The sequence below is a fragment of the Benincasa hispida genome, chromosome 3 (assembly GCF_027475165.1).
Source record: "Benincasa hispida cultivar pf3 chromosome 3, pf3_genome.v1.1, whole genome shotgun sequence".
Lineage (NCBI taxonomy): Eukaryota > Viridiplantae > Streptophyta > Magnoliopsida > Cucurbitales > Cucurbitaceae > Benincasa > Benincasa hispida.
In genome coordinates this window covers 403,771-475,859 of record NC_143480.1, presented here as the reverse complement: position 1 = coordinate 475,859, position 72,089 = coordinate 403,771, and the positions used below count along the sequence as shown (strand labels likewise).

Below are 72,089 nucleotides of genomic sequence, written 5' to 3'. Positions count from 1 at the left end.
CGCCGTCTTCCACGCAAAGTCAGAGTTCGGATGCTGGAGAGAGGGAAAGGGTTCGCGTGGTGGATATCATTCGGAGATTGACATTGACGGCTGCTAAGCCTCCGCATTCATCTTGGGTGGAAGATCACAACGACCACCCCAATGAATCCTCTTCCTCCTCGCATCCCACTCTCATTCTGAGAGACCAAGTAGAGCCGGCCAGATGCCTTTCTCATATTTTATGCTCTCCCCGCATCAGGGGACGTCAGGCCTTCGCCGATTTACTCTTGCAAATCGAGCGTGACAGGCAAAGAGAGCTCGACATATTGGTAGAGCGTCGAGCCGTTTCAAAATTCTCCCAACGTGGCCGTATCCAGGTCCACTTTCTCTCACCACTCACTCTTTTTTCTTTTTTTTACAATATCATATTCATCTCTTGTCTTCTCTTGACTTTTATTGGGGCATGCGGGTTGTGAGATGCTGCAGTCCCTACTTCGGCTTAAAATTTTGAAACGTGGAATGGCATTGGAAGATGAGCAGAAACGCCCACAATTTGTTATAACGCCTCGAGAAAATCATAGATCTTCTACTATCATGCATCTCAGGTATGAATAATGAAGCGACACAATTTAAATTGTGATTCAATGCTGGTGTTAGGGATTTTGGCTTCATGTGGCGTGCGTCTTGCAGGGAGAAATTTAGTGGAGTCGGTGAGAATGGTGCCAGAAGCCCTATTGGAGAGATGCTAAACAATAATGATGAAGATAAAAACCAGTCACATACGAATGCTCATACTCCTCCTCATGCCACCAACACTAATGAGAAGGAGAAAGATAACGATAACGAGCAAGTAGTTGGCATACATAGCAACAGCATAAACAATGATCAAATTCTTGAAGGTTTCAAAGAAGAGCAAATTGAAGAACGTGAACGTGAACAAGAACAAGAACAAAAACAAGAAATAGAACAAGAACAAGAACCAAAACAAGAACAAGAACAAGGAGAAGAAGTTGATCCTCCAAGTTCAGAAGGCACTTGGCAAGATAGGCCTAATTTGAATTTGGATTCACAAGACTCAATCAATGGATGGGAAGCGGAAGATCAGAGTGAGGCAGCAGAAGAAAGTTATGGTGCAGACTACGTGGGAACCAGTTACGACTGGTTTTCTGATATTTCTCGGCCTCGAAGTTATTGGGAAGACCGCAGGCAATCTTGGTATCAGCAAATGCTCGACTCTAGCTCTGCCAACGATGAAATACGTCAACTTATTCAAAGGTATATCATTCCTTTCTTTCACTCATTTGAATGATGCTCGATGGTATTGAACTAACTATGGATAATCAATATGCAGGAAAACTGTATCGACTTTTCTATCAAGTGACTTCCGTGAAAGAATGGACAAGTTGATGGTGACTCGATTAGAGCGACAAACACAAGAAGAAGAAGAATATGATGAGGTGAACGAAGAAGATGATGATGATAGAGCGGAAGAACTGTGGTGTTTCTCTGAAGGACGGACTCAATCAAAGAGTAGTGATAACGGAGAAGAAGAAGAAGACGAAAGAAGCTTGATTAGCGCTCAATATCACGAAGCAAGCGATTATTTGGATCAATCTACATCACCATTGCAATTGGCATCCCCGTCAATATTGAGCTCATGGAGCTACCAGCTGGATAACGAGATGGGTGAAGATTCCAACAGAGGCGCATCTACTTCCTCACCCCAACCTTTTCAACCTCAATTTTCCTCCAACAACCAACAAGGCTCTTCCCTCGTCTCAACAACTCATCATCCTTCTATCGTAACAAACCTACCTACTTAGCAATTAATTAATTAATTAATGACCATGGAGTTTGAGATTAATTTATTCATTTCAGGAAATGGAACTGATATACGACTTAAGAGGGCACATGGAGCAACTGTACCAGGAGATGTCGGAACTGAGAAAATCAATAAAATGTTGCATGGACATGCAACTCATGTTGCAGCACTCAATCAAGCGCCATGAAGTTGGAGGGGGGAGGAGATCCAAGAAAGAGAAATCAAGAAAGCCCAAATGTTGTATTTGCTACAACATGGAGATTGACTCACTATTGTATAGGTAATAATTGTATTATGTTTATATAGTGAAAATAGAAGAATAGAAAATATAATTTTTGTTGGGGTGCACTGCAGATGTGGACACATGTGTAGCTGTATGAAATGCGCAAAGGAATTGCAATGGAGAGGGGGAAAGTGTCCAGTTTGCAGAGCTCCAATAGAGGACGTGGTGCAGGCTTCTTTTACTACAACAACACATTCATAGGAAGGAATAATAGCATGGGATATCGATGTACGAGTTCTTGCTTCAGAGGACCGTCTTCTTCATTATAATACTTCCATCTTCCATCTTCCATCTTCCTTCCACCTTCCAACGACCATCCATATCCATATCCATCCATTTTCATTCCTCTCTCCATTTCCTTCTTAACTTACCCTCTCATCATCTCTTTTTTCGGTCTTCTTTTCACCTCTTTTTCTTTTTCATTTTCTTAACCTTACCTGCTTCATCTTTATATCCAAATTGCACATATCTTAATTACGACCTACACATTTCACTGTAAATCATCTTCCACTTCTATGTTTTCTCCTTTTCTACATATATATGCATGCATCTTGTATGTATATGTTTTTTTCTAAGGAGATAAATCTTGTAATACAACTCCATTTCAGTGAATTTCTTTTACTCCCACTCCTCTTATAGGAACAACTTTACTTTTCTGCATTTACGTCTTTAATTTTCTCACTAATTTCTCTACTTTAATTTTGGCCTCATTTATCAAATGTGCTTCGTTACTTTAGTTTATAAACACTACCTTCAATCTTAATTATTTTTTTAAAATTGAGAAAAAAATAAAAAACCAAAAGTTTTCATTAAAAATGAAAGTAAAGAAAGCAAATATAATTTTCAAAATAAGATAGTATTATTATATATAAATATATGAAGCACAATAGATAGTATATTCGAACCATAAGTCTCTTGGCCACTAACATATGTTGTATACTAGTTGTGAACTATACTCATTTTGACGAACAATACATATTGTATGTTGGCTGAACTATGCTCATTAAGGTTCGATTCCTCATCCAATTATATTGTCAAAGGTAATCGATTTAAATATCTATTTTGGTCTTTTACATTATGCATAAACTTATAATGACTAAGTTATCATATTAGTAACCTTTATGATTCGTATTGTAGAAGTGGATGATACTGTATTACTCACAATTGTTAAACGGTAAATAGGTAGATCTTAAAAAAATTATTTTATCTCTTATCAATTGTCATCTTTTCAATTACGTATTTTGTTATCCTTTTCTTCTTGTTTCTTGTTATTTTGTTTGGTAGTTTGTTCTTTTTGGTTTTTGTTTTGATGGCATGTTCCTCTCTTCGTCATCGCAATTTATTTCCTAGATTGTTAGATTCTTTATGTTATTATTCGTTGTTGTTCGATTACACTGAACATTGCTTTTTTTAGTGATTCCTTTAAATTTGGAATTATTATTTGCTAGCTTCTTTTTTAATTAAAGTTTTGATAATAAATTTTTTTATTTGATTTTAATAATATATCAATTATAAAGTATATGGATCAAGAGATGCCAATATAAAATATAGCACACCACTTATAACCAAATATAAATCATATTTCTTGCACAAATAATATACAAAATATTAAGGAGTTGTTTGGGGCGCTGAGATGATATAGGATGTGGGGAGTTATGATGTCTGAAGAGTTTGATATGTTTGTATTTGGGTGTGTATAATTGTTATGTCTGTGTTTGAGTGTGCAGAGTTGTTATGTCAGTGCTGGTTTAGTTTTTGTACTCTATAATATTTTGCCTGTATGAACACTTTTTTCTTTTTCTAATCTTATAATCCAATTATTGTATCCATCCTATTTGGAATAAGACATTGATTGCATTTTTTTAATTCTTTCCAATCTCAAAATATGGTATACAGTTCAATTTTATATTATTCATTCCAATCTTCTCATAAAAGAAAGCCAAATGGTTTTACAAAATAATGTAAATTTAGACCGGATGTGAAATTAATTAAATTCATTCCACTGATAAAATAAAAAAATTAGACCGGATATGAAATTCATTAAATTCATTCCCATCAAAAGATTTTACATAATTTGATGGTCCTATACATGACCATTTTACAATTTGGTTAGAAATATTTTCAATCATATCCAAGGGCCACATACCATGGGTCATTCGTACATGTCACAAAAAATTAACAAACATTAAAAACCTATGGAATAAGAGACTAGGGAAAGTTACAAAAAATAATAACAAACCAACTTGCAAACACCGACAAAAAAATTAGTTAGTCTTGCTCAATAAACGCATGCAATACCTTTTCTTTAATGGTGGTGGAATGGCTAGAAAACCATCTGTTCGCTGAATATCATTCACCAACAGATCTATGAGGGTCAACTGATCGTCCTTCTCTAAAACCTCAACTTGGTAGATTTGTTCAATGACCTTCTAACGCCTCTTCAGCTCCAATTCATATTTCTCTTTCTGCCATTGTACAAGTTTCTCCATTTTACTTTCCTGGATGTCCATTGCTATGCATACAATGTCAAGCATTTCAGATTGGAAGGGAGTCCTCTTGCGTTTCGTTCCTCTCATATCGTTACTTGATCCAGTATACCTACTGATGGGTGTATCTGGGAAAACCTCATTCATCCCATCAACGGTCGTTATGTTCATGTCAGGTATACTTTCTTGTTGCTCATTAACCTGTGATCCCAACCGAATATCCTCCAAATGTTCATCTGTTGCAGATGCTTGATCGTACGGGGTTTCACTGCCTTCACTAGTGGCCCTATCTTTCCCAAATACGATTGAAAGCTCATCATAATAGAGGAATGGTTTGTGTTTCAAACCCTTCGCGTTGGGATGGGACTACAAACAGGAACGTATATTATGTTAGAACATCATATTATACGATGAAAGAGTTCACCATTGTAAGATAATGATACTATAATGTGTTTTTATACCTAAACCCATACATCGAAAACCTCTTTCTCTACTTCCATACATTTGAACTCGTCGTTCCAATCAAATCCACTGCATGCATTACTCAGCATCTTAGTGACTGCACAATATTGTCGCTTTAAAAATCTAACCTTGCACTCCATTGTCAACAGCCCGATAGAAAAACTAGGAATTTTTTCCGTAAGTAGACGTTGTAGCTGTTGTAGATAGCCATGCTTGAATGTTCTATTATCAGTTTGCCAACCTGTTTCTCCCAAGTGCAATAGTGACTCCACTAATCATGCATCTTCTGTTGGGGTTGATGCCCTAAAGTCTTGTGTCCTGTAGTTTGTAAACAGTATATACGAACACCTGTGATTGTTAATATATGATATTTACTTCACATCTTGTTGTTTTGCTCGGTTATTTGTTTTATTTGCTTCACCACAAACCAATAAACATAAAATCTCTGGTTATCTATATGTGACTCAAGCATGTATGTGGTGACATACAAGTGGATCATGTCTTGAGTGATAACCAAAATGGTCTGTAGTATATGGATATAGGAGGGAAACCTTATCCTTATCCTGGTAATGCTATGGACGTGGTCTGCTTTGTGGAATGGTCACAAGTGTTGTGACTTGCCACAGATGGTCTGATCCTGATCATTCGTGTTGGAGACATGCGAGCGGGGGCATCCTATACAAAGAGTTTGTATAAGACTTGACCATGAAGTGTTAATGTCTCGTTATATAACACCGTTCATGACAGAGACTTCACTTCACTAGGATGATCATAGGTAACATGAGCTCAATTCTGAGTGAGTTGGGAACTTCTGCCATTGAGGGCGGTCCTTTGATTTGTATGGGTGTGAGTGGCCAAGTCGCCGATTCAAACCTACCATTTTGGGGATTCGTCTAATTTAGGAGCTGGGAACTCAACTACACAAGATGAAATTCACTCCTTCCCCGAGGTAGGGGTAAGTAGATAGATGGCTCCCTTAAGGGCTGATTCTGGGGCTTGAACGATGTGGCGCCACACACATTCTCTTGGCCTGAGAGGTGTTCACACATAGTTGGACTATGTTGTATTGTTTATTAGAGGAATCGGTGGTATTTAAGGAGTGAGATGTAACTACAGGGACAAAACGGTAAATTGGCCTAGCTGTACTATGAGCATCTGTGAAAGGTCATCGTACTCATGATTGGTTATATCCAATGGACACAGAAATATATCTGTGGTAAGAAGAGTTCAGGTGTTGGTCTTTAGTGGAATCACTGACAATTAACGGATGGTGAATCTCGTGGCTAAATAGTTTAGTCAGCTATTCAAGTATCGTTGGAGCTTCGAGCCACAGATCCATTAGGTCACCTAGGTAGCTTGGATAATGTCGAGGACCAGTGTTTGGGTTAATTTGAAATGTTCAAATTGACAAGAGGAAGTTCAATTATATATTGGCTAAATGTATGAGATACATTATTTTGGAGGAAATTAAATATAAATATGATTTATATCAAGTAGAGGAAAAATACTATAGTAGATATATGATATCAAACTATAGGATATAAATATAATATGATTATATTTATTAATTAAATTAATTGATTAATTATTTAATAATTAACTAATTAATTCACGTATGAACGTGGGAACGTGGGGCCGCAAAGGTTAAGGTAACCGGCAGGTTAAAGATTGAAAATGGTTTTCATTTTGATTAATTAATTCAGCCATGCTTCTGAAATCCTGCGCCCAAAAGAATTCGTGAAAGAACGATCGCGACAGCTTATACGATAGAATCTCATTCGTCTAAACGATTGTCTAGTTCACGCGTTCCCTAAACGATCGTATACCAATTTCCTAAATGATCGTCCAGTTTTTCCTAAATGATCGTGTAGTTCTACTATACGATAAGTATCTCCGCTATACGATAACAGAGTTCTTCTCGTGCGTGCTTATCGTCTACACGAAATCTTCTCCTCCGTCCTTTACCAAACTCACCAGAGCCCACTCTTTGGGTTTTTGACGTCGAGGATACTCGGGTTTTCCTTGTGGTGGTGTTGTCCCTGCGACCTTGTTCGTGTACGTTCGGATCGTGCAGAAATAGTCGAGAGACTCGCCGGGTGCTGGTAGATCGGTGGGAGTTTTTCGCTGGTGTGGGTTCACACAAATTAAGACCGTTTTCCTCTGGTATGAACCCCTTTCTCTATGTTTTATCGTATTCTAAGCATGCTGTTGATGAGTATAATATGCATAACTGTTAGTATAGAATGTATATCGTTTATGTTTCGGTCACTGTAAAATCGGAGCGATCTAAGCCCGCTCATGGAAATCTCGGTATGAGATCCTTCATCTTCAACCTTTGTCCAAATGTGTTTTATCATTTTCTCATGTCCTGCCATTTAGCTACATACATACATATAACTTAATAAAAAAAATTGGGCATAGTTAGATAAACAAAGTTTGAGTACGAATAACGTAGAACATGTTTCATCATTCACATGAACTAATTAACACAACATAAATTAAGATAATTCAATACAATAGATTGTTTGAACCGAAAGATAACATGGTCTAAAAGTAGGAGGAAGTTATTCATAGTAAAGTGAATTGAACAAGAAACTTTGTGCTCATGATGCTTGTTCCCATTCATTGAACATTTGCATCACTAACTCATCCTTGAAACTAGTCCATTTTTCGAATGTTTCAATAAATTCTATATTTTCATCAACGAGTTCGTTAGATGTAAAATCTTCATCATCTGTTGTTCCAGACATTGTAGTCTGACACATTTCTCTTGTTATCAGATTGTGCAGCAGTCAACATGCCGTTAGTGTTCTACATTGGATCTTAACTGGATAGTAGGACTTCCTATGTAGGATCGCCCAACGACCTTTGAGTACGCCAAATGCTCTTTCTATGCAGTTTCTAGTGGATGAATGTTTCATGTTGAAAAATTTCCATGGATTAGTCGGTGCGTTTCCAGCACCACGCCATTCTAAAAGATGGTAGCGCTATCCCCTATATGGTGCCAAGAATCCCTCAACATTGGGATATCCAACATCACGTAGGTAATAATAACCTAGGCATGGTATACAGAAAATTAGTTGGCAAACTATTTGGTCTTGAATCCAGACAATGGAATCACAAAAGTCTATACCGTTAGGAACCTTCAACTTGTGTGGTCAAGAAATTGCATCCCTAAGCACTCTAGAATCAGCTGTAGATCCTTCCCACCCTAGCAGCACAAATATAAACTCACCAGTTGGTGAACAGACGACAAGCACATTTGTGGCTATCTCACCTTTCCGGGCACGATAGCGAGGACGATCGGCTTCACTTGCATTGACCTTTATGTATGTGCCATCCAATACACCCAAACAGTTCTTTATAGGATCATACATTGACAAAGGGATAAAAATTTCCTAGTTTCCTAAAAATCTAGGACCTAATATTTAAATGGGAGTGGAATTAAAATTTTTGTAATACCTTAAACCATTTCCACATGCTCTCAGTGCAGTCGCTCATGATAGGCTCCGGTTTTTTCAGCAGTAACTCATGAAGTTGTAGTACTGCGGTCAGAAAGGACCTAAAATGCCTCGAAACAGTTTCACCAGACCGTGCGAACTGTTGTCCAACTACTTAGTTCTTAACATCGTGCGTCAAAATGTGGAGGAAAATTGTCACCATCTCTTGAACGTCAACACATTGAGTAGGTGCCAGACGACCGGTCATTCTAATCATGTTACAAAGGATGACAAAAGTCCGTCTATCCATTCGTGTGTTCTCGCGACAGTAGACATCATTCTCATAAATAAGCCGAAAGAATTTTAGCTGTCTAATTGGATGTCTAATGTATGAGGGTTGGTTCTCTATTCTACGATGGTCATTTATTAATAGGGCCAATGTTAGGAATATTTGTCGTTGGGACTTGGTGATGATTGAAAGGATAGTAAATACTTCTTCATTTTCCATATTTTGGGATAGAAACTTAAAACCCAGGATATAAAAATAAAAATAGTTTATCAAGGATTAGGCCTTAATTGAAATACATAACCTATATTAGAATTAATACTTAAGATTATTTTGATTATTATACCTTTATTTAAAAGGTCTTTTAAATAATTCTTTATTATTGTTGTTTAAAAAAAAAAAACTCAGTTAAAATTTAAGATTAATAGTAAATAGGTCAATGGAATACCAACTTTTTAATACTAAATTGAATAATATGTACCCTCCATCAAGACGCTAGATTACAACATCACCCCAACTTGATATTCCAAGCTTTCAAGGAAAGAACTTCCTCTCAAGGAATGTCCCCCAAGAAATGATCCTCTCTATGGATCAAAGATTTCTCCCCATAAAGGCATGCACCTTGGACAATCCCCAAGGTTCTCCTTTTATAGGCACGAATGAGGTGGTGGTTGGAGAGATTTGTGGGAGGAGTGGGCTAATGGATGTATAACCACCCGTTTTCCTATAATTTAGGAGCCCACTCTCTCCTATATTAGGTAATTGCCCACATCTCGAACAACTACCCACTCACCACTAACTTAGGTAACTACCCACATCTCCGATAATTACCAACTCGTCAACTACATGGATAACTACCCATGATCTTGGATATTTACTCAATATGACTAAACCACTCATTTGTGCATCTTAAATGATTGTTTAGTCCATCAAGCCAATTGGCGCCAAGGACCGCATCTCCCGCGCACACCAAGTGCATGTCGTGCCTTGTCGCCTATCACTTGGTGTGCATCTATTTGATGTTGCGTGCGCCTAACGCCCTTCGCCTTTGAATGTGATGTCGCCTGCCTGGGCTAACGCCCCTGTATGCACATGATGGTTTGTTGTGCGCCCCCCCATGGGCTCTTGTAGGATCTCACGCTAGTGTTGCATGCGCCTGCCGATGCCGTGTTGCATTGCTCTTTACCTATATATTGCCTGTGCATACGCCTTGGCATTGTTGCTCGTAAGGGTCCATCAACTGTGTCAGTGCTCAAGTGCTAAGGTCCTAATATGGGGCACACATGAATTTAAAGTTAGAAGTTTAGTCCATAAACCTCTAGATTTGTGTTTATATAGTACCTAAACTTTAAAAATGTATAATAGGTTCCTGAATTTTTTATTTTTGTGTTTATTGATTTCTAAAATATCAATTTTGCATCTAATACGTTTCTTACATATTTGAAAATGCTAAAAGATAAATCTTATATTAGACATTAAATTCAATTTCATGCTTAATAGGTACGATCAAACATCTTTTTAAAATTAGTGTATCTATTAACTACAAAAAAATAATTTTAAATTTTTTAATATTTCTAAGATTTATTAGATATAGAATTGAAGTCATTATAGCTTAAAGAAAGAATTGAAGAAATTTATAAAATTAATGAACAATTGGTTTGTGATCCAATCACTAAACCAAATCCATCTCGGACTAATGAGAGGATGAGACCCCTATTGTTCAAGATCTGGATTCAACATTTAAGAGCACAACCTTTCTACTATCCCTAAATGGGTAGGTGTGAATTCCATCTTACACCCTATGTCTCCAGTTATCTACCCGGTCTTACCCCTGAAATGGGAGGTTTATTGAGTCGGCACTATCGAGTCAACCTTCACCTATACAAATCTAAGGATAATCCTGAATAAACAGAAGTTCATAGTTAGCTCAGGATTAAGGTCGAGTTACCTAGGTCATCTATTAGAAATAGTCAGTCTTAAACAGTAAACAAGGTTATAAAGTAAGAGTGACTTATTTCTTGGTTTGATCTTAAGCAAACTCATTGCATAGGACACCCCTACTTCTCATGTCTCCACATGAACAATTCAGGATCACTTCATTTGTATTATCTACAATGCAGGCTGCATCCGACAGTATTACCAGAATAATGTACCTAATTTCATTTGTATACTATAGACCGTTTTGGCTATTTACTCGAACTTGATCTATTTTTATGTCTCCACATAAAGTTCAAATATTCATGTAATAGGCATGGATCTTAGTTTATTGGATTTAGTCTTTACAAGTGCAATTTACATATTCAACAACAACTTTATTGAATAAATATCAATAACATCTTTATTAATAATAGAAAATGTTTAACATTACAAACTCCAAGTTTTAGAACATTCCATCCAACAGGTATTTGGCCCTGGTACCTAAGATATGACGGTCCTAGAATATTACCACGTACATGTAGGTACAGTTTGGCATTGGTTATATCGAGATTACTCCACATCAACAAAGATTTCCATATTGAGTGATTGAGCAAAAGGGACTCTCCTCAACTAAGGTTATGAGATGATGAACTCTATTTAAGATTTTCAGTGTTTTATGCTCTATGACGATTTATATGTTTTATGACATATTTTTTAACAACCTTGGACTTTGGGAGAGTTATATGTTTTCCAAAAGGAAAGATATGCTTTGAGCTATTTGAGTTATTTGAGTCGTTTGAATATGGATTTCGATAGTTGTTTGAAAACCTAAATTTATATGGTAAAAGCATATATTTTTAAAGTATGTCACTCACTGGACTCCTCAGCTCACGTTTTCCTATGTTTTGTTTTTCCCCCCAAGTAGCAGTAGAGTTCTAGGATTCCAAGGTTGCGGGTTGCTTGACAAAGAAGGTTCAGTCTGCCACCGTTGTAAAAGGGTTTGATAGTTAGTTGTGAGTCTGGAAATGGATGATAATTAGTTAGGCTTTACAAAATTAGAGTTAGGGTTTGGTCTGTGATAAGTTATGTTGAGTTTTGTGACAGCTATGATGTTTTACAGGTTCAGTTGGTCGTAGATGTCATAAGAGGGTTGGCATTTGCTATCTTCACATCTCCTCTTTGGTTAAATAAGTAATCTGGGAGGAGGTGTGACAGTTTTAATAAAAATTTGAAGTTAAAAAGGTAAAATTTGAAATCTAGGGACTAAATTGAAACAAAACTCGAACCCAAAAGTAAAATTATAACATTTTGAAATTTAGGGATTAAATTGAAACAAAATTCAAAACACAAAATGTGTAACATTTGAAAACCTAAAGACCAAATAGAAACTATCTCAAAATCTAGGGACGAAAAGGTATTTTCCAAAAAAAAAAAAAAAAACTATGGAATATTAAACAGTCGCCAGACGCCCTCCGGTCAATGATTAAGAATCCTTGTGTGTAAAGTTGAATGAAAGCAACAAAAGTAGATGGATGTGAACCACCCCTTTCTTTAACGCAATTTTCTTAACAAATATATATTCGGAATGTGATTATTCATTAATTCTCACATCAAACACCATCTACCTATCGCATTTTATCATTAGTTATTGACATGTTTTATTTTTATTAAAGCCGAAAATTTACATTTTCTTACCCTCATTTATTGTTTAAAAAATAAAGGAAAACATCATGCACCATTTAATAACATGTTTTATTTTCAGTTTTTGAAAATAAATTTCTCAACACTATTTTTACCAATAGTTTCTTTTATCTACTTTCTAAAAGAATTTTTAAATTTGAAGTTTAAAAATTTACAAAATAGTTTTAATAAACTTATTTTTTTTATTTTGTAATTTAAAGTAAAAATTCAAATGTTACTCTATGAAATGTGAAATTAAATGAAATTAGATGGAGATAAATATAAATTTCAAGAATAAAACTGAAAAATAAAATTGTTATCTCATGACACATAATTGAATATCTGCATAAATTTAAAATCTGGATGATAATTCATGAAGTAAAATGGGAGGGGATGCGGTAGCAATGGGAAACATGTTTGAATATGGTGAAAAACAGAGATTGGGTTGTCTTTACTTTACATTTACTTGCCCTTGCCCACTTTCTAATTAAATTATTGAATACAATATAAAAATAATAGTTTGGAAAGTTGGAAGACTGTCAATGATTAGCCATTCTATGCAATGTATAAGGTCTTATTATTTATTATTATTCGTTTGAAAAAGAATCACATTTCGCTAGGCTGTATTAAGGATATAAAATATATGTGTGTGGCATATTTGAATAATAATTTTGTAAAATATTAGAAGAATATATAGGTCCTTTTTTGGGGAGATGGAGACGAACGTTCATGGATGTTTGAAATGAGGAGGAAAATGGATGGAGGCCTGGTTTAATTAATTAGTAAGATGAAAAATGAACAAAAAAAGGGATTTGATTTGTTGATGTAAAATTGAGAGAGATTTTTACAAGAAAAAGGTAGAAAACGCACCGACGAAGCAAATCAATCCGAGTGCGGCATGTAGTGGGAAAATGAGAGAGGCCACGCGTTAAGTAGAGGTTCCTCTGCCGCTACAGATTCAGATTTACAGCACAGGATTGGCTGTGGGGATGGGCCCGACCCCGAACCGGATGACATTGACACCCCCTTAAACTCACTCCGCCACCGAATCATTCTATTCCCAATTTTGCAATTCACGCCCTCCATCTCTCATCATATTTTCTTTTAGGTCCTCCTCTACTTCTAGCTCTACTTCTACTTTTACCTTTACCCTTTCCTTTACTACTATTATTTATTACTCACATACATGGCGCTTCATTACTGCACTCTGTCTGTAACTCTACTCAAGAAGATGCGACGTGATGATGTTTGGTGGTGTGGGTAAATTTGATTTTAATTTTAATTTTAAAATGAAATGATTGGGTTTAGGGTTTGATTGTTGAGGAAGGAAGAGTAAGGTGAGGGTATGGTTGAGGTGAATGAAACTAGGAAATGACCAAATCTGGGAATGGAAAAGGAATTGGGCGGGATTAAGGCGGAGATTAATGAAGGGTAATTAATTAATAATGACTAAATTCCATTTACAGCCCTTCTCTTGCCCTTTGCCATTATGGCTTTTGCCTTTACCTTTGCCTTTTCCAATAACACAACAATTCCAAGTCCAACTTCCTTTTTTTCTTTCTTTTTTTTTTTTTTTTTAATTTTTAATTTTTACTTTTCAACATTCTCTTTCTTTTCTTTCTACTCTCTAGCGGCGTCAGGAAAGGAGGAGACGGAAGGGTTTGTATTGTCGCCCTCCTCCCTCCAAACCCACAAGACAAAAACAAGACCAACATTTAATTAATATTAATAATAAACCCCAAGCCAACGGCTCAACACAACCTCCGTTTCTCTCTCTAACAGATCACATCATATTCAATAATATCGTATCGCATCGCATCGCATCCAAAGCCTCCCCCAGTCGAGTAGTCTCTCCCCATCCCCTCCTCTCTTTCACTCGAACCCTCAACTGGATTCGCATCCTCTCTCCCCCCCAGCTTCCATCAGATCAGAAATCTGATTGATTCTCTTCACCATGGCCAAAGACCGAGAAAGGAGGATGTATGTGGGAGTCATTTTTAACTATGCTGCAGAGCTCAAGCTCTTCCTTTCTGCTCTCCTCCTCCTCTGTGCTCTCGCTACTCTCCTTCAGTTTCTTCCTTCTCGTTTCACCCTCTCCATCTCCGATCTCCGTTCCTGCTCCGCCACCCAAGATTCCCCTTCTTCCCCTTCTTCTGCTCTCTCAGCAACACTCCATTCTTCCATTCCCCCTCCCACACCCACCCCTTCCCCCTCCCCCTCCCCCCCCACAGATCACCTTCTTCCCAATGGGGTTCTCAGGCGCGCTTTTCACCCTTACGGTGCCGCCGCTTATAACTTCATCACCATGGGTGCTTACAGAGGCGGCCTCCACAACTTTGCCATTGTCGGTTTAGCCTCCAAGCCTCTTCACGTCTTTGGACATCCGACCTACCAATGCCAGTGGATTCCTCGCCTCCACCCCTCCAATCCCATCAACGCTTCCGCCTACAAGATCCTTCCCGATTGGGGCTATGGTCGTGTATACACCGTCGTCGTCGTCAATTGCACTTTCTCTCAACCTGTTAATGCTGACAACCAGGGTGGAAAATTGCTCCTCTATGCCTCTACTTCCGGCGGCGGCGACCGCAACGTCAACCTCACCGACACCATTGAGGTGCTAACAGAAAGTCCCGGAGGAATGAACGCTTCCCTTTTCACATCGAGGCCCAAATACGACTACCTGTACTGTGGGTCGTCCCTGTACGGGAATCTGAGCCCCCAGAGGGTGAGAGAGTGGCTGGCGTACCATATCAGGCTGTTCGGGGTCAGATCCCACTTCGTAATACACGATGCGGGTGGGGTTCACGAGGAGGTGCTCCAAGTTTTGAAGCCATGGATGGAGTTGGGTTATGTAACATTGCAGGACATCAGGGAGGAGGAGAGGTTCGATGGATACTATCACAACCAATTCATGGTGGTGAATGACTGTTTGCATCGCTACAAGTTTATGGCTAAGTGGATGTTCTTCTTCGACATTGACGAGTTCATCTACGTGCCGCCGAAGAGCACCATAAAATCGGTTCTGGATTCGCTTTCAGACTACTCCCAGTTTACAATAGAGCAGATGCCCATGAACAGCAAGACGTGTCTGAGCGAAGATGCGGGGAGAACGTACAGGTACGAATATTATATGAATGATTAATTGGTATTGGAATTGCATTGCATATAGTGAATGGTTTGGGTTTGGGTTGCAGGAAGTGGGGGTTTGAGAAGTTGGTATACAAAGATGTGAAGAGGGGAATAAGGAGGGACCGGAAGTACGCAGTGCAGCCGCGGAGAGTGTATGCGACGGGGGTTCACATGTCGGAGAATGTAGATGGGAAGACCACACACAAGACGGAGGGCATCATCAAATACTTCCACTACCATGGTACCATTGCCCAGCGAAGGGAGCCCTGCCGCACCCTTTCCAATCTAACCCAGTTCACTGTCGACGACACCCCCTTTCTCTTGGACACCACCATGCGCCTCGTCGCTCCTGCCGTCAAGAGGTTCGAGCTCAAAATGATCGGTAACAGGTTACAGTCCACGCGCCAATAATCAACCACAACCGTTCATTTTCATTCTCATTTCTCCTATTCTCCGCTTTCCTTTCTTTCATTATAATTATAAAATACACTACATATATTTTGGGGGCAAGGGCACGCCCAGCACTGGTAGAAGAGGGAGGGATTGGGTTTTTTTTTGTTTTTTTTTAATTTGTTAGCCACTTGTTGTAATTATTTTATTTACTCTCTTTTTTTTTTGTGCTTATATTATTACATTTTTACATCACAAATAAAAACACACAATTTATGACCCTTGCCTGTGTTTTCCATAGTTTGAGGTGGCCGTGTCGGCAAGGAAATTTCCGGAAGGACCGCCATTTCCCTCTGCCATCAAAATGGGTCTTGTAATAGAATTCAATTATTCTTAGTTGTGGTCCACAAAGTTGGGATTGTTTAATCATGGATTTAATTTTGGTTATTTAAAGTGGGCAAAGTTTTGGGTTTCGAATAATTACACCACTAATGGCTTAATAAATAATAATTGAGCTAACAAAGTGAGAGTTTTGTTATGTTATGTCACTATCACAAAACTCAAATATGGGTGTACCTCACTTACACTCACATGTGATCTGGAATACTTTTATTTTTTTATTTATTCAATTCTTTACGAATGTCTTTTCTACTAATTTTGTGATTGGGTGTTCGTTTGGTACGTCCGAATTCAAGGAATCCGAGGTTAAACTTTCTTTAATGGTTTACTATGATAATTTTTTATTTTATTTTAGTTTTTTTTTTTTTACATGTTTGTTACGAGGAGTTCACTTCATATGTTTGGACTTCTCTATATTTGAGTATTTGAAGTGCTTGAGTTTATATCTCAAACATTTGTTTTTATGATGATTATTTTTGTTTGTAAACTTTTTAATTTTATTTTATTGTTTTTAAGTACACATGTATCCCTATCTCGAACATTTGTTTTTATGATGATTATTTTTGTTTGTAAACTTTTTTATTTTATTTTATTGTTTTTAAGTACACATGTATCAAGGGAGTTTTGGGTAATAGGATTTAAGGTTTACTTTTAGGTTATGCATTTCAATTTTTTTTTTTAATTTAAATAATCATTTTATAAATTTATGTAGATGACGTTTCTAATTAAGTCATTTTTATTTTAACACTTTTGATAAAATCTTTTTAAAATAAAAATACTCATGTCTCTGACAATTTTTTCTCAAAAGTGTTTTTACATACAAGTTCGATTTCTTACATGATAGAAGTAATTTTATTAATGTTAAATAACTATAAAGAATGACTATAAAATCGAGAATTCAATGTTTTGATAGAATTACGTATTTTTATATCAACAAATGTGTGTTTATTGACAATTTTGTACGTCAACTTAAATATAAACATTTTATTGACAATTTTATAGTTATTTTTAAGCTTTTAATTAAGGTTTATTGAGGATTTTATGTCACAAGTGTGAACAAAACAAAAAACTCATGTGTCAACAAAACCTAAATTTGTAGTAATCATAATTTAAAATAATGGTCGTAAGAGTTGGTGGAGTGGCCGTCGTCAGAGGTTGTCAGAGTTGATCATCAATAGTGGTGGTTGGATATTACCGGAGTTGGTCGCAGGCGGTGGTTGCTAGAGATGGTCACCAGAGTTGGTCATCAGAGGTGGTTGCTAAAGTTGAGCAACGAGGTATCATGATGATGAGAGTTGAGTGCACTGTTGATGGATATGATATAAAATGTTGTGACATACGAAGTTGGCCTCCCAAACGATGAGTTGAGTTCATATCTCAACTCATCTTATCTCATCTCCTCACCTCAAACACCTCGTTTGTATTTTTCAGGTCAATTCCCACTTCTCTTATATTATATAATACATATTTAAATTTTTTTTCTTACTTGATGACTTTTATACTTGTTACTTTGTTTGTCACACCCCTTCTCAAATTACCCTCTTAATCTACAAAGAGTTGTGGAGACAGTAATTGCCAACCCCTTGTGACAACCACTGTCCAACACACTCCTGGAAACCTATAATTTTAGCATCTGTTAAACCTGATTAGCAGTTTATGATTCTTTAGAACTCAACACATAATTTCAAAATCAATGTTTAACATATAATTTACTGCTAACAAGAAATGTCAACATTAATATATACAACAGATTCAAAAACCAGACTTAAATACAACACAAACTCCACTCTTTCCCCTTCTTTTGACTTGAACATAAACTAATAATTGAACATTATGAGCCACCTAAACTACAAACTTCCTGAAGGACTGAGAAGTGATTGACTGGCATAACTACTAGGCCTCGGGACGTCGACCACTACCTAGGGAGGAAAACATTTATAAAAAGTGAGCTGGAAAGCCCAGTGAGTGACTATCTTAAGTAGAACATACTTTAAATCATAGTTAACATGAATAGGCTTATCAAGAAACATTTATAAATCATAGTCAGGGTTTGTAAAAAGGTGACTGAAATCATGAAAATACATCATGTAAAAACCCTGAAACAATTTAATAGCATCTTTTTGAAACCTCACTACTCCATTGCCTGAACATGTGGGAGAGTTCTTTTGCTCAATCCCTATTAACCTTAGTTGAGAGAGAATCTTTTTGCTCGATCTCATCAACGTTGATAACATAGTCATACATACACATAAAGCTGGATTGAGTCTTGACCACCTTACCATACCTTTGGTGTCAAGGATCCCTAACATCATTGTAATATGGGTACCTTACCATACCTTCGGTACTAACATTGGAGTAGGGTTTGTACAGGCCACAAGCATTTAAACATTTAAGAACATATACAGAATATGCACATTTGAAATAATCATACCTCATGGTTTCATGTCAATGCATAGTGCCTTGTAAAACATGGAATATACTCGATTAATTTCATCATACAATAAAACATGACATAGGTTTACTGGAAAATGCATGCTAAACCCTTAAATAACTTCATCATTTAAAAACATGGATCATACGATCAACATTCATTTAAGGCTTGTGTAGAAAACATTTATTAAAACTTGTCACTCACTATCTTAAGCTACTTATCCAAGGGGTTATACGTCTCTCCTATTTGCGTTTTCCTGAAAAGGAAAGGTCCCTTGGTCAGTATACTTAGCTCCCTTTTGAGCTTAATGCATAGCTTATCTTTATTGCATACTAATAGTCATTGCATCATAACTAAGTTCGATGCATCAAAACCATCCTTAATGCATCGATTATCCTTAGTCATCTTATCTTATAACTTAGTTGATAATTGGGAATCCTTTCTCAAGGTGTTCGGTAAGCACTGAAACACTTCTCAGTCTATGCGACGTACATATATTATGCAATGTACTCAGATTGCCTTCGTTGTGGATTGGTTATGCTGTATGGGTTAATGCATAACATCACGGAGTCAGCTGCTTACTTGTTCTTTGTATGCAGCTACCTGCTTATTCATCCACAACATGATTCCAAATTCAAACTTCTAGATTTCATAACTTTAATTCCAACACTCGTTTAACTAAACTTCTTTTAAAGAAAATGCTCTTAAACATCTTAACTTTTGCTTACCTTAGAATTTGAGTATCATTTCCTCCAGAATCGATCGAAAATCTCTCAAATTCTTTTTTAGTTGGCCGAGAGTTCTTCACCTTTCAAAATCTCCAGATGGCAACAACACTCCCTCATTTAAGTGTTAGAAAAATTTTGGTAAAACAGTCTCCTTTTTAGTTAAGCCTATTTATACTTGGGTTTGTATGAAAAGTTGACTTAATTAGGGAATTTTTATTGGTGAAAAATGTGAAAAAAAATAACATTAATACAACACCAACATTATTTGATTCTAAAGTTAGAAGCTCGAGCTTCGTATCAAGGTCACGGTCGATATCTCGCTATCATCAATATAGCCACTATCATCAATATCGTCATTATCATCAATAAGAAAACCTGTAGACTTGTTATGTTGGATAGAACGTTTCTTATTTTGTGCAGAAGCTATTTATAAATCGTCTGCCAATTTCATTTAAGACGTGAAATTTTAATGCTTTTCATTTTTCTTATCTTCACTTCAATCATGCCATCTGGCAAGCTTATCCCTTATTGACGTCTGCAAGATTGCCACCTGGCTTATTTACTCGTTAATTAAATTGAATTCCTCAGCTTAGGCTTGATCGCATGACCTTGCGACCATCCAAGACTTCTCCCTTCAATGCATGATCGTCTGTCGCATCCTTCATCAACTTAGCTCTCAACAATAGTATACAAAGTTGGTCGCATAAACCCTGCATACCACTTGCTATACTTAGCCATAATGCCTCATTCTTGGGCCTCTGGCCATATCATTCAACCAAGTTGGTCGCATGGCGCCTATCAGTTCCAATGCTTGGAACTCTCACCTCTCTCTAGGTGTTAACTTGTTCCTACTTCACCTGAGAACGCTGCATTCCACACTTAACACATTTTCTTCCTTTTCCGGCTCACCATTGTTATTCTCAACTCTCTATGCGTCGATCAGGTTATAACCTGAATGCATATAACCATAATACTTAAAAAATTTCTTTCTCTTACATTTCAGATAGATCATTCACTATACTTAACTTACTCTTCCAATTGACGTTAATACACATCTTTAACTCGTAATTAAGAGAACTTAAACTTAATTAACTAGTAAAACAAGTTCAGGGGTTTACATTTTTCCAAGGTTGTTTTCAAATATAGAAAAATAAGTAACATATTTATAAATATAGCAAATTATCATTGTTTGTTAATGATAGACACTGATAGACATTTATCAATGTTATACATAGATAGTGACATTTGACTATATTTGAAAATATTTTTAACAATTTTTCCATTTAAAACAATTATTTTTTTAATGACTCTTACAACTTTTATTTTTTTTTCTTTTGCATTATCCAGATGTTTTGTTTAACATCTTAATTTTTTATGAAAAACCTATTTTATGACTTAACATAAAAAAAAAAAAAAGTTACACTAAATAATGCAACTTCAAATAACTTTAATTCAGTTTTTGTTAAATAAATTTTTAAAAATTGATATGATGCATTTTAACGTGACATCAAAACACAATTTAAAGTTTAGCACTTTTTTTTTCCTATGAGAAAATATAAACTTTAGCACTTTTTTTTTTCTTTTTCTTTTTGAGGATATAAACTTGACTACTTAAACAATGGAACTCAAAAATAAATAAATAATAATAAAGTCCTAGTCCAACCATTTTCTTTTCCCTCATCTCCAAGTAACGTTATATAGTCTCATGAGTTCAAATATTCTTTAATACAATCATTCTCCCCCTTTTCTCATCTGTAATATGTTACTTGACTTGTAATCCACAACTTAATTAGTTTAAATACATTTAGGCCACCTTTACATGGGAGAATGAACAATGGTATAATTTAGGTTGATTCCAATTGGAGCATCAATCGAAATGGGTCTCAATTGTAAACCAGTGTGATTGTGGTTGTTGGCGTTTACTCATCTAATTTTTTAAAAGCAATATGATTGTGATTGAGGCTGTTTATTTCAAACCATTAACTCAAATATGGAATGAAAATGACAAAACTACCCTCATCATATCGTTTCTGTTTGAGAACATCGAACACTGTCATTCACCCCCATTTCAAACAATTTGTCAATCGTTTTAACCCATACTTCTTTACTTCCTCACCATTTCGCTTTTGACTTCCATTTTTCGGTGTTCATCGATTATTTGTTCACTCGTCCTCATGTAAGTGTAACATATTATGCCTTTACTTCGGATTTTTACTTTGTTTTAATCAGCAATCATCTTCGATTAATTGTTTATAACACATACAATTAGGGTTTCGAGGAATGTATACATTCCAATATTGTTCAAAATAGGAGCTTGCATGTTTGCAGTCATTACTTTTCAAGTAGTACAAAGTCGCCATTAATCTGGTCACACTAGTTTATTTAGTATTCCATTCGTTCATCGGTACTCATATCGACTCTATTTTACTTCTTATATGTTATGTTTAAACTTATTGACGTAGGAATCAACTTCCTTATTGTCTATCGATATAATTGTGTGTTTCACTTACGGTCATGTCGGTTAGGTCATATAGCAGTAAGTCGGTAGGAAGAAGAATATATCGATAAATCGATATTGGTTAATCGGTAGTGGTAGAATTTTAATATAGTTGGTATCGGTAAATGCAATAAGTTTTTGAAATGTGTTGTTTTCTAACTGAATTTCCATGGAAATCAAAATTTCCAGATAAGCAATGGCACAACCTCATTACAAGATTCCCCAGGAAAAATAATTTCCAGTGCAGTATATGGGTCTGTCCCATATCAAGAATGCAAATGTTGTTAGTAAGTGGAAGTTGACTCATGTGCAACTTGAAGCTTTCAGGAAAACAATATTCAGTCTGTACATTGACTTGTACATCATTTTCAGTAACGGTGGAGTTCATGAGGACTTACTGCAGAAGGTTGTTATTGACCGAGAATACTGCATTGCATTCAACATAAGAGGAACCATTCTGACTTTTGAGAAGATGGAGTTCCTTTTGATGATAAGGTTATAGCCATGTGTATATGTAGTACCCCTCAAAATGCTGCTGGTAGGGATATAGCTATCATTCGGACGACGGTGACAAGTTTGATTATGTCAATGATCTTCCTAGTTCTAACCCACTACTAAGCCCTGTCACACCACCAGCAATGGAGAAGTCGATTGAGAAGGATGACAACTCCTCGAAATGATGGTTCTCGGAGTACCTGTCCGATTAATGGACTTAAAGTTCGAATGAGTCCAGTGCTTACACCCATCTCACCGTGCTGAAACCCGACATTGAAGACAATGAATCGACAGACACAGTAGAAGGAAATGCAAGCACTACAGAAGGACAATCTCTACAAAATCTCACTCCTCTAACAGTGGAAACTGATTCCCTTGGTTCACAACCAAGTGTAAACTAGCCATCCTCTCATGAAACATATTGATATCGATCAACTACCCTGATGTAATGACCCAACTTTCTAGATGGGTATAGAACCGTTACTACATGCATGCAAAAAACTCAAAACAACTTTTGAGCAAAATCTGACTAAAACCAATAAAATTTCATAAAATAAATTTATAATGCAAAAACTCAAAGAATATAATTTCATTATTCGGGGTACCCCTAACTCAAGTTTAAAATAAATTATTTAAACAAATAAATAAACGAATAAGTAAATAAATAACCAAAGAATAATAAATATTTGACCCTAAACTAAAACATGTCAATTTAAGAAAATAAGTGCGGAAGCGATGTCAAGTCCCAAGGCCCGGTGTAAATCCCTAAACCTATTTTATTAGTTAATCATGTTTAAGTCCCCTTAATTATGTGCTTAATTAACCTAGTGTGTGCTTTAATTCTTGTAAGCAAGTAGTTATAACGTTTGTAGTAGTGAAAACAATACATAGGTCATAATGAGTATGCGTGTGAGGTAGAGATGAGGAACAACTTTCTAAGTCTTGAAATGGGGTGCTCACGGGTAGTAAAGAGCAACTAACATGGGGAAGCTAAGACAGGCGAAGGTAGGCTCGACGCCAGGTTAAAAGGGAAGTAGGAATTTGCCTAAGTGCTAGAAGTTGTGCTCTCGGGCAAGATAAGAAAGCTAACATTTAAAAGAGAATAAAAAACGTAGAAGTGAAGCGCATGAGCATCTGTAGGCTTAAGAGCCTAAGGGTGGAAATTGGCTAAGTGTAACAAGAGGTATATGTCAAGGGCCTTTAGAGGTCAGTGAAGGCCTAAGATGGATAGTATGTGGTCAGTTAAGTCTGCTTAGGTGAATACATGGTAGATGCTGAGATGTATTAGAAATTAAGGGAGGCATTTATGAGCAATAGGCTAAGCACGAGTGTCTAAGGGTAAAGCTAGTGTATGCGTTGGCCGAGAAGAAAGACAAGATGGGACGCATACCTGGCATTGATGAAGGACTTAAGCATTCAGCTTAATCGCCCTATTAGTGGGCTAAGAGGCGTGTTTAGAAACCATGATAATGAGTTAGTATGTCAGCTACCACCTTAAGAAAGCTTAATGAGCATGCAACCTGAGTATATAAGAAAGTTTGAAGTGTAGAGCTCAGTTTCAGCATTTATCGTGCTAAGGAAGAAGAGTTGCTACCAATTTGAAGCTTGGGCTGTGAAGAAGCTAATTTAAGGCTGTTGGAAGAATATTTTCCATGGAATTGAGCTGAAGGTTAAGGAAATTCTTCAAGTGTTCAAGAATCTTAGGTTATGCAAACGAGTGGAAAGGAATTGGTAATTCCAAACTCGTGGAGAAGATCAAAGGCTGAGATTTTATGCTATGCTAGTTAAGACATTTAGAAATGATTTCTTAGAAGAAAATTTCATGAGATTGCGTATGGAATTTAAGTTATTCAAGCTGAAAGTGAAATTTGGAATTTTGGTTGGATGAACAAGCAGGCAGCTACAACCCACACATAAGCAAGTAGCTGACTAGTAGAGGCTAAGTGTGAACAAGCGACTGTCGCATAGGTGAAGCCAGCACGTTCTGACGCCTAGGAGTATCTTGTATGAGCTACCACACACTAGTTAGACGCAAGGTAAAAAATTAGTTATGTGTGACAATGCATTAAGTACCAATATACTGAAGATGTGTCGAGTAGAAAAGGAATGAGATGATGCATCAAACTAGGTTTGAGGCTTAGCATACGTTAACTTGATAGTAAGTTAAGCTCAAAAGGGGGTTAAAGGCATTAACCAAGGGCTTTTATTATTCTTATAGGGCACATGTGTATAGGAGAGGCCTACAACCCTTTGAGGGAGTAACTCAAGACAGTGAGTGACTAGTTTTCAAAATATTTGCTAAGTGTTTTCCTTATGAATTTACAACACATAGTTACATTTATCTTGATGTTCCAACGGATGTTTTAAGTAACAGGAGTCAAATATGAACACATGTTAATGATTTAAAGACAATTTTTACTTGTAACTTCCATGTGTTCTAATTAAGTTTTATGCCATATTTAACATTAGAATGAGCTATTCACTAATTCCCTTAAGCATGATAAGTATTTTGTTTTATGATGTTAACACGTATGTTTGATAGATAAAAGCTACTCCTGAGGATTGGTACAAAGGTATGGTAAGGAACCCAGCTATAAGATGATCCTTGCTACCGAAGGTATGGTAAGGTAAGCAGGATCCTACTCAGTTCTACGTGCACATAAGAGCTATGTTATTGACGTTGATGAGATCGAATAAAAGGGCTCTCTCTCAACTAAGATTATTAGGGATTAAGCAAAAGGGCTCTCCCACATGTCCAGGGAGCAGAGGAATTTTACACGAAATATTGATGAGCGTAAATCCAGGGTTTTACATGCTATGATTTTTTTCTTTTTCTAATTTTCATTTCTGAACCCTGGTATATAAATGCAAATATTTAGTTATAAACATGTCTATACCATGAGTTTATGAAAGTATGATTCTTTTAAAGAAGTCACTCACTGGGCATTTTCAACTCACCATTTTTAATGTTTTCCTCCCCATGTAGCGGTCAACATCCCGAGGCTTAGCAATTCTACCGGTCAGTCACTTCTCAAGAACCTAAGAGGATTTGAAGCTTAGGTGGCTCATCATGTCTTGTTAAACTTGAATCTTATGTTCATGTTGTGGGAGTCAATATAGAATTTTGAGTGGTTGTTGTAAATAAAGTATCCTACTATATGAAAATTTGTATGTTAAGTTGTATAAACCTTTTTATAATAATCCGTTGTGAATTATAAAACTACTTATCAGGCATTAGGAGTATAGGTTCATGGAAGTATGTTGGCAGTAGTTTTCATAAGAGGATTGACAATTACTGTCTTTACATTTCTTCTTGGATTATGAGGGTAATTCGGGAAGGGGTGTGGCACCCGATCTCGGATTCCACTTGTCATTCATTGTTTTGTCCTTTCCTTTACCTAAAAAAATATATAGATAAAAGAGTGAGTATAAAAATACCTAGTAAGTGACTAACTACTGGGCCCACTAGGTATACAGGTTAGTATCCCTATCACGACAAAGGTGTGTATCCCGACATAGACATAGGCATAGGCATAAGGGTTGAACCCGAGAGCACGCTTTCGTAGGAAGTGATTCGAAGAGACACAATAACATAATCGTAGGTGGCAATCCCATAAGGACGCTGAATATACTCAGGAGATGAACCCAGTCTGATAGGAGTGCTAACCGCCACCATCAGTCCACATGCAACATACATCATCCAAGTTCATATCAAGCCCCAACATAACATAATAATCATAATAACATATCCCAACTGTTCGTTCATCAACCAAACAAAACCCTCTCATAATATCATATTTTCCATAACATAAAGATAAGTTTTTAGAACACCCTTAACAGTATAACCATAGCAAGTTATAGCAATTCAACCCATCAAAACAGAATGATGCTTTCAGTGCAATCACAATCCTAATACCAACTTGGGTTTGAACGGGAACCGGTATTAAATCACTCACCTTGAGTTTTAGACACAAGGTGGTAATCCAAGCAGCTGAACCTTCCTCTTAGTTTAGCAAAATCATGAATCAAAGTCCCTAATGAAGGAAATCTAACTCGAGATTTCCACGAGCAGTGGAATGTAGATCATTCAAAATTACAATCATGAATGAACATTACAATTACAGTCGTACACAAAACATATAGTTATGCAATTGTTACAGAAATTACAGCATGATAACTACAAATGAACAAGGCGAAAGCTATAAACATTTGTAGACTCGTCTCCATGCTCCTTGCTCACGAACGCTCGAACAATAGGACTGCAACACTACACGAACACTTTACGCTCGTCCTTAATGATTGCCTTGGTCATGAACACTCTAGTAGGAACACAAACGGCCTCTAGAGAACCTCGACGATTTCGAGTTGAGTATGACACCACCAAGAAGGTTACCTATGTATTCTCGGTGTGAGAATCCAGAGGGTGGGCTTTGTTCGGACTGGATTGAGGCAGACAAAGGAGGAATGAATAATCGACACGAATGGGCAAGTGGGAGAAGAATGTCAATTGTCAACATGCATCGCATGCACCCTAGAGATAGGTTATGATATTATGTGGTCGCCTTGTATGTGTGAATGTCAATTGTCATCGCATAAACAAGAATAGAGGCTTATGTGTAGGTCCTATAGACTCATCATATATATTGCATGCGTTCTGGTACTAGAAGCCATAGCATTTGCGTAGAGAGATGATTTGCTATTGTATGTGTGTTGCATGATCACATAACATAAACACATCCTAGGAAGTGTTAGCTGAACCCCTTCTTAACCCGTTCCCCGCATATTCATCGCATCTTCCGTATTTTCAACTCTTTTCATAACTCCGCCGCATACATTTATTTTATACCGCAAACAACAACCCAAAACAATTATTTGATTTATTGGTTACCGCAAAGTCTTCTTGAAAATTATCACCGCATACTGTTTTCCTTAGTCCCTTAGTTCGACCCTGGACTTATCAAGAAACTCAGTGGAATTTATACTTGGATTCTGCTAAGAAAACTTGTTGCTCAACGTATTCCCATCACCGCATTTCATTCCATTATTTCATCACATAAAACAACGCATCAATTTTTGGCACCGTTGTCGGGGACTTCGACAATTCAGTGTGCTAACGGTAATTTTTCTGATTTCTTTGTAGTTCTCAATCTCTGGCGAATTACGACCTGAAGATTGAGAGGACGTTCCGACGAAGATTGAGTGACAGCTGCCAACAATAACAACCAGATAAAGATGTTATGGCAGAGCAGCCTGGAAACAGAGCACCAAACAAAAAAATGTCATGGCGAATCCAATCCTACTGGAAAACGATCGTAATAGGCCCATTCGAGACTATGCATCGCCAAACCTCTACGTTTTCTCTCCAAGAATCATGAAGCCTGCCCTTGATGGATCTCGATTCAAAATAAAATCGGTGATGCTGCAGATGATCCAGACTGCTAGACAGTTCGGAGGAAGGCATGGTGAGGACCCGCACACCTACCTCCGGAGCTTCATAGAAATTTGCAACACTTTTGTGTTCCCGAATATCTCCACCGAGGAAGTTCGACTCACTTTGTTCCCATTTTCCTTATACGATCAAGCAAGAAAATGGGCGTATTCTCTTGAACCGGAGGAGATAACTTCGTGGGAACAAGTGGTAGAGAAGTTTATGAAGAAATATTTCCCACCAACCGAGAATTCTAGGAGAAGGAAACTAATAACTAATTTTGAACAAGAAACTGACAAATCGCTTAATGGTGCTTGGGCGAGGTTTAAGAGGCTGGTAAGAGACTATCCACATAACGACTTACCAGACTGCTTGTAGATGGAGATTTTTTTACCAAGGACTGAACCCTACTTCATAGACCGCTGCCAATGCGGCAGCAGTTGGTGGTCTGCTTGAAAAAACATATGAGGAGGCAAAAAATATACTTGATCGTATTTCTAAAAATCACGAGGTTTGGCGAGAAAGCAATCAAAGATTAAGAATTAAAGACAGTGACATAAACAACGGGGCCATCGCATCCCTTAAGAACCAAATGACTGCGATGATGAGTTTGATTCAAGGCATCGCAATTAATAGTACGAGAGCAAAAAGGGGCAGGTCAACGCAATTGCTCAAACGACCGCAAGTTGTGTCATCTGTGGAGACGCCCATCTGATGGAGGAATGCCCAAAAAATCTGCAGTCAGTATGCTTCATAAAGAATAATCCCTATTCCGATACATACAACCCCAGATGGAGAAACCATCCAAATTTCGAAAATCAACAACAAAACTTTCAACCAGTGGCGCAAGAAGAAGGGCCACCCGAATTTTTCCCACAACCCAACGGTCCAATGCATAACCAAGCTAGTAGTTCGCAGACACTGCAATCTTCGTCCTTAGAGAGCTAGCTGAAGCAATACATTGAGAAGAACGAATCAGTGCTTCAGAATCAAGCAACGTCCATCCGAAATCTCGAAATTCAGCTAGGAAAAATTGCGGGCGAGCTCAAAAATAGACTGCAGGGAGCTTTGTCGAGCTCAATGGAGCTCTCTTGCAATGCTGGAGGTACAGGGAAGGAACAATGCTTAGTAGTCTCCTTGCCAAGTGACAAAATGACTGCAGAAGTAGGGGAGGAACCCATCATGACCAACTTGAATACGGTGACAACCAAGGACCTGTTGACTTATAATTTGGAAAAGCCCGAGAAGATGATCCCTGAAGTTGCGTCCACCCTTGAGCCTCTAGAACATGAGACAGAAGAAGCCCAACCACCACCATGCCTGCAAAGATTGAAAAAGAAATAGAATGATGAAGAAAAGATCGCGACAGTGGCAACAATGCAAAATGTCATGATCCCACAAGAAATGTGCGACCCAGGAATCTTCATGATACCATGTTCAATTGGAGAGGTCTACAGTGGCCAAGCATTATGTGATCTTGGAGCAAGTATAAATGTAATGCTGCTATCAATCTTCAAACGATTGAATATGGGCACACTCACACCCATGACAAAGACTCTTCTACTGGCGGATAGATCCCGAATACATCCCAAGGGAGAGTTGAAAGACGTTGCAATCTCAATTGATAAATTCATTCTGCCGGTAGACTTCATCATTTTGGATTATAAAGCGGACGAAGATGTACCCATCATATTGAGACGACCATTCCTCTCGACCGGTCGCGCTTAAATTGATGTGCACAAGGGGGAAATCATAATGAACATCAATAGGGAAAAGCTCCGGATTAAGGCAGTCAAGATTCCAGAAGATCAAGAAAAGAAGAAAAAGCCACCGTGGACGTAAAAAGCCCTACTTGAAATAAGTAGTCCCTGAGTTACTATTTGACTCAACTTCATCTGGGACGCAAGTTTTGTGAAGTATCCGTTGAAATTCTGAAATCCTAAACTTATCTCTACTCCTTAGTATTTTCATTTCACTATCCTTTTGCTTAAAAAAAAATGCGATCGTGCTGAATGATTGCGGGGAAAGATTTTGTTAACTCTGTTTTTTTTTTAATATTATTTGACCCTCTCAATGTTTTTCTTGCAACGATCGAGCTAAACGATTGCAGAGGCGCAACAACTTTATTCCGTCACTGCAATCTAAAGACATTAGATCGCCGCAAAGTAGGATACATCAACAAACAATGCGGGCGACAACGCAGATTTGGGGGTTGTATTTTTCCTTCACTTTATTCCAAATTCTGCACTATCACATCGCATTTTAATTTTGAAATTTTATCATCGCATCCTCTTTGATTACCGTAATCATTAAACATTGATAAATTTAGTAAGTTCTTTTTACCAATTATGATTTCAATAATGAAACACATGCTTCTATTTTTTTGTATACACTAGAGTTAACTTAATCTTAGAAAAGTCACCTCATGAAATATTTCTAAAAGTTAGTGGTCTGCTAGCTTTCTTTCAAACTGACCCTTTACCAAACTTCCTAAGAACATCGCATGACTTCTTTCAATCTTTTGGCAATGAGGACATTGCCACATTTTAAATTTGGGGGTGAGGTATTTATTTTCGACCTTGCTATTTTTAGCTCTATAAATAAAAATCATAATGTTGCAATCAGATTCTACTCGTAGTTGGATGTCCGCATGACACCCGTGGGGCAAGCCAAAATGAAGGTAGGAATCGTGATCAACGCATAAATAAATGACCGCAACTCCACTACCGAGTAGGTATGAGTTTAGTCTGAGAAAGAACGCTTGGCTCATAGTTGGATGTCTGCATGACACACGTGGGGGCAAGCCAAAATGAAGGCGAAGCACTTGGATCAGCGCAAGGTCAGAGAAGAATAATAATGTAAAAAATATGCAAGGATACAAATCATTTAACACCCCAGTGAAAAAGTTTTTTTGAAAAAAATCATGCGATGTCATGGAATCTAGTAAAGTCTTTTTGAATGATAAACTTACGGTCCCTAGGTCTTAGAAATATTTTAAGAAGAAACTTTAATAAGAATTAAGGAAATTTTGGTATATAGGATTTGAATGAAGTATCCTTGAGAAATCTAGGAAAAGAGATTGTGGTCGACTTTCTAAAGGAAATCTTTAGCTTATGCTTAAGAACAAGCATTGTTTAAATTTGGAGGTGTGATAACGGGTAGAATGCACGTTATTACAGTGCTAAGTTATTAAACAATGTAGGTTTGAGTTGATAAAATTTATAAGTTTGCGTCCAAAAAGCATTAAGTATGTAATATTGCGGTCGCATGCGTCCATCGCATGAAAACAGTTAACTTGTGTATTTTTGTGCAGAATATGCGTTGACGCAATGTGTAAAATGCGATCACAAGAAAGCAACGGTCGAGTGCAGTGTTACAGTAAGGCTTTGCGGTGATTTGTGCTCGCAAATATCTACTCAAGAAGGATTGCCGCATAGAGCCATCGCAACTTGGTGGGTGCATCTGGGTGAAAAGCATAATTAATCACGATGGGATAGAAAGCTGATAACGGTCGAGTCCGAATTAAGTTGACAAGCTGTTAACGATCTACTGTAGCAAGTACACTCAGCTTTTTGGTGACAAATATTTGGCGCATCAGACAGAGAATTAAAGCCATCCTGAAGCTCTATAAATACCGAAGGCAACCTTCAGTAAAGGAGTACGAATAGTTAGAGAATTTTTCCCTTAGATAGAATAGCCTTGTTCATAGTTTTCCTTTTTACTTAGAAGATGGAGCGAAAGAAGGGAAGAGACGCCGAAAGATCGCTCTAGTGAACTCGAGAGAGAACCCAGAAGGCGTGGCCCTCGAGAGCGAGACTATCTTTTGAACAGAGTAGAAAAGACAGTGTAAAAGCCTTGGGAAGCAAGAGATTTCCATCAGGCTGTTTATTCTCAGCTTGCATTGTTATTTTGTATTTCAACTCTATATCTATAAAATGGAACTTACTTATCTACATCTGGTCACTCTCTTAAAAGCACACATGAGTAGCTAATTTTATTGAATGGGTTGAGAAGAACTAAGCTAACATGACCTAGGATCTTCATTGCATGCGATTATCTTGTTTTATGTTGTGCCTAACATCCCTTTAGAGCTACTTGAGAGAGAGTCTAAAGAAAGAACCTAAGACTTGATAGAGCTAGGTTAGAATCTAGACTCGAGAGAGCGAGATTAGATCTGCATAAGCGAGAGATAGGGACTTAGAGATAAGCTCTGTTTGCCAACATGCATCGCATGCACCCTAGAGATAGGTTATGATATTATGTGGCCGCCTTGTATGTGTGAATGTTAATTGTCATCGAATAAACAAGAATAGAAGCTTATGTGTAGGTCCTATAGACTCATCGCATATATCGCATGCGTTATAGTACAAAAAGCCGTAGCATTTTTGTTGAGAGATGATTTACTATTATAAGTGTGTTGCATGATCGCATAACATGAACGCATCCTAGGAAGTGTTAGCTGAACCCCTTCTCAACCCGTTCCCCGCATATTATCGCATCTTCCGTATTTTCAACTCTTTTCATAACTCCGCCGCATACATTTATTTTATACCGCAAACAACAACCCAAAACTATTTGATTTATTGGTTACCGCAAAGTATTCTTGAAAATTATTGCCGCATACCGTGTTCCTTAGTCCCTGAGTTCGACCCTGGACTTACTAGGAAACTCAATGGAATTTATACTTGGATTCTGCTAAGAAAACTTGTTGCTTAATGCATTTCCATCACCGCATTTCATTCCATTATTTCATCACATAAAACAAAGCATCACTCATCATTTAGCTCAATTTTTGTCACCTACAAAACACTACAAGATTGTTTACTAAAACACGCCGTCGCTTAGTAAAGCGGTATTTACTTGACAAGCGCCGTGAGTTTCCTTTTGTGAGAGAAATCTCAAAAAATAATTTTTTACCTTTTGTAAAAACTTTTGTAAAACTTACTAAAATTAGGAAAATAATTTTTCTTTTATCTCACGGTTACCATAAATCACCAATAACCACCCACTCAATTGGTTATTAGAGAAAAAGAATTAATTATCCAATAATTAATATTATTATAAATATAAATGATAATCAACTTATCATACTATATTTATAACCTATAGTTTTAATATTTCATCTCATGAAACATGTAAACCATAGTTCTTTTTCAATTCCATGATACTTAATGTAAATCTCATTTACATCAATCCTCTACTAGATGTATCTTATACATCAAACCGATTATATCATATATAATCAAAATACCTTTTGTCAATTTGAACATTTCAAATCAACATCAAGAGCTGATCCTCAATTGAATCCATTGAGCTACCAAGGGGACCTTGTGAACCTGTAGCTCGAAGCTCCAACAGCATGTGAATAACTGACTAAACTCTTTAGTCACGAGATCCACCATCCGTTAACTGTCAAGCACTCCACTAAAGACCGATAGCTGAACTCTCCTTACCACAGATATATTATGTGTCCATCTTAATTAATCAGCAGTGCAACAACCGTTCACAAATCGCTCGTAAGTACAGTTGGGCCAATAACCGTTGCCCCTGTAGTTACATTTGACTCCTTAAATACCACTGATCCCTCTAATGAACATAAGTCATAGTCCTACTATGACTGAGTCTTCTCTTCCAAAGAGAAGCTGTGGTCATTATGTTCAAGCCCCGGAATCAGCCCTTAAGGGAACAATCTCTCTACTTATCCCTACTTCGAAAAAGAAGTGAATTCCATCTTATGGATTGAGTTCCCAGCTCTCAGATCAGACATGTCCCCAAAAAGGTAGGCATGTTGAGTCGACAATCTGACCACTCTCACCCATACTATCAAAAGACCGCCCTTAAAGGCAAGAGTTCCCAAAACACTTAGGATTGAGGTCGTGTCACCTATGGTCGTTTAGGTGAGATGCAAGTCTCCAGTATCAACGGCGTTATATACAGAGTTTAGTCATCTCGTGGTCCAGGTCTTATACAAACTCTTTATATAGGACACCCCCGCTCGCACATCTCCACATGAATAGTTAGGATTACCATCTGTAGTAGTTTACAATACTTAAAAACCTCTACAAAACGGGCTGTATCCATAGTGTCACCAGGATCAGGTATCCCACCTTAATCCTTATACTACAGACCTATTTAGGTAATCACTTAAGGCATGATCCACTTGTACATCACATATACATGCTTAAGTTCACATAAGATAACCAAGGAGCTTTGTTTATTGGATATGAGTAAATGCCAGAATTAAATAACACTTATTTTATTCATCAAACAACGTGTATCTTTACAAAACAATGCGACTCCGAGAGAATTAGGACACCAATCCCAACAGCTAACACCAACCACAAACACATAATTCAACCTCTGGGGCCAATCCCAAAACATACATAATTTATTCCAACATCCCTACATAACTTACCCAAAACTTGTCGAAATCACCCTTAGAAGTGCTTGACAGCCTGCTAAAATGCCTCAAAACCTCAACTTCAATCTCCTAAATTTAAAATTGAACCTATCATTAGACCAAAATTACAATAGATAACTAAAATCTTCAAGAAAACCCATGAAACTCACCCAAAACAACCAAATCCTTATCCAAACAAACGCACGTACAGAGGGTCGCTCGGGCAAATCCGGGACTGTCTAAACAAGATCTGTCATAGATGTCGACGATAGGGATGCACAGATCAGTGGCGAGGGAGAGAAGAGCGGCGACAGTGGCACTGTGTCACGGTGGACGGTTGGTTGGGTACTGAAAAGCGACGACATTCGGTGGCTTCACGAATAGGCGTGACGGCGGGTAGTGGCTCGAGTGGACGCATGCAACGACGGCGGCACGCTTCGTGGTGGATGGTTGGCGACGTTCCTGGGTTGCATGGTCAGAGGTGTGCGTCGAGGGGGGCTGAAGGCTACGTTTCACGAGAAAGAAGGAAAAAGGAATTTGTTTTTCTTTTTTTACTGCACATTGCACGAGGTAATAACAACCCTTATTTAAATATTTATAACGATTCTCTCCAATTAAAACCTAAAACCCAATATAAATATACCACTTTCCCTTTTATTAATTTCCAAAACCCAAATGTAAATAAAATGAAATTTCTTTTCTTCTTCTTAATATCTGAATCTTCTTTGGATTCAAATTTCAAACATATATTCTTATATAGATTTCATAACTCTTTCTAAACCCAACTTAAAATTTGAAGGAACTTGTGTGAGGAGAACCTTAAGCGGAAGTGGATCGTCCAAATTTAATTAATTATCGAATATAAAGTTTACAGTAAGCATACAACAGATTTACATTTAAAGTTAAATTACAACATGTTTTTATAAGAAAAGGGTTCAAGATACATTACCTTTGAAGAACCTTCCTTCACGAAACTCCCTCGAACAGAAACAACAACTTCTTGAAGACTTTCTTCAAGATTTTTTAGAACTAAAAATCGAACATAACCACAAAAGAGTCCTTGGTATTCTCGGGGTGAGAACCCAGGAGTGGTGGGCTCTGACTATTTTGGTTTTAGGGAAAGGTTTGATGGAGGAAGAGGATCGAGAATTCTCTCAAAAGCACAAGAACACAGAACACTTATGTATCGTTGAATCTATAATAGCAAATCATAGAGAAGAATAAGAAAAACTGTTTTTCTTCTAGTTTTCTTTTTGCCATAAAAACCATAACCACCCACTAAAGTGGTTGGAGAGAAAAGATGGGGAATATTATTCAATTAATAATAATAAAATAATATATATAGATTTGATAACTAACTTATCATATTATATTTATATTCAATTATATATTATATCAAATATAACATATAACCTAAGTTTTAATATTGTATCACATACAATATAAACTATAGTTTCTTTTCTCTTTTAAATATCATTTAATATAAATCATATTTATATTAAATTTAACAATTATGAATCACGTTCATAGAAAAAATATTTGAATCTCATTTAAATATTTATTTCCTCCCATTAAGCTATAATGTATCAAATACATTACGACAATTATATCATATATAATTGAATCCCTTTATTAATTTGAACAATTCAAATTAATCCAAAAAATGATCATCAACTAAATTCTTTTGAGCTACCAAGGGGACCTCATGGACCTATAGCTTGAAGCTCCAACGATATGTGAATAATTAATTAAACTCTTTAGTTACATTATTCACCATCCGTTAATTGTCGGACACTTCACTAAAGACCGATAGCTACACTCTTCGCACTACAGATATATTTCTATATCCATTGCATATAACCAATCAAGAGTACGATGACCCTTCACAAATTGCTCATAAGTACAGTTAGGCCAAATTGCTGTTTTCCCCATGCAGTTACATCTAACTTCTTAAGTACCATTGATCCCTCTAATGAACAATAGATCATAGCCCTACTATGATTAAACCTCTCTTGGGTCAGGAAAGGGTGTGGTGCCACATTGTTCAAGACTTGGAATCAGCCCTTAAGAGAGCAATTTATCTACTTACCTTTGCCTCGGGGAAGGAGTGAATTCCATCTTGTGTAGCTGTGTTCCCAACTCCCCAATCAGACGAATCCCTAAAATGGTAGGCTTGTTGAGTCGGCGATCTGACCATTCTCACTCATACAAATCAAAGGACCGTCCTCGTAGGCAGGAATTCATAACTCACACAGGATTCAAGTCCTGTTACCTATGGTCATCCTGGTGAAATGTAAGTCTCTATTATGAATGGTGTTATATAATGAGACTAAATATTTTGTGGTCCGGTCTTATACAAACTCCTTTGTATAAAGCATCCCCGCTTCCATCTCTGATACATGAATGATCAGGATCAGATCATTTGTAGCACTTTACAACAATTGTAATACCTACAAAGCGGGTCGTACTCGTAATGTCACCAAGATAAGGTACCCAGCCTTATCCATATACTACAGACCATTTAGGTTACCACTTAAACATGATCCACCCGTATGTCACCACATATATGTTTAAGTTACAACGATAATCTTTAATGTTAGTTTATTGATTTGTGGTTAATGCAACTAAAATATCACATATTTTATAGATAAAGTGAATAAAATATCATATATTATTAATCACATAAAGAGTTTGTTCATACAATGTTTACAAACTATAAAACCCTACGAGATTTAGGGCATCAACCCCAACAAAATTAGCTTTCAATTTTTAAATTGCAATTATCTCTCAACAATTTAAATCTACCAACAATAAATCCCAAATAAAATTCTACCAATTGAATTAAATCCAAAATTAACTTAGATCCAAATCTCCAAATCACTTATCATATATTTTAAACCCAAAAACGAAATTTCATTTCAATTTCCAATAATAAAATTATCAATTAATAAATTGAATTTACCTTAAAATTCTGGGACGTTACACTTGAAGACCGGAAAAGGAAGGGAAAGGTGGAAGAGGTGGCAAGGAAGCGTCATGCCAGAGAGGGACCAAAAGACACGAAGGTCCAAAAAGAAGAAGCCCAAACGGACAATAATGGTTATATCCAGTGACTCTGACTAGGGTTCTTCTTCTTGTGTAGGGTTGAGGGTTGGGGCTTTCATATATATATATATATATATATATATATATATATTTCTGGTTTGGTGAATAGCGAACCCCAACCTCAATAACTCTCTTTTGTATGATCATCCACTAATTTTGTGATAACTTTTTTTTTCTAGAAATGGAATGAATATTTCTGTTTTGATCGTCTGCTATTTTTTCTTTCCTTTGTTCATCAGTATCTGGTCTTAAACCTTAAGCAAATGAGGTGGATGCACAATAAGACATGCAAAATTGAGGGCTATGCGTTGGTAAAAGGGGAGCAAGATACCTTGGATTACGATGACGCAAGATTGCGTTAATAGTGTAAGGAAAAGACACTTGGACATGCGGCCAAGTAGGAGGTGTCGACCTTAGAAAGATCTTGGACGCCTATAAATAGGGCCATGGACTTCAGATCATAACTCAAATTCTCCTCAAAGGAAATTCAGAAGAGTGTATGAAGGCTGATTTGGAGGAGACTACGCGTTGATGAAGAATGTATGCATTGGTAGCAAGACCATGAGTCAGTTATGAAGTTTCAAGAGAAGACGGTAATTGAGACAAAAAGGAATTTTGATTGATTTACACCCATTCCCCCATGTAAATATGGCCTTAGATTCATCGAGTGCATTTTTTCATTATGAATAATCTAACAACAATGTAGAAGCAAGTAAATAATAGGGTTGACAAGAAAAACAGCAAATTTTAAAGTTTCATTTGAAAAAATGGCAAAAAAGTTTCAAAATTATAAAAATAGAAAAACGAATTTATATAATAAAAAATACTGATTAGTAAATGACAAAACTACCCTAAAACAACAAAATTAAGTACAAAGAAAAATGCAAAGATACAATGCTTCAAAAACAACACGAATACTATAAATACACTCTACCTAGACATTCTAGAACCACAAATACACAGTATCTAAACATTGTAGAAGCAAAATTAAAAATCACCCAATATGGTTCTTAATGCTTTCAGCTACTTATATAACGCGTGTATGCGAGGGAAGATGACGAGTAGTCAATGAGGGTCATTAGAAACTTATGGATGTATACAACAATGGACTTTCTCTAAGGTGAGAAAGAGCAAAGTTGATTTTACCAGTAAAGTTGTTGTTGGTAAGTGAACATGTGAAATAATTGCAACTTCATGACGATGTGACTGTTGGAAGTATGATTGCGTTTGACACCAAACCAGTTGTAGGGAGTCTCATCATATTTCCTTCCATGTGACCATTTTGCTCATTAGATCTTGAAAGCCAATTTTAAACACTATTAATCCCAGAACGTCATTGTTAAAAATGATGTTCAAAGTAGAAACAAAAGTAGAAAATATGTGTGCAAGCGAAAAACGGTCGGCAACCTGGTGAGGGTGGCTGTTAAAAGCTAGTCAAGATGATGGAATTCAAGAAAGAGTTGCTAAACCAATGATGGAAGACATGGGATTGCAAAGGAGAAAATGAAATTTTGGAGGCGGCTAAGTGAAGAAGAAGAAGAAGAAGATTATTATTATTAATATTAATAATAAACTAAAGTATATATATATATATATATATATATATATATATATATACACCCACATGTTTCAAATATTTAAAATTTAATTCTCATTTATATGTTTCTTTTTAGGTTCAACAAACCATTTTTACATGTTTGTATATGAAAAATTGAAAATATCGAAAATATAAAAAAAAAAATTAAATTAATTTGATAACAATATGTATAAAATAAAAAAAAAATATTTGGATACAATTGAATTTGTAACAAACATATAACGAAATCAAAAGTTAGTTGGATAAAATCAAATTTGATAATAAAAAATAAATTCAAATATAAAGTGGAGAGAAAAAAAACAATAAGTTTTTGTTTATTCTAATAAAAAAATTTGATAGGTAGTTAGATAAAATCTAATTTGATAATAAAATATAAATTTAAATATAATTCGGGGAGAAAAATGAGGATAGGAGTTCGTTTATTTACAATTATACTGTATTCATAATTCCATTTTCATAAGCTTCAACAATGATATAATAATATGATAAGATGATAGTGAATAAAAGGTAGTTTATAAAAAATGATCAAATTTAAATGAAATATACAGTTTATCAGATGACAATATTTATAAAATATTTCATAAAATCCTAATTAAAATAAAAGAAATTTAATCCGAATTTAGAATAATAAAAATGAATAAAATAATATAAAATCTAAATATATATTATAAATTAAAATCAAATGGTGATAAACAAATTAAATATTGATTAATTGAATATTTTTGTAAAGTGGTTAAATCAAATCGAAACAAATAGCTAATTTGAATCAATTAGAGGAGAAAAATGAAGAAGAGATTGGTTTATTTTAAATCAATTCGTGAAGTAGTTATCAAAATCTAATTTTAATATTAAAAATAAATTTCAATTCCAAAATAGGGCAAAAATTACGGAATGACGGTCATTTTTTCAGTTTTGAAATTGAATCTGTTAGATTATAATATGATTAATTTGATCATTAACCAAGCTTTCCATTTATATTGTATTTATATACCGGTTATTAATCAAGCTTTCCACTTACATTGTATTTATATCTTGATTATTAATAAAGCTCTAATGTTCGCCCGAGATTTCAAGAGAAATTTATTCCGTGGAACTTGAACTTTGTATTTGTATTAATTTTGTGAAAATGAATACAATGTCTAATGCATAATATGCTTTCAAAATAAACTACAGTCTTTAAGTTGTTGATCTTCTTGAACGATTGACCTTTGGCCTTGTTGATCTTCTTGGATGATCGGCCTTTGGGCTTGATGACTTTCTTGGATGATCGGCCTTTGGGCTTGATGATCTTCTTGGACGATCGGCCTTTGGGCTTGGTTGATCTTCTTGAATGATCGACCTTTGAGCTTGATGACTTGATGATCTTCTTGGACGATCGGTCTTTGGGCTTGTTGATCTTCTTGGACGATCAGTATTTGGGCTTGTTGATCTTCTTGGATGATTGGCCTTTGGGCTTGATGATCTTCTTGGATGATCGGCCTTTGGGCTTGGTTGATCTTCTTGAATGATCGCCCTTTGAGCTTGATGACTTGATGATCTTCTTGGACGATCGGCCTTTGGGCTTGTTGATCTTCTTGGACGATCAGTATTTGGGCTTGTTGATCTTCTTGGATGATTGGCCTTTGGACTTGATGATCTTCTTGGATAATTGACTTTTGGGCTTGTTGATCTTCTTGGATGATTAGTGCTCGCACGAGACTTCCAAGGAAACTTGTTTCGTGGAGTTAAACTTGAGTTGGTGTTGATGTTGATGTTGATGTTGATTTGATGCGATGTGGTTCGATCTCTAATACTTATCCTCTGATTCTTTCTCAGTCGAATGCATACGCTTGATTTGAGGAAGTGAATCGCGTGATGATCTTGGAGTTGAAGTCTTGGATGAATGTCTGTATCTCCAAAGGACTTTAGTCTTCAAGTGTGGTTAGAATGATTGTATCTTCAAAGAACTTCAGTCTTCATAATGCTTGTATCTTCAAAGGACTTTAGTCTTTAAGCGTGGTTAGATTCAAGAGTCTATGAGTCTTCTGATCGTAGAGAATTCCTTCTAAGCTCTCTGGAGTGTAGACTTGCTGACCTATGAAATGAGAAGAATACCTATATAGGGTTCTCTGATGGGCTTCATGGGCTTGGCCTTAGGGCCTAATTAATTGGATTTGGGTCTGATTTGACATTCAGGTCAAATTCAACCTAGTTTTGGATATAGTTGAATTTTAACTCAAATAATAATATCAAATTAGGGCAAATTAATCTTATTTTATTCAACGGTCATAATGAAACCACGTGACGTCATTGAACTTTGTCTTCAACTTCAATTCGAGACACATGTTCACTCCTAATTGGTCCCAAAATTGATGATTTGGAATTTGGTCATTAATTTAGTAAATGACGTGGCAATTTGTGATTGGTCCAAAATTTCTCTTTCAACAAATGCCCATTTTCAAGATTTATGCACATATATGCGTGGATGAATCTAAAAAAAATATAAAGTTGGAATCAAAATCCAAATATATCTGTTTTTGAATTTGACCTTAATTGATGTGTCAGTCAAAATATGAATTTAGTACATAAGTTTAACTCGAATATGGGATAAAATTTGAAATATGACCAAATTTTAATTTGACATTTTACTCCAATTTGATTTGGATTTGAGATAAAATTTAGAATATGCCCAAATTTTAATAAAAGATCAATTGAGATTTCTTTTCCTATCCACAATTTATTTAGATTGAAAATAAAAACAAGTTTGGACCACTTGAATTTGGAATATGGCCAAATTTTAATTTGTGATGAATTTTAGATCTTTCCTACAATTTGATTCGAAAATGGGGATAAGAACCTAAATTTGGATGAGTTTGATATAAAATTTGGAAGATGCTCAAATTTGAATTTTACGTTAATTTGAGATTTTATCCATAATTTAATTTGACTTAAGGATAAAAACCTATGAATTTGGATGATTTAGATTTGGGACAAAATTTTGAATATGTCCAAATTTTAATTTGAGATTTTATATATAGTTTAATCTTAAATTGAAGAATTTAATTTTGAATAAAATTTGGAATATTGCCAAATTTTTATTTAAGAAAAAAACTCAAATTTTATCCCCAATTTAATTTGATTTGAATAAAATTTAAAATATGTCCAAATCTCTTGAAGATAAATTTGAGGACAAAATCTAATAAAATTAAATTAAATAGGAAATTTGTTTAATTTACTTTTTAAAAATTTATTTTGAGATTAGGATAGAATCAAATTAGGAAATCTAATAAAAATTAATATTTTAAATTGAATCTTTATTTGATTTGGATTTCCTAATTTCTTATCGAACCTGGGAACCTCTATAAATAGCACCTTAAACCCCTTCATTATCCCCATCCCTTCCTTGTCTTCTACACTTTCCTTTCTCTCATTTTTCTCTTCTTCTTCTAACATTTTTTTTTTTTAATCTTTTCTTTCTTTCTTTCTTTCTTTCTTTCTTTCAATTTTCCGTCCTTTTTTTCTTTCTTTCGTTTGTCTTTCTTTCTTTCTTTCTTTTCTTTTCTTCTTTATTTTCTTCTTTATTTTCTTTCTTTTGATCTTTTTTGTTTCGTTTATTTAACTTTTTTTTTTCTCTTCCAAGAGAAGATGCACTTGAATTTTGGAGATGAAGCGAAGCCGCACTTGACTTGTTGAGATGAAGTGAAGCTACACTTGACTTGTTGAGATGAAGCGAAACCGCACTTGACTTGTGGAGATGATGCGAAGCCACACTTGACTTTTGGAGATGAAGCGAAGCCGCACTAGACTTTTGGAGATGAAACAAAGCCACAATTGACTTTTGGAGATGAAGCGAAGCTGCAGTTGACTTGTGGAAATGAAGCGAAGCCACGTCATACTTGTGGAGATGAAGCGAAGTTTCACACCCTCTCCCAGATTACCCTCTCAACCTGGAAGAAAATGTGATGGTAGAAGTTACTAGCCTTATCGCCAGCACTTACTCCCTTTACTTAATTACTTAACTCCTTTAGTGCCAACCTGATAAACATTATTAACTTATACAATTAGCCGACATCAGGAAGGCTCAACATTAACTTCCATTAATCACATGCTTAACAAACCATAACACAGTATCTATAGATAAAATATTTACAGTTGGGCCCAAAACGATATTACAAGTCCCTGACATTCCTCAATAACACGTCCCTAACACTTCTTACAATAAGTGTACATATATACAATAGTTAACCTAGTTTCTCTTTAACTAGCTGGGTCTTGTGTGGCAAGCAGTAGCAGGATCAATCTCGAGGAATCTGATCGCTACCTGGGGAAAGAAAAAAAAACATTTGAAAAACGTGAGTTATTTGCCCAGTGAGTGACTACTAGAAATCAGGACATACCATGCTTTTCATTAATATAAAACATGTAAACATACTGGAAAATATTTCAAGCAACTTCCTTTAAAACATAAACATAGTCATAACATCAAGCTTTTGAGAAGAAAACTCATCAAACATTAATAAACATCATTAAACCTTAGTTGAGAACGAGCATACATCGCTCTAGCTCTCAATGTCTATATCCGGCCAAGAGACCCATACTTTGGCCTTAGGTTGTTGGTATATGGCCTAGGAGACCCATACTTTGGCCTCTCATTTAGAACTACCTACATACACATGGAGTTTCTAAATACCATCAACACCTTAAGTACTTTTTGGATACCTTCTATACCTTCAGTATCCAGCTTGCTAAACATATCATGCTTAAGAAAAAACATATACATTAAGAATCATTCAATCATAGCCCTTAGCATAGCATTTGTAGAAACATAGCTTTTATCTTAAAAACGCATGCTTCAGGGACTTGTATAGAGCTTCGTGGCGGGGATCTGGCAGAATAGCACTGAGACTCACCTCTCGGCCTTGTCTCTTCTCTTCTCGAATTTCTTTCGATCAGCACTCAGCTCAGCCTCTCTCTCAATAACCTAATATCAATTTGCCCCATATCAAGTATCCTCCTCTTTCTCTGAATTCTATGGGAGTATTTATAGGTGAAAAGCTTTGACTCTTGGCTCGTGGTCCCCACTTCTTGTTATGGAAATTCTGAAGATGGTGGGATAATTATTCCTTCTGTTATGCAATCAGACCATCAAATCTACACAACCATTAGTTGTACACGTGTCACAATCCTCCACATTTGCGCTGCTCAGCTTCATCTTTCGATCGTGTGTCCGCATGCAGTGTTGTTTTTATTACCACATGCGGTTGAAGTTCAGCTCTGGATCGACTGTCGCATTGTGTCGTCATTGCGTTAATCGTCTCTTCATTGTTGATTGATGGGTGCAATGTGACAGAGATGCGTTAGTCAGTTTGTCTTGAGCCTTAATCGCAAGCGGTGACTTGGTTTCCTGGAAAATAGAGTAAAAATCTCTTTTTCTTCCATCTTCATGATGTTAGTGGGTGTAATTGCGATAATTCCTAATTATTGTATTTCTAAGCTAATTGTCATACAATTGGCGCATATTTATTCTCTTTTGGCCGCAATATCTAGATAAGGCAGTATAAATAACTTGTATTTCTACAAGTTATTACACCCCCAAATTTAGATATATGCTTGTCCTCAAGCATATCTTCTACTAAGGCAATAATGCTCAATTCCTATACTATATTTCTGTGTCAATTGGTTGCTCCGAATGTTACACTTAGGCACATTTCTTGACAACATAATTTCTTCCTATCCTTGTTAATTCTTAATAAGCCCTACTTTATTCTTCTATATAACAAAATTCTGCTCAAAGATGCTTTTCTAGTTTTCAAAATAGAATTTTTATCTCTTCTTTGTCAAAACAACTTGATGCGTCTCTTATGCAGTGGTCAAAACTTTTGCGTCATTTACTAGAGATTGTTGATCATGGTTACACTATTCATTTTGGTTTGTTCCCACGGGTGTCCTGCAAACATCCAACTACGGTTGTGTGCCAATCTCAACTTTAACTCGTGATATTCAGAGGAGTTGTCTCTGGCATTTATTCATTCACACACACACACACACACACACACACACACACACACACACATATATATATATATATCATACTACGTTGTACTTGGAAACCCGCCTTCGTTTTGGCTTGCTCTTATGGGTGTCATACGAATATCCAACTACGAGCAGGCTCCTTTCACAACTAAACTCTTATCAGGTTGGGAACATTTTTAAAGTTTTCCCTTGCGCTGACATTTGAGTTTTGCATATTTTTTTTTTAAACAGAAAATGAACGCATTTTCTTAAATACTACATATTCTTGATCTTATCTGCTGAGACCTTCCCCACCCCCAAATGTAAAGATAAGCAATGTCCTCATTGTGTTGTTTGGATAGACTAGACAAACACTTAGAAGAAAAATTTTAAAAAGAAGGTTTGAGCAGAACTTTGAGAGATAAAAGGTATAGTACTGCTAAACTAAGAATTAACTAAGTGTTAGTCATAATTTACAAAGTATGGGAAATATTTCTAAGTATAAACATATAATACATCATAGCAACGCAATGAAGAATGCAAAAGTAAAAGATTAAGAACATTGCAAGTATTGACAAAGGATGATAAAGAGAAAGGCACAGGCAAAAAAAAAAAAAAAAATAGAGTGAATATGTACTCATTGTATTTAATATTAACAAAGTATAAACGATAACAAATTAACGAATACAAAATTTTGTTGCCTGTACAAGAATCAAAGAATTTGATTAACTTGGAAAAATAAATGAATTGAATATTTCTTTCAAATTTGATTCAGAAGGGTGCACGATTTAAAAATTCACACCATGCTTCCATTAAATACAGACACATTTTTGCTCAGGACGGGCAACACACATGTACTCCCGCAACACGCCCCTTAACTGAACACATTTCTGGAGGATACCTCAACATAGTGCATTTAGCTAAGGATGGGTAAAGAGCACACACGCGCGTAACACACCCCTTAACGCAATGCATTTGGGTGTAATGGACGTAAGGTGTCTCTTGCTAACACACAATGCACCCATCATCGTGTTTCATACCAATATTTATTTTTCTTCCTGATTCATCAGAATCGCAAATCAAAGATGACTTTGTGGTGTGTAATGATTCATCCAATCATTCACAAGAATTTATGAACGTCGCTACTAAATTAAAGAAATGGAAATACATATGATACTAAATTGAAAAAGAACGCAGAAATCATTAACGGCTACTTCTAATAAGTAGTAAATAACGGAATTTAGAAAGCTCTAAAGAAAGCAAATAAACATAGATAGGGATGCTGATTGATAGAAGTTCTTAGAATTACCGCAATCGCTTCCCCCCCCCTCCGCAAGCGGTTTAATCCTGCTTGTTCAAGTCAATGGTGTCCATGCATCGCTCGAAGTCGCCTCCATAGTAAGGCTTAATCCTTTGACCATTGACTTTAAACGCGCTATTACCGTCTAAAGTTGTTAGTTCCACTGCGCCGTGGGGAAAGATTGTCTTGATTCGGAATGGCCCAGACCAGCGAGACTTCAACTTTCCTAGGAACAATCGCAAACGTGCTTTAAATAATAATACCTGTTGACCTTTGGCGAATGTCCGGTCATTTATGCGGTTGTCATGCCACTTCTTGGTTTTCTCCTTATAGATCTTGGCATTTTCATAAGCGTCTCTTCGCCATTCGACCAATTGGTTCAGTTGCAGCTTCAGGACTTTCCCTACACTGGCTAAATCAAACTTCAGCTTCTTGCATGCCCACATCGCCTTATGTTCCAACTCGAGCTGCAGATGACAAACTTTTCCAAAGACCAAGGCATACGAGGACATGCCAATTGGTATTTTATAGGCAGTCCTATATGCCCACAGTGCTTCATCAAGCTTGGGTGACCAATCCTTCCTGGAAGTATTGACTACCTTTTCTAAGATAGTTTTGATCTCTCGATTAGAAATCTCTGCTTGCCCATTAGTCTATGGGTGATAAGCAGTTGAACTCGATGACTGACGTTAAATTTAGTCAACAGGTTGGTAATTATGCGGTTGATAAAGTAAGAGCCTTCATCGCTGATTAAGGCCTGTGGCGTCCCATATCGAGCAAAAATGTTCTTCTTCAGAAACTTCGCCACTGTGGCAGCATCATTCTTGGCACATGCGATGGCCTCAACCCATTTTGATACGTAATCAACCGTGACCAGAATATAGTGATGACCTTTTGATGGTGGAAACAGGCCCATGAAGTCAATTCCCTAAACATCAAATAATTCCACTTCTAAGATTGACGTCAGTGGCATTTCATTCCTTTTCGACATATTCCCCGTTCTTTGACATCTGTCACATTGCACAACGTGGGCATGGGCATCTTTAAACAATGTTGGTCAGAAATAGCCACACTGTAGGACCTTTGCTGCGGTCCGCTGCCCCCCAAAATGTCCTCCATATGGAGACTCATGACAAAGCTCTAGAATGTGTTTGACTTCCTGCTCAGGAATGCATCGACGTAATATGTGATCAGGTCCAAGTTGATCTAGGAATGGGTCGTACCAGAAATAAAATTTGGTATCATGTCTTAGCTTTTTCTCTTGCTGGTAAGTGTAGTCATCTGGTATTTGATCGCAAACGATGAAGTTCACTATGTCCGCATACCAGGGAACATGAACATCTACTGCCATCAGCAGCTCATCAGCGAATCTTTCCTCAATATCTTTTTCTTTCCCTTGAACCTCGCAATTCTCCAATCTAGACAAATGATCAGCGACTTGGTTCTCAGTGCCCTTTCGATCTTTGATCTTTAGGTCAAATTCTTGCAGTAGCAATACCCACCGTATAAACCTTGGTTTTGCATCCTTCTTTGTCATCAAATACGTGATCGCAGAGTGATCTGTATACACCACAACGTTTGTTCCAATTAAGTATTGTCGGAGTTTCTCCAATGCAAATACCACTGCAAGCATTTCCTTCTCTGTGGTTGTGTAGTTTTCTTGCACATCATTGAATGTTTTGCTTGCATAATAAATAGGATGCAATACCCTGTCCTTGCGCTGACTCAAAACTGTGCCCACAGCATATCCGCTAGCATCACACATCAACGAAAATGGTTGCATCTAATCTGGCGCAATCAAAATAGGTACGGTGATGAGTGCATCTTTCAATGTGTTGAATGCTTTGGTGCACGCATCATCAAAATTATATTCTCGATCAGCTTCGAGGAGTGCACTTAGGGGCCTTGCGATCTGGGAGAAGTTGCGAATAAATATTCCATAAAACCCAGCGTGTCCCAGAAAGCTCCTAAGTGTTCTTACGTTCATTGGTAGGGGTAACTTGAAAATTGCGTCGATCTTTGCCTGATCAACTTCTAATCCTGCTTTAGAGATTTTGTGACCCAGAAATATTCCTTCTTCCACCATAAAGTGGCATTTTTCCCAGTTCAAAACAAGATTTGTTGCCACGTATCTCTTTAAGACCTTTTTAAGGTTAGATAGACAGGAGTCATAATTATTGCCCAAAACTGAAAAATCATCCATGAATACCTCGACTGACTCCTCCAAGTAATCTTAGAATATTGCCATCATGCATTGTTGGAAAGTGCTTGGCGCATTACAGAGTCCAAAAGGTATGCGTCAAAATGCGAACGTACCAAATGGGCACGTGAAGATTGTCTTATCTTGGTCCTCCGGCGCGATTACTATTTGGTTGTACCCTGAATAGTCATCAAGAAAACAGAAGAATTCATTCCTCGCACGTCTGTCTAACATCTGATCAATGAATGGGAGTGGGAAATGGTCCTTTTTAGTGACCAGATTTAACTTGCGATAATCCATAAAAATTCTCCACCCTGTAGTTGTTCTTGTGGGAATTAGTTCATTCTTGTCATTGGTGACGACAGTCATCCCTCCTTTCTTTGGGACACACTGCACTAGGATTACCCAGCTTCTATCAGATACTGGGTAGATGACTCATGCATCCAGCCACTTTACTATTTCCTTCTTCACAACCTTCTTCATGGCAGGGTTCAAGCATCGTTGCCTTTCTACTGATCCAGTCTTTCCTTCTTCCAGAAGAATCTTGTGCATACAATACGAGGGACTGATTCCTCGAATGTCTGCCAAGGTCCATCCTAAGGCCTTTACGTTTTTCATAGGATTTGTATGAGTGCATCTTCTTTCTCTTTACTCAGCGATGCAGAAATGATAACCGGTAATGTGTTATTACTTCCTAAGCACGCATACTTAAGGTGCACGGGCAACGACTTTAACTCTAGCATAAGTGGTTCTTAAAGGATGGCTTAATGCGTTGTGATGTTTGTTTAAATAACTTGAGTGGTTCCAAGTTTGATTCAACATGAATTGCGGCACAGTCCTTCTTTAACATTGCGTCGATTTCAACATCTTCTTCTTCCAGCTCCTTCAGGGGTTCGTGCCAAGGTTCTTCTCACAATTCCTAATATATTTGCAATTTTCCATATCACCTGGATACTTCAACGTATTGAATACATTGAATTTCACTTCCTGATCGTTGACCCTGATGGTCAATTCTCCTTTTTGCACATCGATCAGCGCTCGCCCTGTTGCGAGGAATGGGCGACCCAAGATGATAGGGGCCTTTCTATCAGCTTCGTAATCCAATATGACAAAGTCTGCCGGGAAAATAAACTTGTCTACTTGCACGAGTACATCCTCTATCTTGCCCTTAGGATGCTTTATCGATCTATCGGCCAACTATAATGTGATAGTGGTTAGTCTCGTGTTGCTGATATCCAGCTTCTTAAAAATTGACAGAGGCATTAGATTTATGCATGCCCCTAAAGCGCACAGTGCGTTCCCGACCGTCTTTCTTCCTATTGTGTAGGGCAATGTAAAACTCCCAAGGTTCTTCATTTTGGTGGGGATATTGTTTTGAAACAGCGTGCTACATTCATATGTTAACGCAATGGTTTCATTTTCCCCAATCTTTCTTTTATTGGCAAGAATATCCTTGAGAAATTTTACATAACTCGGCATCTGTTCTAGTGATTCTATTAAGGGAATGTTAATGTGCAACTATCGGAGAACATCAAGAAACCTCTGAAATTTCTTGCTATCATTTTTTTTCTTCAGCCTGGGCGAGAAAGGTGGAGGATCCCACCAGAATTCCTTTTCACTTGGCTGTTTGTTAATGTCCTGTGCTTGCTATGCTTTATTAGCTGGAGGTTGCGTTGTTCTAGAATTCATGTCTTGAGGAGCTTCATCTTTTGTAGGTGGACTTACTTCTGAACTGGGACTTTTTCCACTATTAGTTGATTGGTCATCTTTAATAGTCAAATCTACTGGTGTTGTTGTCGCATCTGGTACTGATGGCATAGGGGCTGTTGTTTTGCCACTTCTCAATGTCACTGCATGACATTGTTCTTTTCCTCGCGGCCCCGATGCCCTTGAACTGCTATACCGTGTACCAGGTGCTTTCTTCTTCAATTCCCTCGTAAGCTAATCTATCTGCTCTTCTAATTCTTTAAGAGAGTCAGCTTACGATTGTCTCATTGCTCGCTCTTTTCAATATAATGTTTTAACGATGTCTCCAAACACAAGATACTGAGGTTGAGGCTAACTGTGATGTGTTGGCAAGTCTTAGGTGTGAAGCCGAAAAAGAAAAGATAACTAATATAAAAAATGCAAGTTCCTTAATTGCATTAATGATATAAGTACGGTTCCGCATTTCCCTTGGCGTACACCTCTCGGTGATCGGCCGCGTTCCCACATGTCTGTGGTGAAATAGGGACGAGCATAATGAACACAAGGTTGCTTCCATCTCTGGAAGTACTACTCGCTCTAGTTAATGCATTCTTCTGACCTTCTCTCGATAGATCAGAATGACATCTTCACTTCTGCTCTTACAGGTAAAGATGCCATCTAGCATGTCTTAGTTAAATGCATTTGTCTCTTTAACACAGATAAAGTCACTCGTTTGATCCATATTAATTACCAAGGGATTAAGAAGACTTCATGAAGAAAACAATAAATGGAGGAACGGAAATAGATAGAGAAGAGGATATGAAAACGATCGAGACATTCAATAAATCTATTTAACATCTGATACATGGTTTGTGAATGAAGAGATAAAGAAGATGAAATACAATGATGAATAGAGATAGAAAAAAGTACAAACAAACTTCAACGTCTTGACGCCGATCTGGATGGAGATTTGCTTGCCGATGTGGATGGATTGTGCGGAAGGATAAGCTTCCCTCTCAGGATTGCTCAACCGGCAGCAGGGATCTGAGTATAGAGCTTTGCGGCGGGAATCTGGCAGAATAACACTCAGACTCACCTCTTGGCCTTATCTCTTCTCTTCCCGGATTTCTTCCGATCAGCACTCAGCTCAGCCTCTCTTTCAATAGCCTAATATCAATTTTCCCCGTATCAAGTATCCTTCTCTTTCACTGAATTCTATAGGGGTATTTATAGGTGAAAAGTTTTGTCTCTTGGTTGGTGGTCCCCACTTTTTGTTATGGAAATTCCGAAGATGGTGGGATAATTATTCCTTCTATTATGCAATAAGACCGTCAAATCTGTACAACCGTTAGTTATACATGTGTCATAATCCTCCGCATTTGCTCTGTTTAACTGCATCTTTTGATCATGTGTCCCCATGTGGTGTTGTTTTTATTAACACATGCGGTTGAAGTTCAGCTCTGGATCGACTGTTACATTACATCGTCATTGCGTTAATCGTCTCTTCATTGTTGATTGGCGAGCACAATGTGACAGAGATGCGTTAGTCAGTTCGTCTTAAGCCTTAATCGCAAGCGGTAACTTGGTTTCCTGCAAAACAGAGTAAAAATCTACTTTTCTTCCATCTTTATGATGTTAGTGGGTGTAATTGTGATAATTCCTAATTATTGTATTTCTAAGCTAATTTTCATACAATTAGCGCATTTTTTTTTCTTTTGGCCGCAATATCTAGATAAGGCAGTATAAATAACTTCCATTTCTACAAGTTATCAACATTCTAACAGACAGTTATGCAATGTACACTAATTAACGGCATGCTTTGATAAATAAAATATAAGGATTGAGTTCACATACCAGTTGAAGACTCTCTTCAATTCGAACTCAACGCAGCGAAAGAACCTCTACGTTAGCAAAACAGTAGACTATGGCAGCATGATCTCTACACGAACGACAGCAACACGAACAAGCAGGAGAGGGTACGACACCACCACTTAGAGCCCTTGGTATTCTCAGAATGCGAATCCAAAGCGTGGTCTTTGTTGAATTTGGTAAAGGTTGGAGGAATGGGCTGATCATGTAGACGATAAGCAAGTGGGAGAGAAGGCTATTGTATAGCAGGGATGCTTATCGTTTAGATAAAGCTACACGATCGTGTAGGTTTTACTAAGTGCTCGTCTAGTAATAGGTAAACTATCGTTTAGAAAACACGGTACACTACGCGATCATTTAGAAAAGCTAAGCAATCGTTTAGAGAAAAGTGTGCGATCATTTAGACGTGGGTGTGTGATCGTTTAAGCGATGAAGCTCTATCGTATAGGCTCTCAGCTAAGCGATCAAGACGTTTTTAACACCGATTGCAATTTTTTCGAACTTCTTGCAAAATGAAACAAAATTTCATTTTATTCTTCGGTTACATTAACCGAATACTAAATTTCCCACTAACGCACCATCGAGGAGAAGATTTCGGCCAATTATCACATAATTAACCAATTTAATTAACAAATGAATATAATCATATTATATTCTTACTCTATAGTTTGATATCATATATCTACTATAGTAATTTCTCCTCCACTTGATATAAATCATATTCATATCTAATTTCCTCCAAAATAATGTATCTCATACATTTAATAAATTATATAATATATAATTAACCAGTTCAATTATATCATATATAATCGAACTCTCTCTTGTCAATTTGAACATTTCAAACTGACCCAAAAACTGATTCTCGACTTTATCCAAACTACCTAGGGGACCTTATGGACCTATGGCTCGAAGCTCTAATGGTCCATGAATAGCTGACTAAACTCTTTAGCAACGAGATCCACCATCCGTTAACTGCCAGACATTCCACTAAAGACCAACAACTAAACTCTTCGTACCATAGATATATTTTTGTGTCCATCAGATATAACCAATCATGAGTAAGATGACCCTTCACAGATGCTCGTAAGTACAGTTGGGCCAAGTTACCATTTTACCCCTGTAGTTACATCTCACTCCTTAAGTACCATTGATTCCTCTAATGAACAATACAACATAGTCCAACTATATGTGAACACCTTTTGGGCTAAGAGAAGGTGTATGGTGCCACATCGTTCAAACCTTGAAATCAACCCTTAAGGGAGCTATCTATCTACTTGCCCCTGCCTCGGGGAAGGAGGATTCCATCTTGTGTAGCTGAGTTCCCAGCTCCCAAATCAGACGAATCCCCAAAATAGTAGGTTTTAGTTGATGACCTGGCCACTCGAACTCATACAAATTAAAGGACCGCCCTCAAGGGTAGGAGTTCCCAACTCACTCAGGGTTTAGGTCATGTTACCTATGGTCATCCTAGTGAAGTGAAGTCTCAGTCATGAACGGTGTTAAATAACAAAACGTTAACACTTTGTGGTCAGGTCTTATAAAAACTCTTTGAATAGGACGCCCTCGTTCGCATGTCCCCTACACGAATGATCAGGATCATACCATCTGTGACAAGTCACAACACCTGTGACAATTCCACCAAGTGGGCCGCATCCATAACATTACTAGGATAAGGTTCCCCTTCTATATCCATATACTACAGACCATTTTGGTTATCACTCAAGATATGATCCACTTATATGTCACCACATACATGCTTAAGTTACATACTAATAACCAGGGATTTTATGTTTATTGGTTTGTGGTAAAGCAAATAAAACAAACAACTGAGCAAAAACAAGATGTGAATTAAACATCATATATTATACAACACAAGCGTTCGTACAAATTGTTTACAAACTATAGAACACGAGACTTTAGGACATCAACCCCAATAGCGAGATCTTCACCAACGAGATCATCACTAGCGAGAACATCTTATGAGCGACACTTAGCATAAAGATCAGCAAGACTAGGCACAAAACTAGTGACATTTTTCATTCTTAGCGAGACTTGCCATTATTTGCAAGACTTAGAATAAATTTTAGCAAGACTAGGCAGAAAATCAACAAGATTTGAGTGACCAGCGAGATTTACACAATCCTTATCTCGCTCTCATTCCCTTAGGTGAGCTACTTGCCTGATCTTCCCAACCGTCTGCCTGCTTACGCAACAAATTCCTATTTCAATTTCAAAAATTTATAACTCGAAATCCAGAACTCATTTCAAGAAACTTCCTTCTACAAACATGTTTATAATTGAATTAGCTATCTAATCTTAAAATTTTAGCACTAAACTCGATCTCTACGACCTATTATACTTTGAACATAATATCCTGTCCAGATTACTCGAATTCTAGACCAACTTCAATTCTTCTTCGAATTTCCCCAAGTTTTTCTTCAAATTCTACCCCACTCAACCCTGAAACTTCTTCTTCTTCTCCAATTCGATGCCTAGCTGAAGTACCCTCACTTGTGTCGATTTGGAGGAGGAGGTATGTCGACAGTAAAAATGGGGAAAGAGTGATCCCTCATCCCACTTAAACCTCCCCACCGACTTGCACCTTTTTCTCTTTTCCATTTTTTTTCCAAATTATCACAAAACTATTTAATTTCATACTTCCATTCATCATTTAGTAATATAATAATAATAATAATAATACTAATGATAATAATAATCATCATATTATGCTTAACAGTATTCTTCCACCCTTGTTCAACATAAATCCCAAACTCAATATATCTCATAAAGATTTAGAACTTAGCTTACCAAAAGCACTCTCGGCTAAATTCACAGGCCTACCCGAGATGTTTCAACACAACACTTAGAGTTTTCCCTTCTTCTTTTCCTTCATTCTTCAACTTTTCCCTACAATGTAACATTCCTCATAAGTAAACCTACTTAACATTGTAATCACATAGTTAACATACCTGAAATATCATTTGAAGTTGAGGATATCTCCTTCTCATTTGCACTTCGAGTTCCGAGGTTGCTTTCTCAATTCTATGATTACGCCATAATATCTTTACCAAAGGTATCATCTTGTTCCTAAGTACTTGGTCTTTCCCGTCTAAACTCTCGATAGGCTCTTCCTTGTATGATAAATCTTCCTTGAGCTGTAATGGTTGTGCTGCTAATATGTGCGTAGGATCAAGCACATACTTCCTCAACATTGACACATGGAATACGTCATGAATACGAGTTAGCTTCGAAGGTAACTGCAATCTATAAGCTGTTGGGCCACCTTGTTCCACAATCTCATATGGTCGAAACCGGAGAATTCCTTTCCATGGGGACAATCGAAGAAATACCTAATCTCCGACTTCAAATTCTAGTTCTCTTCTTCACTTATCCGCATAACTCTTGTGTCTATCGCGAGCCGCCTTAAGGTTATCTCTGATAAGCTTCACATTCTCAGTTGTCTTTTGAACTAATTCTGGACCCAATAATTTCCGTTCTTCAACTTTATTCCAACATACCGGGGTCCTGCAAGGTCAGCCGTATAATGCTTCATAGGGAGCCATTCCGATACTTGAATGATAACTGTTGTTGTACGCAAATTCGACCAATAGTAATTGCATATCCCAACTTCCTTTGAACTATAACATGCACGCTCTTAACATATCTTCTAATGTCTGTATAGTTCTTTCCGACTGTCCATCCATTTGTGGATGAAAAGTCATACTGAAATTCAATTTAGTGCTCATAGCCTTTCTCAGGCTAGGCCAGAATTTCGAAGTAAACCTCGAGTCTCGATCCGACACTATCGACACTGGGGCTTCATACTGACTGATTATCCTGTCTACATAAATCTTAGCTAGATGGTCCAGCGTAAAGGTAACTTTTACTGGGATAAATTTGGCCGTCTTGGTCCGTCAGGTAACTTTTACTAGTATAAACTTGGCCGTCTTGGTCAATCTATCGACTATCACCAAATGCCATCATATCCTGAAGGCCTCCTAGGCAATCCAAAAAGAAAGTCCATTGTCACATGCTTCCACTTCCACTCAGGCACTGGGAGTGGGTTTAGTAATCCTGCTGGCCTCTACTTCTCAGGTTTCACCTGTTGACAAACTAAACATCGATCTACATATTCACTACATCTCTCTTCATCCCAGGGCACAAGTATGATCTCTTCAAGATTCTATACATCTTGGTGCTTCCTGGATGCATAACGTAAGCAGAACTGTGCGCCTCTTTCAGAATAGCTTGCTTAAGCTGTAACTTATTAGGCACACACATTCTTCCTTCCTTTACTAGCACACCATCTGTTCTCAACTAGAAATCAGTTCTGATTCCCTTACTTACATCATCTACAATCTTCTGAAGATCAGGATCTTTCAACTGATCCTACTTAAGGTCTTCCATTAAAGTAGGTCTTACGTGAAATGTAGCTATCAATCCTTCTAACTGTCCTAATGATAGGGCAGTTCTAGAACTCTTAAACTCCTGGAGTAACATTCCTGATATCGATCCAAGGACTACTTTGGATCCCGAAGATTTTCTGCTCAATGCATCAGCTATAGCATTTGCCTTACCGGGGTGGTACTCAATTGAGCAGTCATAGTTTTTGATCAATTCTATCCATCTTCTGTGCCTCAAGTTTAATTCTTTTTTATCAAAAATATACTTCAAGCTCTTATGATATGTGAATGTTCTGCAATGCTCTCCAAATAAATAATGTCTCCACAGCTTTAAAGCTAATGTAACTACCACCAGCTCCAGATCATGCGTAGGATAATTGCTTTCGTGCTTGTTAAGCTGATGAGACGTATATGCAATCACTTCTCATCCTACATCACATACATCCTAGTCCTTGTCGAGATGCATCACAATAAATCTCAAATTCTTTACTTGGGATTGGTAAAGAAAGTATAGGAGCTGATACTAGTCTCCATTTTAACTCTTGAAAACTCTGCTCATATTCTGAAGTCCACACAAAATTCACATCCTTCCTCGTCAAATTCGTCAGTGGAAGGGTATCTTCGAGAAACCCTCTACAAATCATCGGTAGTAGCCTGCTAAACCCAAGAAACTACGTACTTCAAAGGCATTTGTGGGTCTCTCCCAATTTACTATAGCTTCAATCTTCTAAGGATCCATACTTACTCCTACTGTTAAAACCACATGATCAAGAAATACAACCCAATCTAACCAGAAATCACATTTTCTAAACTTGGCATACGACTGTTTTTCTCATAACGTTTGCAATACTATCTTCAGGTGGGTCATATGATCCTCCCTACTACCAGAATATACTAATATATCATCAATAAATACTATCACAAATTGATCCAAATAGGGATGGAATATCTTGTTCATCAAGTTCATGAATACTGAAGGGGCATTCGTCAGTCCGAATGGCATTACTAGGAATTCATAATGTCCATATCTCGTTCTGAATGTGGTTTTAGGAATGTCAGCCTCCTTCACCTTCAACTGATGATAACCCGATCTCAGGTCTATCTTTGAGAACATTGTGGCTTCTCTTAGCTGGTCGAATAAATAATCAATACGTGGTAGCAAAAATTTATTCTAGATCATTACCTTATTCAGCTGCCTATAATCGATACACAATCTAAGTGTACTGTCTTCCTTCTTTACGAAAAACACCGAAGCTCCCCAAGGCGATACATTAGGTCGAATGTATCCCTTGTCAATTAATTCCTGCAATTGCACTTTCAACTTCTTTAACTCAGCTGGTGCCATTCTATACGGTGCCTGCGACATGGGAGCAGTTCCTGGAATTAGGTCAATAGTGAACTTCACTTCTCTATTGAGTGGCAATCCTGAGCGACCACAACATGAGCCAAATAGGCCCTACATCTCTTGCTTAGCAGCTTCCTTGCTTTCACTGCTAATATCAGACTTCCTGCAGTTAATCTCTTGCTTCCCACCAGGATTATGTCCTGACTAATTGATTTTCTGAACCCTACTTCTTTCTTATAGCAGTCCACTGAGGAATGATATTTACTTAGGAAATCCATTCCTAAGATGGCATCAAACTCTAACGAATCTAAGGGAAACAAATCAGCCTAAAAATCCTGATCATTTATCAGCACATCACAATGTTTATAACATTCCCCTACTATTATCACATCTCCCATAGGGGTAGAGATATATAACTCTTCAGACATAGCCTCAGACAACCTATCTATACTAGATGCAAACATGCTAGATATAAATGAATGTGTAGCACCAGGGTCAAATAAAACATAAGCAGATTGTCTACATAACATCACATTACCGGTCGCAACATCTGGAGACTTTACTACCTCCTAGTGTGTCACGGCATACAATCGTCTCTGCTGTTAGGGTCAACCTACGACACCCTTTTGCTTGGCACCACTTGATCCTTCACCTTGATTTCCAGTGCCCCTTGTCTGATTAACTGTCTGAGAAGTGATCTGTTGTGCTGTTGGGGCTTTCCTGTTCACTTGGGGACAAACTCTCTTGAAATGCCCTGCTTGACCGCATTGGAAACATACCCCTCTTCCACTATAGCACACTCCAAGATGCCTCTTGCCAAAACTAGGGCACATCGGTTTCCTGTTCGTACTGGCTACAAACTCACCAGCTCGTGGCATCTCCGGTCAGCAGACTGCACTAGCCGTGGGTCTTGATTTCCTCTTTCTGGACCCCTGCCAACTCATACCCCTGAATCGACTTCCACTAGACTGACCTGCAACTGGGGGTCTGTTAGAGTAAGATAACATGCAGCAGAATTATCGAGGATCCATAAGCATTTAATTTCGATAATTTTGGCAGAAACTAGAGCATGCTCATTTAAATAAGAGAGTTTTTTTATCATACCTTTGTAGAACTCTCCAAGATCTTGATCAAATAGCAACAGTCTTCACCAAAGATCACCGTGAACGACCTCAAGATCTTCTCCACTATCCTTTTGGAGCTTTAGACCGAGTTGTGGGACTCAAGAATAGCTTGAAGTAATGTAAAATTGAGAAAAGCTTACAGCAGCACACTTCCGAAGAACCCTTTCTTCCAGTTGAAATTTTCTCTCAAAATTTCTGTGTAATGCATGTCCTCAAATCACTCCATTCTTCTTTATTTATTGTAGATGAACATGCAAAGAAGAGATGTGCATGTCTTGCAGCTCATGTTTGGAGTTAAAAGAAGAAAAGGAAGTGGGCTTTGTGTGAGCATGAAGAAAATGATAATGGAAAATCTCACATTTCCCTTTTGTGCATGTAATCTAATTTTCCAATTTTTCTTTAAAACCAAAATTTGATTTCAAAATCCATTTTGATTTTTAAAACTGAAAACTAATTTTCGAAAATTAATTTCATAAATTAATTTAATATCAAATATTAAATTAATTTTTGCACAATAATCACTTTCATATATTTAAATAATATTTAAATATATATTCTCCTAATCCTTTTTATTTGAACGTTTCAAATTATTTCTCAAGTTACTCTAAAGCTTAACCATTTAGGAGTTAGTAGGGGGACCTCGCGGACCTACAGAACATGAGCTCTAACGATTCGAGATTAATCGGCTAAACTCATTAGTACGATCTAACCCCCATTCGTTAACTAATGGGACACTCAACTATAGCCCATAGTTGAACTCCCCTCACTATAGCTATATTATGTCTACTTTATAACCATAATCAGTAAGTCGATCTTTCACAGGTTGTTCATAATCACAGCTAGGTGAAAATTATCGTTTTACCCCTGTGAATACATCTTGTTCCTTAAGTTCTTACCGACTCTCTAGTGAACAATTTTGATTCATAATCTCTATGAATCAAATCCTTTCTCTATGATGAGAAGGTGGGGCCCCGATTGTTCAAGACCTAGAAGCAGTACTTAAGAGAACAACCTACTACTAACCTTAAATCGGGTAGGAGTGAATTCCATCTTGCAAGGCTATGTCCCCAACTATTCATCCGGTCTTATCCCAAAAATGGGAAGCTTATTGAGTAGTGTTATTGGACTACTCTCACCGTTTGCAGATCAAAAGATAATCCCAAACAAACAGGAGTTCATAGCCAGCTCAGGATTAAGATCGAGTTAACCTAGGTTATTTAATAATGAAATTTTCAGTTTTACCAATAAACGGTCGTTATAAAGAAAAGTGACTATTTTCGTGGTCCAATCTATATGCAAACTCATTGCATAGGATGCCCCCACTCACATGTCTCAACATGAACAATTTGTGGATCACATCGTTTATAGCACTTTACAACTTCTTGTAACAACTACAGAGTGGACTGCATCCAATAGTGTGATAAGGATGAGATGCCCAATTTCATCCATATACTTATTAGACCACTTAGGCTATATACTGTCAACTTGATCTTGTTTATGTCACTACATAAAGTTACAGTATTCAAACTATAGCTATGGATATGTTTATTGGATTTTCATAATAAGATGCAAAATCAACAAGTCATTATTATTGATAAATAGAATGTTTAATACGAACTATAAGTTCTAGGACATTCGCAACAGGGTCGGGATCCTCTATCTCTCGACCTACTACAGCCTCACCACCTATTTACAACTGCTCATCATCTACTAGACTCCGCTTCACCCATATCGTCATTTCTACTAACTGGTTAAAGTATAACCAATTAGCCGTAGATGTCACCGGAGTTCTAATCTCTTTTCTCAGTCCTTGCTCAAACATCTTACATCTATCTCTTTCCTCAGCAATAATCAACAGAGCATACTGTGATAATTCTGTAAATTTCTGCTCGTACTCTACCATTAACATTGTTCCTCATGTCAGTCTAAGGAACTCATCCCTTTTCGCGTCTCGAAAGGAGTTGGGGTAATACTTGTCTTCAAAGGCCTTTCTAAACTCATGCCATAACAACACATCTGTACTGACTCGTCTAACGGATACTACCTTCCACCATATCTCTGTTTCTTTCTGTAGTATGAATTTGGCTAATCCTATCTTTCTATCCTCTGGGCAGCCCATAACATTAAAACATTTTTCAATTACATCCAGCCATACCTCTGCTTCAGCTGGTTCTGTTGTACCCTCGAATGTCATAGCCCTTAGAGCTTTAAGCCTCTCGATGCTATACTTCTTCTCTGGTCGGCCTGTACTGAGGCTACACTGGCTGCCAACGACTACGCTATTCTGTCAAAAACTATATCTTCTAGTTGAGGATCTGCCCTCGCCTGGGGAGTACCATACTCTCCCTCAGACGTCATTTCCTGATTCACTGGATCTCTTACCTTCCTCTTTCTTCCCGGTGGGTTCTTCCTAACCTTAGGGCCTCTAGTGGTAGGGTCAGTATTCCTGTCTCTTGTCTGCTTGCTCTGTCTGCCACTTTGCCTCGGCATTTTCACCTATTAAAATGTACACATGTTAAGGACTCACACTTTAGGGACTTAGACTTATGCATGAACTCTTCCTCTCATTCCCAAAATCCTATGCTTTGATAACTTGTCACACCATCTCCCAGATTACCCTCTCAACCTGGAAGAATATGTAACGGTAGCAGTTTCTAGCCTTATCACCAGCACTTACTCCCTTTACTTACTTACTCAACTTCTTTAGTGCCAACCTGGTAAACATTATTAACCTATACAATTAGCCCACATCAGGAAGGCTCAACATTAACTTCCATGCAATCACATGCTTAACAAACCATAACACAATATCTATAGATAAAATATTTACAGTTGGGCCCAAAACGATATTAACAAGTCCCTGACATTCCTCACTAGCATGTCCCTAACACTTCTCACAACAAGTGTACATATATAGTTTCTCTTCAACTAGTTAGGTCTTGTGTGGCAAGCAACAGCAGGATCAATCTCGAGGAATATGACCACCCCTGGGGAAAGGAAAAAAAAACATTTGAATACCATGAGCTATTCGCCCAGTGAGTGACTACTAGAAATCAGGACATATCATGCTTTTCATTAATATAAAACATGTAAACATACTGGAAAACATTTCAAGAAACTTCCTTTAAAACATGAACATAGTCATAACTGAAGGAACTCTTATAGTAGAATACCTATGAGCGGAAGTGGATCTTTCCAATTCATTGTGAAAGAATTTACACATATACATTCAAACATACAAATATGCATTGTAAACACTAATTACTGGCATGCTTTAAAAGATAAAATACAAGATACTGAGAGACTTACTAGTTGAAGACTTTCTTCAGAAATCTTGGTCTCACCGTGAACGAACTCCTCTCACTCTTTCTCGTCCAGCAAGTAATCACCCAGCAACACAACGGTCGTCTACACGAACAGCAACGCACGAACAAAAGGCTACGGGGATGACACCACCACTCAAAGCCCTCAGTATTCTCGGAGTGAGAATCCAAAGGGTGGGCTTTGATGAAATTGGTAGAGGGGAGGAGGAAAGGCTATCGTGTACTGCGAACAAGTAAGTAGGAGAAAGAGAAGACTATCGTATAGTAGGGTGCTTGATCGTTTAGAGCAGGGTACATGATTGTGTAGTAAAAGCTAAGCGATCGTCTATCAAAAGGTAAGTAATCGTTTAGATACGCTCAAACGCTAAATGATCATTTAGGAAGAGGTAAGCAATCGTTTAGGAAATCGCGGGCGATCATTTAGAAAAGCGCGGATGTGCGATCGTTTAGAAAGCGGGTGCTATCGTATAGGCTCTGAACACTAAGCGATACAAGACTTACCACACCGTGAGCCATTATGAATCTCATTAGAAAAAATGAAAACTATTTTCATTTTATTCTTTAGTTACTAAAACTGAATTGAACTTCTCACTATCGCACGAATTCAGAGAAAACTTCGGCCAATTATCTCATAACCACCCAATTAATAAATTAATAAATATAATCATATTATATTCATAACCTATAGTTTGATATCATATATCAACTATAGTGTTTTCTCCTCTACTTGATATAAATCATATTTATCCTCCAAAATAATGTATCTCATACATTTAGTCAATCATATCATATATAATTAACCAGTTCAATTATATCATATATAATAGAACTCCCTCTTGTCAATTTGAACATTTCAAACTGACCCAAAAACTGATTCTCAACTTTTATCCAAGCTACCAAGGGACCTTATGGATCTATGGCTCGAAGCTCCAACGGTATGTGAATAGCTGACTAAACTCATTAGCAACAAGATCCACCATCCGTTAACTACCAGATATTCTACTAAAGACCGACAGCTGAACTCTTCTTACCAGATATATTTATGCGCCCATCGGATATAACCAATCATGAATACGATAACCCTTCACAGATGCCCGTAAGTACAATTGGACTAATTTACCATTTTGCCCTTGTAGTTACATCTCACTCCTTAAGTACCACTGATCCCTCTAATGAACAATACAACATTGTCCAACTATGTGTGAACACCTCTCGAGCCATGAGAAGGCGTGTGGCACCACATCGTTCAAGCCCTGGAATCAGCCTTTAAGAGAGCTATCTATCTACTTACCCCTGCATTGAGGAAGGAGAATTCCATCTTGTGTAGCTGAGTTCCCAGCTCCCAAATCAGACGAACCCTTAAAGTGGTAGGTTTGAATCGGTGGCCTGGCCACTTGCACCCATACAAATCAAATGACCGCCCTCAATGGTAGGAGTTTCCAACTCACTTAGGATTGAGGTCATGTTACCTATGGTCATCCTAGTGAAGTGAAGTCTCAGTCATGAACGGTGTTAAATAACGAGACGTTAACACTTTGTGGTCAGGTCTTGTACAAACTCTTTGTATAAGACGCCCCCGCTCACATGTCCCCTACATGAATGATCAGGATCAGACCATCTGTGACAAGTCACAGCACTTGTAACTATTCCACAAAGCAAGCCGCATCCGTAATGTTACCAAGATAAGTTTTCCCTCCTATATCCATATACTATAGACCATTTTGGTTTTCACTTAAGACATGATCCACTTGTATGTCACCACATACATGCTTAAGTTACATAAAGATAACTAGGGATTTTAGTTTATTGGTTTGTGGTAAAGCAAATAAAACATCCAGATGAGCAAAATTAAGAAGTGAAGTAAATATCATATATTATACATCACAAGCGTTCGTACAAACTGTTTACAAACTATAAGACACGAGACTTTACGGAATCAACCCCAACAATAACATCAAGCTTTTGAGAAGAAAACTCATTAAACATCAATAAACATAATTAAACCTTAGTTAAGAACGAGCATACATCGCTCTAGCTCCTAACATCTGTATCCGGCCAAGAGACCCATACGTCGGCCTCAAGTTGCTGGTATATAGCCATACTTCGGCCTATCATTCAGAACTACCTACGTGCACATGGAGTTTCTAAGTACCGTCAACACTTTAGGTACCTTTTGGATACCTTCTATACCTTCAGTATCTGACGTACTAAACATATCATGCTTAAGAAAAAACATATACATTAAGAATCACTCAATCATAGCCCTTAGCATAGCATTTGTAAAAACATAGCTTTTATCTTAAAAATGCATGCTTGATCTTAGATACTTAGCTTTTATAATGAATTAACATATAACCTTGGCATGTGATAAAACATACACATGCTGGAGAAGAAATGCTATGCAATTCATAAAACTTGGTTGCTTGAAAACGTATAAACTTATCATTAAGTTTATTTTAGTAACTCACTACTGGTTTGTAGGCTTCTTCTAGCTCCTCTTGGCCTGAAGCAACATAATTCCTTGTTAGATTCCTTAGAATTATCATCAAGATGCTTCAAATAGTTTACTTACTAGTGAGACCCTTACTAGCGGGATCATCACTAGCGAGACCAACACTAGCGAGATCGTCACTAGCGAGATCATCACCAACAAGATCATCACTAGCGAGATCATCTTATGAGTGAGACTTAGCATGAAAATCAGCAATACTAGGCACAAAACTAGCGAGATTTTTCATTCTTAGCGAGACTTAGCATAAATTTTAGCAAGACTAGGAAAAAATCAACGAGATTTGAGTGACTAGCGAGATTTACACAATCCTTATCTCACTCACATTCCCTTGGGTGAGCTACTTGCTTAATCTTCCTAACCAGCTACCTACTTATGCAATAAATTCCTATTTCAACTTCAAAAATTTATAACTCGAAATACAGAACTCATTTTAAAAAACTTCCTTCTACAAACTTATTTATAATTGAGTTAGCTATCTAATCTTAAAGTTTTAGCTCCATATTCGATCTCTACAGCCTATTATCCTTCGAACATAATATCTTGTCCAGATTACTCGAATTCCAGACCAGCTTCAATTCTTCTTCAAATTTCCCCAAGTTTTTCTTCAAATTCTACCCCACTCAACCCTGAAACTTCTTCTTCTTCCCAATCGATGCCTAGCTGAAGTACCCTCACTTGTTTCAGTTTGGAGGAGGAGGTATGTCAATAGTAAAAATGGGGAAAGAGTGATCCCTCATCCCACTTAAACCTCCCCACCGACTTGAACCTTTTTCTCTTTTCCTTTCTTTTTTTTTTCAAATAATCACAAAACTATTTAATTCCATACTTTCATTCAGCCTTTAGTAACAAAATAATAATAATCATATTATGCTTAATAGTATTCTTCCACCCTTGTTCAACATAAATCCCAAACTCAATATATCTCATAAAGATTTAGAATTTAGCTTACCAAAAGCGCTCTCGGCTAAATTCACAAGCCTACCCGAGGTATTTCAACACAACACTTAGAGTTTTCCCTTCTTCTTTTCCTCCATTCTTCAAATTTTCCCTACAATGTACCATTCCTCATAAGTAAACCTATTTAACATTGTAATCACATAGTTAACATACTTAGGTAGGGAAAGTAAGGTTTGGGGTTTACATGAAGCCACGCCGAACTTGTGAAGATGAAGCGAAGCCATTCCAGACTTTGAGAAATGAAACGAGCCTTGTACGCCGATCTGGAACTTGAAGATAGAGGAGCATTGACAAAGGCTCTGAACTTGAAGATGGAGGAGCATCGAGGAAGCTTCTGAACTTGAAGATGGAGAAGCATTGACGAGACCTTTGTGCTTGAGTTTGGCAAAGCATCTACAAATTCTCCGCATTTGAGTTTAACAAAGCATTGATGAATCATTAGCATTTGAGCTTGACAAAGCATCGGCCAATCCTCTGCACTTGAGCTTGACAAAGCATCGGTCAATCCTTCACATTCAAGTTTGAAATATCAGCGAATCCTTCGCATTTGAGCTTGACGAAGCACCGATGAATCCTCTGCACTTGAGCTTGAAGTACCGATGAATCCTTTGCAATTAAGTTTGACAAACCACCAATGAATCTTTGGTAGTAGGCTTGACTTTGCGACTTTGATCATGAAGATGGCATTGCAAAGCCTCCAAACTTGAGCATGAAGATGGATCATCGATGAAACCTCTGAACTTGAAGATGGAGAATCATCGATGGAGCCTCTGAACTTGAAGATGGAGGAGCATCAATGAATCCTTCAAATTTGTAGATGGGCATCGAAGAAGCCTCTGAGCTTGAAGATGGAGGGGCATACAATCTAACCCTTGAACTTGAAGACAGAGAAGCAACAGTGCAAACATCGAATTTGGAGATGGAGAGGCATCAATTCAACCATCAAAGTTAGAATTGTAGAAGCAATAGTGCAACCTTCAAACTTGGAGATAGGGAAGCAGCAGTGCGACCACCAAATTCGGAGACGGAGAAACAGTTGTGTAACCATCAAAGTAGCAATCTAATCCTCGAACTTGGAGATGAAAAAATAGCATTGCCAACATCTTTGTAGAGGAGACAGAACTGAACAACTTTTAGAGAAGGAGTGAAGCTGCAGGAAATAATATTTTTTTAGGGGAAGCAGGGAAGTCGCACCAAACTTGAACTTCAAAGATGGAAAAATGAAACATCCAAATTTGACTTCAAAGAGGAAGCAGTGAAGCCTCTAAACTTGACTTCGAAGAGGAAGTGAAGCACCATTCCAAGTGTGTGCTTTTAATTTACTATGTTAGCTCCTTAAAGGGATGAATATTGGTGCGAGGAAATTACATAATGCATGTCTTATGCTATGCGTTGATCTCCATGCGTTGGACTTAAAAATATGTGTTCAAGCATGTATGCGATGACCATGCGTTCCTGTCACAAGTTTTCTCGCTTTCTTGCCAAGTATAACGAGAACGCAAGTTTCTCAAGGTGATTCGAGGTCGAACACAGGGACTTGTAACTCAATGTTTGCGAAGTAATGCGTTTGAGGTGGTGAATAAAAATAAAAAGGCAGAAGTTAATGGATAATGCGCTACTCCTACTCCTAACTAAACAGATTGAGCCATGGAAGTTTAACTATGAGAATTGGTAAAGATGCGGCAACTGTTAACACGTAATAATATGCATGAAGAAACAGAGTTGTGGAGGGGATAAATTCATCGCGACATTAAGTTTGGTCACAAGGGTAATCCCAGCTCACCACACTAACGCATCGCACACCTCTCGGTGGTCAACTTTATACTTATATCTCTATAACGCATGGTTGCATGAGCATAAAATTATTCCTATCTCTAGGAACACTGCTTACTTTCCTTAGTGAGTTCCACTATTTACCCTCTCGGGGAGTAGTTATAGCTACCAACTCATAGACAACCATTGTGATACTAAGCAAAGAGGATTGACTCGCTATACTCGCACAACGTACACCTCTCGGTGGGTTGCTACATGCATCCTATCTCTAGGCTACACGATTGAGTATGCGACCGCCTTTGATGACTAAACGATAAAGGTAAACAATGACAAAGATGAAGAAGATGAAGAAGATGGTACTGAAGAAACTAAAGAAATGCATTGATTACAAAATGTATTAATGTCTTAAGCCAAAATGTAATACACTATAGAGATAAGAAGAAAGATGGAGGGCTAGATGTAGGCAATCTCTTGCTTCCATCAGATGTTCGTCAAGGCTACCGGTGGTGCCATGGATGGGTGGCGAAATAGTCTCTCTCGAGCTCTATTTCTGGGGAAACTCCGATCGTCACCCAGATTGGGTTGTGGAGGTGAAGAATCCTCAAAGAGTGTCTGCTCATGCTCTTATATGTGATCACAAGGATCTTTCTTAGGGCAGAAGCTCGGATGCTTGAATTTGGGTTCTAAGGCTTTATTTATAGAGCTTCAAATGTCGACAGCATTGGTGGTCCCGCTCTGAATCACTGCCACTTTCAGCGGAGTAGGTGAAATGTCAACATTATCTTATCCTTTTTTATACTCCCAAGGTATGCGTTCATGCTTGTTTCTCCCGAAGTACCAACGTATTCCACCCACCTTGCGATCAACCTTCTATCATGGTTATTACATTGTAGCCACAATATCCATGCGATGAGCACATGCGATCAACTTTGTGATGGTTTGGGATTCACCGCATGCGATCGATTCCTGCGATAGTTACGAAAATAGACATTTTGATGCAGAATAACGCATAATATTGGGTTAGCCAAGACTTTCAGTGCTGATCAACGCAAGCTCACTTTTCACATAAATTCTTAGTATTATCACCACATATTTTGCTTGTTAGCCCTCATAATTCTAAATAAAAGGCTCTAATAGCTTGTATTTCTACTCGCTATCAAACATCTTCAATTTATTATGTTGCCCCCAACAAGGATGAACATCTTCAATCTGTCGTGTAGCGTCATACATTAGGTGATTGTGGTACTATTTTTTTATGGACTGAACTTAAATTTCTTTAAGTTACCTACGTACCTTTAAAGAAAGGGATCAAGTCATAACGTAGTTCAAATGTTTTTTGTTTACTGGACTGAACTTGAAGTTTCTTTCAAGCTACCTACATACCCTTTACAATGACAAGGATCAAGTCATAATGTAGTTCGATTGTTTCTTGTTTGCTGGACTGAACTTGAAGTTTCTTTCAAGCTGCCTATGGACCCTTTACAATGACAGGGATCAAGTCATAATGTAGTTTAATAAAGAGATTTTTTTAGGTCGTCCACCTTTTAAGCTCATGAGGGCCAAGAGCACCATGCAGTTTAGGCTCTTGCGATAAGAAGCTTCTACATTTAAATTTCAGAAGCTTTTATTTCATCATGGCTTTGATCATCCTCTTTATTTGTAGGATTCGTCATTATGATGTGTTTTGGCTTCACTATCAAGGAACCTTCTATATTTATATCAACAAACAATTTCCTCTTCATACATGAAGGAACACGACTGAATCTTTTCGTCGTTGTTTTCTTCATGAAATGATGTTGCCTTCAAAATTTTCATCCTTTCTTTATGTTAATCGCTTGTTGTCTTGAGACAATCAAAAAAAGATATTGAAGGTCGATCTTTCTTTGATGTGAAGATACTCAGCCTCTTGAAAGCTGAAGTTTGAGTTGCAATAGATGTTGGACAATGGTTTTCTTTTTCTACCATGACCATACTCAATCTTTGGAAGACTGAAGATCGAGTAGTTGAAGGCTTGATATGAACGGAGACAGAAACTTTTTGCTTCATTTCTTTTGAGTTGTCGACTTCTTTAGCAGTTAATGATTGTTGTCAACTTCCGCTATGCTGACAGCATGACATCCAATAACATCTGATACTTCTTCTGAATGATTATTGAGAAAGATTTTTGGGAGAAAATCTACCAAAGTTACCGGCCGTCGAAGTTGAGAAAAGTCTTCGTCTTCTTCCTTAGTAGGCTTAGGCTTCCATGCCTCATTTTTCCTTTTCTTTTTATGAATCTTGTCCATTCTTCTATAGCTTCAATAGGAACGCGACTCTTTTTGGGTGGAATTTGGCTGTCTTCTTTTTCGACGAGTCACAACTATCCACCCTTCATTGTCATCTTCAACAGGATCATCTTTGCTTCGAAAATCTGTTGTTAGAATCTCTTGTTGAAACCAAACGACTATAGGCTCAAAAGTCCCAAACTAGATAAAGCTTTCTCTTTGATCATGAGATGCAGATGTATAGGATCTAAAGGCAACACTAGAGGGGGGGTGAATAGGGTTGACTACCAATTTTTAAAAAATAATTTTATCTTCAAACAATGCTAAAAAAAACTCACTAATTTGATTAAAGAAAATTTATGCAAGACAAAACTTAAATCATGCAAGTTATGATAACTTCAAATTTAAAGAAAATTTAATCAGGGATAAATTTAAATAACACATTAAAAATTAAATCATGCAATTAGGAAAGATTAAAAAATAACAAGACAAGAAGCAAAAAAATGAAAACCAGAGATAAAAGAGAGAGAGGAAGAGAAAACACCGGAAATTATAGTAGTTCGGCAAATTGCCTACTCAACTCTCCAAGACTCCTTCTTGGGTATTTTACTAAGTGATCCTTTTGCAAGTAAGGACCAAACCGATACACGATCCGCTTTTTCTTAGGTTAAAGAGAAACCCAAGATCCTTTTTATTGGTTTAGGATCAAACCAATTTCTTTTTCTCACAACCCAAGGTGTACCCACACCTTAATACAATTCTCAAAAATTAAAAGAAAACCTCACAATATTACCTCTTGAAGGCTAAATACACAAGTTGAGCACTAAAAAAAACTCACAAAAATAACTCTAGGCCAATTTAGGAACAAGGAGGACAAGAATTTGAGAGTAGAGAGAATTGAGAGCTTAAGACTTGATAGCTTTTTGGTGTGTCAATGAAGAGTAAAATCAAGTCGAATTTATAGACGAGGGAGATAAATTTTGGCCATTGGATATGATTGCAAATGAAGGGTGGAGATTGAATAAAAATAGAAAAGGAAAGGATTTGTAATTAAGAGAGGAATTGAAAAGGAAAGTATTTGTAATTAAGAGAGGAATTGAAAAATTGGAATTATTGAGATTTGGAGAATAAAAAAGGATTTGAAGGATGACAATTTAGGAAGGAAATCAAATTTGAAAAGGCTGAAATTTGATGAGAATTTGGAGAAAATTAAAAGAAAATTAAAAGAAAATTAAAAGAAAATAAGAAAATAAAAATGAAAATAAAAAGTAGCCGGATGATATGAACACCACACGCACAAGGGAAGAGATTGAGCGTCACGCGCCGCATTCTGTGAAAAAACCGCATGCACGTGTGGCGCACACATGCATCCACGCGTAAAGCTGGGTGACCGCCACTTTTCATTATCTCATTCGTCCACAGTCGCCACGTCACTGCCACATCATATGCCACGTCATCGCCACATCAGCAAAAAGTGACCATTGGAGTGTCACGTCATCCACCACGTCAGCTGCCACATCATCAATATTGACCGTTTGTGTGCCACGTGTCACTGCCACGTTGGATTTCCTCTCCAATCTTCTTTTGCTTATAACTTTCTCGTTTGAACTCCGATTTGAGCAATTCAAATTGCGTTGGAATCGTCTTTCCGAGCTCTACAAGATAGTGACTCTAAAACACTGAAAATGTTAGTACAAAAAATCTGAGTTTGTTATCATCAAAATACTTGGTTTGATTGAAGCCCTAAAGCTAACAATCTCCCCCTTTTTTATGATGACAAACCACCATAATACCAAAAATACTTCTCCCCCTTTTGTTATCAACAAAAAGATATACAAGTGATTTTTCTCCCCGTTAATCATACAAATAATGCTCCCCCTCAATAAATTATAACACATAAATTCATAGAAATATGAATAATGCTCCCCTTATCAAACATAATTAGGCAATTCTAATAATACCAAGTGTAAGTCTATTTTTACAAAAGGCTTCTTCATTTAATGCCTTTGTAAGAATATCTGCTACCTGGTTCTCAGTATTAACATAATTAATGAAAATATTCTTATTTTGCACATGCTCTCGAAGAAAATGATGTCTAATATCTATATGCTTTGTTCTAAAATGTTGAATGGGATTTTTAGTTAAATTAATTGAACTAGTATTATCACAAAAGATTGGTACTTGTTCAAAATTTAAACCAAAATCACGCAACGTTTGTTTCATCCATAAAACTTGAGAACAACAACTAGCAATAGCAATATATTCAGCCTAAGTGGTAGATAATGCAACATAATTTTGCTTTTTACTATACCAAGATACTAAAGAACTACCTAGAAAATGACATGTTCCACTAGTACTTTTTCTATCAGTTAGACTACCAGCAAA

General features: G+C 37.2%; 3 protein-coding genes and 1 long non-coding RNA gene across 4 annotated transcripts in view; 2 read left to right on the top strand and 2 right to left on the bottom strand.

The window, feature by feature from the left end:
• LOC120069765 (uncharacterized) overlaps nt 1–2,711 on the top strand; it is a 3,925-nt gene extending 1,214 nt beyond the window's left edge. Inside the window, exons 1-6 of the mRNA XM_039021562.2 lie at nt 1–356; nt 466–584; nt 670–1,254; nt 1,331–1,781; nt 1,858–2,081; nt 2,156–2,711. The exon at nt 1–356 is cut by the window's left edge and continues 1,214 nt beyond it. Of these exons, the coding sequence (XP_038877490.1) occupies nt 1–356; nt 466–584; nt 670–1,254; nt 1,331–1,781; nt 1,858–2,081; nt 2,156–2,285 (1,865 nt within the window). The 3' untranslated portion in view covers nt 2,286–2,711. The remainder of the gene's footprint in view (nt 357–465; nt 585–669; nt 1,255–1,330; nt 1,782–1,857; nt 2,082–2,155) is intronic.
• Nucleotides 2,712–9,198: 6,487 nt separating this feature from the next.
• On the bottom strand, nt 9,199–13,906 carry LOC150036934 (uncharacterized). The gene is made up of 2 exons (XR_016528148.1): nt 13,226–13,906; nt 9,199–10,025 (listed from the first exon to the last, which is right to left on the bottom strand). It is a non-coding gene; the product is annotated as an uncharacterized LOC150036934 (long non-coding RNA).
• On the top strand, nt 13,906–16,155 carry GALS2 (glycosyltransferase family protein (DUF23)). The gene is made up of 2 exons (XM_090311515.1): nt 13,906–15,472; nt 15,550–16,155. The coding sequence occupies exons 1-2, from the start codon at nt 14,310–14,312 to the stop codon at nt 15,893–15,895; spliced, it is 1,509 nt and encodes a 502-aa protein (XP_090167641.1). The 5' UTR covers nt 13,906–14,309; the 3' UTR covers nt 15,896–16,155.
• A 38,737-nt stretch (nt 16,156–54,892) lies between these two features.
• LOC150036933 (uncharacterized) lies at nt 54,893–58,629 on the bottom strand. Its single transcript, XM_090311677.1, has 8 exons — nt 58,365–58,629; nt 57,590–57,831; nt 57,380–57,535; nt 56,426–56,803; nt 56,193–56,320; nt 55,453–55,528; nt 54,973–55,353; nt 54,893–54,910 (listed from the first exon to the last, which is right to left on the bottom strand). The coding sequence occupies exons 1-8, from the start codon at nt 58,627–58,629 to the stop codon at nt 54,893–54,895; spliced, it is 1,644 nt and encodes a 547-aa protein (XP_090167803.1).
• Between the last annotated feature and the right edge of the window lie 13,460 nt (nt 58,630–72,089).

Bases quoted from the DNA above. Each gene is read 5' to 3' on its own strand.
- GALS2 (XM_090311515.1), top strand. From the start codon at position 14,310: ATGGCCAAAGACCGAGAAAGGAGGATGTATGTGGGAGTCATTTTTAAC. The intron at 15,473-15,549 runs GTACGAATATTA...TTTGGGTTGCAG, and splicing joins GATGCGGGGAGAACGTACAG to GAAGTGGGGGTTTGAGAAGT.
- LOC150036933 (XM_090311677.1), bottom strand. From the start codon at position 58,629: ATGCCACGAGCTGGTGAGTTTGTAGCCAGTACGAACAGGAAACCGATG. The intron at 56,804-57,379 runs GTATTCATGAAC...ACGTCTCATCAG, and splicing joins GACTGACGAATGCCCCTTCA to CTTAACAAGCACGAAAGCAA. The intron at 55,354-55,452 runs GTGAAGCTTATC...GTCGGAGATTAG, and splicing joins TTCAAAAGACAACTGAGAAT to GTATTTCTTCGATTGTCCCC.